Source organism: Antechinus flavipes, chromosome 3 (genome assembly GCF_016432865.1).
Source record: "Antechinus flavipes isolate AdamAnt ecotype Samford, QLD, Australia chromosome 3, AdamAnt_v2, whole genome shotgun sequence".
Classification (NCBI taxonomy): domain Eukaryota; kingdom Metazoa; phylum Chordata; class Mammalia; order Dasyuromorphia; family Dasyuridae; genus Antechinus; species Antechinus flavipes.
The window spans coordinates 474,242,182-474,310,528 of record NC_067400.1 but is presented as its reverse complement, the minus strand read 5'-3'; the positions used below and the strand labels follow the sequence as shown (position 1 = coordinate 474,310,528).

General features: G+C 37.1%; 1 protein-coding gene across 4 annotated transcripts; it reads right to left on the bottom strand.

Moving 5' to 3' along the window:
* Positions 1-27,478: 27,478 nt before the first annotated feature.
* Positions 27,479-68,118, bottom strand: NFRKB (nuclear factor related to kappaB binding protein). 4 transcript variants are annotated; one of them, XM_051986679.1, is made up of 27 exons: positions 68,050-68,118; positions 63,533-63,682; positions 60,852-61,007; positions 55,450-55,651; positions 54,476-54,603; positions 50,102-50,276; positions 49,406-49,507; positions 45,261-45,334; positions 44,524-44,608; positions 43,807-43,987; positions 43,411-43,519; positions 43,068-43,194; positions 42,754-42,819; positions 39,812-39,891; positions 39,653-39,699; positions 38,925-38,985; positions 36,524-36,698; positions 35,866-35,972; positions 35,422-35,545; positions 35,119-35,198; positions 34,741-34,961; positions 34,365-34,638; positions 33,635-33,853; positions 31,427-32,194; positions 29,291-29,397; positions 28,866-29,001; positions 27,479-28,750 (listed from the first exon to the last, which is right to left on the bottom strand). In XM_051986679.1, exons 3-27 carry the CDS (start codon positions 60,984-60,986, stop codon positions 28,625-28,627), a joined length of 3,909 nt encoding a protein of 1,302 aa, XP_051842639.1. In that variant the 5' UTR covers positions 60,987-61,007; positions 63,533-63,682; positions 68,050-68,118; the 3' UTR covers positions 27,479-28,624. The 4 variants fall into 4 exon arrangements, with proteins under 4 accessions (XP_051842639.1, XP_051842641.1, XP_051842640.1 ...); XM_051986681.1 differs by having other exon boundaries at positions 38,925-38,982; XM_051986680.1 differs by having other exon boundaries at positions 39,653-39,696.
* Between the last annotated feature and the right edge of the window lie 229 nt (positions 68,119-68,347).

Sequence of the window (68,347 nt, the reverse complement as noted above, 5' to 3'; positions counted from 1 at the left end):
CCTAACATGCATACACCATGACTTATTCAGCTATTCTCCAATTGATGGGCATCCACCCAGTTTCCAGTTTCTTGCCACTACAAAAAAAGACTGTTACATTTTTGCATATGTGGGTTCCTTTCCCTCCTTTATGATCTCTTTAGGGCACAAGCCCAATAGAAACACACTTAGATCAAAGGATATGCACACTTTGATAGCCTTTCAGGCATAGTTCCAAATTACTCTCCAAAATGATTGAATCAGTTCACAACTCCACCAACAATGTATTTGTGTTCTGGTTTTTCCACATCATCTCCAGAATGATGTATTCTGTCATATCTTTACTGTCATATTAATCAATCTGAAAGGTATGTAGCGGTACCTCAGAGTTGTCTTGATTTGCATTTCTCTGATCAATAGTGATTTGAAGCACCTTTTCATATGATTAGAAATGATTTTAATTTCTTCATCTGATAATTCTGAAATTTAGCTATGATGTTCTTTGGAGTTTTCATTTTGGAGTCTCTTTTAGCGGATGATTGGTGAATCCTTTCAATGGCTATTTTACCCTCTGGTTCTAGGATATCAGGGCAGTTTTCCTTGATGATTTCCTAAAAGATCATGTCTAGATTTTTTTTTTTCATCATGGTTTTCAGAAACTCCAATAATTCTTAGATTGTCTCTCCTAGATGTATTTTCCAGGTCAATTGTTTTTCCAGTGAGGTATTTTGCATTTTCTTCTATTTTTCCTTTTTTTTAGTTTTTTTTTTTTGACTGATTTTTGAAATCTCATTGAGTCATCACTTCCATTTGTTCAATTCTAATTTTTAGTGAATTATTTTCTTCAGTTAGCTTTTTTATTTTTTGGCCAATTGAACTTTTAAATGAGGTTGTTTTGTTCATTGGATTTTTTTTTCCATTTCATAAATTCTGTTTTTCAGTGAATTGGGTTATTTTTTTCATATTTATTTTGTAAGGAGTTAGATGCTTTTTCCATTTCATCAAATCCATTTTGAAGAGTTTTCTTTAGATTTCTGCTTTTCCTTTTCCAAACGCTCTTGCAAAGTTCTTATTTCCTTTCCTCATTTTTCTTCTAACTCTTTTTAAAGACCCTTTTGTGAATTATTCCAACAGAGTCTTGGAGATGAGGACCAACTCATATCACCCTTTGGGACTTCATCTGGAGATAATTTGTCTTTAGGATTCTCAGGGTTTGAGAAATGTTCTCTTTCCCGATAAAAGCTATCTGTAGTCAGAGTTTTTTTTTGTTTTTGTTTTTTTTTTTTTTGCTTTTTTTGCTCATTTTTTTTAAAAGATTGAGATCTGCTCTTAGGACAAAGAAGAGATTATCTCAAGCTTCTTCTACATGTGACAACTGCTTTAGGCTGCCCTGGGCCAGTGCTGCTGACTTCCATCCTGGCCACATCTTGCCTTATTCTGGGGTTCGGAGGCTCATTATTTGCCTTTTGTATTTGCACTGGATTTCTTACAGCTAATCTGCTGATCCCACTGGCTTATGATCAGGACAGAGTAGCCAACACTACTGTATTTTGGCTAAGAGCTTCCCAGTGGATTCCCTGGCATTATGGCTTTCTGTGTTGTGCCTGTGCTCTGTAGCATTTTCCCATTATACACATTGTAAACATTGTACACAGATCTCTGTTTTGTTCCTGGTATTTATCACTTGTCAAGCAGAAAACAGCATATCAATTGTTCCTTGGACATTTCTGAAGCCACACTGGCTCTTGGATACGTGCCTATCTTCCAGGTAAAACATCAGCCCAGTAAGGAGTACTCTAGCAAGAACTATGCCAGTAATGACTAAGAGAGATCCTTCTGTGATTATCACAGGACAGTCTGTTTTCTGTTTTCTTTATAGAAATGGAAAATGGAGGCATCCTTGAACTTCTCAGGGATAACCTCCTCTTGCTTTCATAAAACCTGGAAAATTTTAGTCAGCTTTTGTATGAACTATGGAACCCCCAAATTGTAAATCCCAGATGAACTACAATTAGCACCAGGTGATTACCACAGGAGAGAAATCTAATGGCATTCAAAACCTCCTTTTCAGGTGGAAATTTGCCTAGAGAAAGACTGACTTTGACCTGAGGTAAAAAGTCAGTGGCTTCAACATTGATTTATGATGGTCTGTGGAGAACACTATGCAAGTGGTCAACCTATCTTTCTAGGATCATGTCCTTGTCAGTAATCAATGAGATTTCATGAGCACTGAGTAGTTGTGATGGACTATGTCTTTGGCCCATAAATAGCCTTTAGGGCATCATAAAAGAACTATGGATTGTCGCCATTGGCATTAAACTGAATTTCACCTGTCGCCTTATTGAGCCAAGAATTCTTTTCTCTAACCTTCACTTGTACTCTTTTGATGGAGTTAAATGCTGCCTTCTAAAAGATGAACTATTCTGATGGTAAACGCTATGGAGTTCTCATTTTTCATTTAGCAGCTTCTAAATTTCCCCATTTTCATCAAGCCACTTTTGATGTTTGGAAGTGTTCTGATCCAAAAGAGCAAATGCCTTGCTGGATACCAAATCTTTGAAAATTGCCCACTCTTTTTCTGCTCTGCTGTTGCCAGTCATCTGTCAACTCAATTTTCCCTCCAAGTTAACATGGAACTGTTCCCACTTAGAGAAGTATTTTAATCTTTCGTCATTAAGTCTTCTGGTAATCATTTTACCTTGAAGCTGTTGCTTTTGTTGAATGCAAATATTTAGCTTAAAGAGTTTAAGTCTATGATCAGTCCAGCACCAGAGAACCATCTCACATTGCCTTTGGCATTCTCACATCCTGTCTCTTCTTCTTACAATTACATAGTCTCCTAAATGCAAATGTTTTCTGTATGGGTACATCCACAAAGTTTTATCTCATTTAGGTAAATGGATGTTTACCTAAATGCTGGGGATGAGGTCATGAGATGAACAAGTTTCTGGTACTAAAATGACCATTGCTATTGCTGTTTCCAACTCCAATCCTCCTAAGGACTACCTATTATGTCTGGTAGTCTGAGTCTACTGTAGCATTAAAGTCACCCTCATTTATAAGCTTGTCCCTTTTTGGCACATCAATGATAAGGATCTTCAAGTCTTCATAAAATTTTTCTTTGACCTCATTAGGGCTCACCATAGTGACAGCATAGGTACAGATAGCACAGATGATATTGATGTGGCATTTTCCTGCAAATGCCAATTGCATTGTCATGAAGCTGTCATTTGCTCCTTTTGGGAGGCATACATATTAGATAAGTTTTGATTGCAAAACTTATGCCAGCTTCATGGCATTCCTCTTTATTCTGGTCACTCTAAAAATTGACTTCTTTAAGCTGGTCTTCTTTTGCCAGCCTTGTTTGGATGTGATACCAGCTGAGTTCTCTCACAACCAGAGCTGTTCATCTTTCAGGTCTATTGGATTTTGTACTGTCTATATGTGTGCACACTTTCAATGTACTGATGATGGGTAGAATCATCTTCACAGTTTTTGTACATTTTTTCTATTTCAACCTCAAGATGGGGTCCTCACCTGCCTTGGTAAACAGGCCAACTTGGGTAAGCAGACACTTTTTAGGGCATCTTTTCTAGTCCCTTCCTCACATCAAGTTAGCGTTGCAGTCCTTGAAAGGCTGCTCACACACTTAGGAGGCTGCTGAATCCCACTGTTGCTTCCATTGAGAAAATGACATGACCTGGGCCACCTGAGTACAGGGTTGTGACTACAGCTCCCAGTGTATCCATACCTGCTGTTTCATTACTAGCCTGCTCCAATAGGACTTTAGGTGAAAATGATAAAATAGTATGGGTGATATCTTTTAATTCATGCATAGATCATATTTACGTCAGGTAGAGTTGCACAAAGTCATCAGCCTCTCTCCTTTATAAATATATATGTATATATGTGTGTGTGTATGTATGTATGTGTGTGTGTGTATGTGTGCATGTAATGTGTCTATTGCTTGTAGGTATCTGATGCTAACTAAGTTCTAAACACTTCACAGCACTGCTTCAGCTGCCTTCATGGTCATTGGAATAAATTGTTCTCATTTGCCAGTCCTACCAAGGGAAGTCTTCACTTGTTTGGAGTAGATACCCCACAACTCAATGATGGATTTGAGACCCCTCAGTTAATCTCAACCTGGTTTAGCCCATATCCCAAAACAGTTTACTGGGGTGTGGTCCCTATGCATGTTACAACTTTTTGGAGTCACTGGTGAGAGTTAAGTGGATCTTGTAGACACCAAAAATGGAAAGTAGCCCTGAAAAGGGCTCAGCAGCCCTCACACCAAAGGTCTTCCCTGATCATACCCTACATAGCAATTTGGGGTATCTATGAGATAATGAAGGGCGAATAGATGGCACAACAGATATAGCACCGAACTGGATTTCAAATTTGATCTCAGACCCTTACTTTGTGATCTGTTTCCTAATGAGCTGGAGAAGGAAATAGCAAACCATACTAGTATCTTTGTCAAACAGGATCACAAAGAGTTGGACGTGACTGAATAACAAAAATCAGACAGCATTCCACTTCTTGTGGATCACAAACTCTAATATAACATTGTTACTCTCTCCTTAGGTTCCTAGCCTTTGTATTTCAGCGACTACTTCCTCTTTGTTGGTCAAAATCAAAATCTTAGTAGCAGTTCCCCATTGCTTTCTCTATTTCCTGAAAGATTAATTTATGAGATGTATAAAAGGAAAAAAATTATTCAGATTTGATTTCTGTGACTACGTCATGACTTAAAGGTAGCAAAAAGCAGTAGGGGAGTTTTGTTAGCTTTTTATTGTTCAATATTATTTGAATTTAGGCAGATCAAAGAAAAGAATTTTTACTACAATCACCTGTTCTTGTTATTACATACTCCTGTCATTGCTACAAAATCTCCTTAGGTATCTATGGATATAAGAGCTCCCTCATATTTATTTTAACACCAGACTTGCTCTTGCTTCCATCTTCCAAAAGTGACATTCTCAGGAATTTGGGATTCCTGAGCAAGAAAAAGCACTTCTAGAAATCCATTATATCATTCAGAAGTCTAAGAAAACAAAAGCGCTAGTTTTGAACATAGAAAGGCCTTGAATCAAGTATCTCTGATAAGGGTCTGATATCAGCAGTTGAACTGCCCAGATTGTATTGCCTAATGTGATGCAGTAATGTCTACTATTATTGAAACAAAGTTTTCTATGTCTGCATCTTCTTGCTATTAGAAACATGTCAATGAAAAGTTTGCCTTTAAATAGCTACTTATTTTATCAAATATCATACTGAAGCAGTTTTTGAAAAAAATTTTCATGATGACTGACCAGTAGTTTATGTTGGAAGAGGACAAGTTGTATGTGTACATATATGCTGATTATTTTCTGGAAATGTCATTGCAAGTTTTAGCCTTTGTAAACTTGTCACTTCTCTACTCCCTGCTGTATATCCAAATTCCTCAAGGATTATTTTCCATCTTTCTTCAACATGGCTTACCAGAAGACACACTCTCTCTCTCTCTGTATATATATGTGTGTGTGTGTGTGTGTGTGTGTGTGTGTGTGTGTGTGCATGCGCTGCTTCCTTTGGGGATTTTTTTATAGTGAATCAAATGATTAGTGATTGCCCATAATAATCATATAAAAGAAGCAAATAAACATCAAAGACAACCTGCAAGTCTAACTTGAGTATGTTTCATCTTAAATCTTAAATCACATAACTCATCTTCATTCAACAGCTTCAATATTTCCACCAAACTCATGAGACTTCATTACAATATCACCATCCAGTGTCAAAGCAACAAAACAGTCAATCCATAACACCCCTCAACTTAGACTTCTTAGACTTGTTCTACAGCTTATGAACCATCAATCAGAATCTTTACTATCTCTAGACTGACATTGTCATGTCACTGACAAGACCAATGAAATTAAGTCACACCTTAGTATTTCTTATAACTAGAGTTATGAAATAATATTACCTTTTTTTATTGCGAAAGGTTTTTTTAATAAATTTTTATTGACAGAACCCATGCCAAGGTAATTTTTTACAGCATTATTCCTTGCACTCGCTTCTGTTCCAATTTTTCCCCTTCCTCCCTCCACCCCCTCCCCCAGATGGCAAGCAGTCCTTTACATGTTGAATAGGTTACAGTATATCCTAGATACAATATAGGTATGCAGAACCAAGCAGTTCTTTTGTTGCACAGAAAGAATTGGATTCAGAAGGTATAAATAACCCAGGAAGAAAAACAAAAATGCAAGCAGTTTATATTCATTTCCCAGTGTTCTTTCTTTGGGTGTAGCTGCTTCTGTCCATCCTTGATCAATTGAAACTGAATTAGCTCTCTTTATTGAAGAGATCCACTTCCATCAGAATACATCCTCAAACAGTATCGTTGTTGAGGTATATAATGATCTCCTGGTTCTGCTCATTTCACTTAGCATCAGTTCATGTAAGTCTCTCCAAGCCTCTCTGTATTCATCCTGCTGGTCATTTCTTACAGAACAATAATAATATTACTCTTTTATTCCTAAAAAAAGGAATAAAACTTTATGAAAGTATCAAAGTAAACAATGATCCACATAATTAGGGATATAGGAAGATGATAAAGCTCTATTCAGAAAGAAAACAAAAATACCAAGAAAACATTTCAAACTGACCCAAGTAAATGTGAAAACTGAAATTTTCAGTTAATTTCTTAACTGAAAAAAAAATTTCCCTTTCCATGTATCATGTGCATATGGGAAGACTGAACTAGTAATCATATTCATGGTAAGGCCTATTGCATATTGTTTCCACAAGGATCTTTGCATAGTAAAATTTTCCAAGTCTCAGGTTGTTAAGTGAGAGCCTCCACAGCTGTGGATCATAGCATCTGAAGGAGTTGCAGGGAAGGAAGCCTTTGCTGATACAGGTGTTGCTTGTGGACTGGAAATGAGATAAATTGGAGGCAGGGGAAGAGGAGAGAAGTCAGACAATGCAACAGCCTCTCAAGTCAGAGAACAGCAACTGCTTCTCAGTCTCTTTGTATCATCCTCTCACAAGAGGAGATCCATTCTGAGTTGGATTTCCAGCAGCCACTGTCAGGTGGCTCCTGTGTATTTCAACACCAGGTGATATAATTACTCCACGCATCATTCACTACAAAAAAATATCTGGACACTGTTGTAGTTGGGGGAAGGGAGCTTTTCAGATTTATGAAAGATTGTGCTGACATCTATCTCAGGAAAGCAATTTTCTTATGAACTTGCCAAATTGTTTTTGAATAAAGAATTTGCAATACTATTTTTGAAAAAATCTTTTTTCTGCATTCTGAAGATTATAAATAATACATCTGATTCATAATTTTTATAGATCTCAAATATTATGAAACTTTGCTCTAAATCACAAAGAATAAGTTATTTCCATGATGTAATGAATAAAGAGCCAGCCTTGAAGTCAAGACAACTTGGGCCCAAATTCTGCCACGGGCTTATGCTATCTGTGTGACTCTTGAGCAAATCACTCAACCTCAGAATGCTCTAGGACACATTCTGTTCTCTTAAGTTACAGAAAAGATGCTAACATACACTGTCTATATAGAGGGAATTTCTCCACCAAGGAATTCCCCATAATAGTGAAATCCCTATCATTGAACAAAATGGAAAAAAAATGATAGAAATGGTAAATGTTGCAGGCTTCACAACTTCAAGAATGGAAAGATGGTAGAAGAGAGAAAGGGAGGAAAGAAAGACAGAGACAGAGAAATCAGATGGAGAGCTAGCTGTCACTTGCTCCTTTGCCCATTGAGAGGAGAGGCATTAGAAAGACATGTTTATCCTCTTAAGGGCAGTTAGGTAGTGTAGTGGATGGAATGCCAGGCCAGGAATGAGGAAGACTCCTCTTCCTAAGTTCAAATCTGGTCTCAGACACTTGCTAGCAGTGTGATCCTGGCCAAGTCACTTAATTCTGTTAAGTTCCCTCACCTGTAAAATGAACTGGAGAAAGAAATAGCAAATCACTTCAGTATCTTTGCCAAGAAAACCCCAAATGGGGTAACAGTCAGACACAACTGAAAATAACATCCTCTTAAGATCTTACCATTTTGACATAGATCATAAATATCATTCTTACTTGTCTTCAAAGTCTGTTCTTCAGCACTATTTCCCTCCCCCCCACCACCTCTTCCACACTTCCACACAAGATAATATTGTATCTTTTGTAATCCAAACTCTTGTTTCAACAACCTTTATTAGGGACAAGTCTATTTTTAATCAGTGATCCAAGAGAATGTTAACAATGTTTGAATTCCAAGTAACTAGAAAATAATACAGTATCAGTTGAAAATTGTTGTTGGTCCTACTTGAAAAGGACCAATGATATAATGTTGGGGTCAGGACACAGTGGGATTCTATTGTAGCTGATCAATACAAATTCAGAAGACTTTACCACAGGTCGGATACAAAAAGTTCATTAGAACATGTCTCTAGATTTGCACAACTCACATTCCTACTGAAATTTTGCTTTGTGTGCTAGTGTCTTTCATATGTCTCACAAATTTTATTAAAGTTTTTCAAAGAGATCTTCAGAGTGTCTTTGTACTACTACTTGCCATTAGGCTCATCTCATGTGGAAAAGTACCTATGCTGATTCTATCTCAGAGAGATCTACAAAGTGCAATGTCCACTGCTCAAACAGAAGCTGACTGAAATTTTTCAGGTTATATGGTAAGAGGTGCTTATTCTCCAGGAGTTCAAGGATGCCTCCATTGTCCATTTCTATAAAGGAAGCTGTACTATGAAAATTACAGGAGGGGTCGCTTTCTTACTCACTGCCAGCAAGATTTTTGCCAGAGTCCTCCTTAATTGACTGATCCTTCACCTGGAAGACAGTCATCTACTCAAGAGCCAGTGTGGCTTCAGAAATGGCAGAGGAACAATTGATAAGGCATTTGCTGCCCAGCAAGTCCAGGAGAAATGCCAGGAGCAGAACAAAGGTGTGTATACAACATTCATGGACTTGACCAAGGCCTTTAATATTGAGGAAATAACTTCATTTCAATCAAAAAGGCTTGTGGAAGGTCATGGTGATATTTGATTGAAAATTATATTATTGCAAGGAAAGCTCTTAAAGAGGTATGAATCTTCCAGGGATTATTGCCTCTGTTTGGGACAAAAAGACCTACCCAAATTGACCACTACAGAGATCACTCATAGAGAGCAGAATTATTTATTAGAATCTCGAGAAGCAGACCCCATCCTGTCTGTGAGCCAAATTTCATAGCAGGATATGGCCAGAGCCTTGAAAATGCTTACAGCTTTTATACATTTCAGACAAAGAACTTCCAAAATCTCATCCTCTATATGTTGTGATTGGTCACATAAGTCTACTGTTCCCCTAGTTGGTCAGTGGAATGCAGTAGATAAGGTGATGTATCCCTTCTTTGGACAATGGACTGCAGTCCAGGCCTTATCTAAAATCACATGACTCCAGAGAAGCCAAAACTGAGGCCTATAGGCTTGATCTACTTTACCTAACAGTCTCTGATCAATCTGTGCTTCACCTCTAAGTTCTTCACCTTTCCACACAATCCCTCCTGTTATTCATAAATATATATGTATATATATGTGTATATATATATATATATATATATATATATTTCTTCATGAAGAACTTATATTGTGGTCAAATTTGATTAACATCTCTACACATTGTTTGTTAATCTCCTCATCTGGATCATTCCCTATTACTGCCTCCCATCCCTCTTTCCATAAAATCATCATTTTAATGCATCCTCTGTATGTGAAATTCTTGACAATGATCTTTGAACTATTCTTGTTACCAATGTAATTATACAGGGTAAACATAGTGGCAACAGAATAATACCACTGATTGCAATAAGTCCATATAAGAGCTGTTTCCACCAGCCACCATTAAACCAAGACCACCAGCTATTTGTGAAGGAAGATTTCCAAACTTGTACAGGCACATGGACTATCCTGCAAATGCCCTTAGTAATTTCTTTTACTACTTGTCTGTTGTCATCAATTTGCATACAACAGGTGGACAGGTTTTATTTCCTACAGACCCTTTCTTCCTCTGCTAACAGATAATCTAAAACTAATCTATGTTATAAAACCACTTCTCTTGTCTGGGTGGCTTGATCAAGTAATAGATTAAGGGCCTGAGCAGTTTGGTTAGTTGATATCTCTGACTGCTTGCAGTTGAATTAATCTGTTTAATATATATATATAATATTTGGGTGTCCAATACCCCCAACCACCATCTTGAGCCCTTATCACCAGTCCATATTCCTTGATAATCTGTGCTGGGGGCCAGGCATCTCCCCACCCATTAGCATCACCAGTTTGTCCTCATTACCCCATAATGAGTACTGGTGGACACAATTAAGCACTGACCCATCATTACAAACAATATTTGACTTGCTCCATCTGTTTCTATGCTCACCACAATCTATGATATCTACCCTCTCTGGGCGATGAGTAAAAGGTCCATTCACACTTACTGTCTCCCATCCATGGCCCTGCACCTGTTTGATTTAGGCAATGCCCCAATAAGGTACCCCAGATCAATACCACTATCAAGATTTCATATGCATAGTTCATCAGTTCCTTTTCTGTAATGACCGCGTATTTAAAATCAGCCGGAGTCAGGAATTCAGCTTAAGGGGAAAATCTTCAATCTTTATTGAAGTGAAGAGGTGAAAAAGGATTGCGATAGCAATATGGGCAAGAAGGATTGCGACAACAATATGGGCAGCTGCGACAGAAAGCTAGCAGAGGGAGATAGGAGCTGAAAGGCAGTCACAATAGCAATGCGAGCAGCTGTGTCAAGCCGCCAGCCAGCAGTCTCTCTTTCCACTTCCCTTTCCACTCCCCTGCCTCCACCCACCAAAAACATCATTTCCTATACAACACATCAGGATTTGCACAAAGAGTGGGTGGGGGCCATTCTTTCTCCAATATTAATATTAATATTATCTATATATTAATAGAGTATGGTCCAATTACTATTTAGCCTCACGTGCTTGGGACCTCAGTGCATCAACTTGAGCCTCAGCCCATTACATATCCCACTTTTGTTTTAGAACACAGGTGGTCATGCCATCCCTGACTCCTCAGAGAGGTCAGAGCCCCCAAGGGGAGGTGATCACACTCTCCCTGACTTCTCAGGAAGGGAGATGAAAGCACTAAAAAGGAGATAATCATACCCTCCCTGACATCTCAGGAAGGGAGATGAAAAGCACCAAAGGGAAGTGGGGGTTGCTAGCAGGTTTCTGGGCTGAAGGGTCTTACTGTGTTTCCCTGATAATAAGATCTATCCGGAAAATAAGCCCTCCCCTTACTGTGTAAGATTCCTCTAAAATAAGCCCTCCCCTGAAAATAAGCCCTATTGCTGCTGTAGTGAAGGTGATCCCCTGCGCTACACGCTACATTACGGTACCCTCGGTATGCACCATTCCCTCCCACCCCCACCCCAAGTGAAACGCACACCGCGCTCCGAGCTGCCTCCAATCAGAGCTGCAGCAGTGAGCGCGTCATCCTGTTCTTCCCCAGTGATTTGCTTGCTGGCGCCATTGAGAGCAGTGCCACGGAGGAGAGCTGAGGCAGGACAACATAAAAACCCGGTATGTAAGCAGGAGTGAGGGGGCATGATGGAGGATTAAAGGGGCATGATGGAGGATAAAAGAAGAACTCAGGGGGCATGGTGGAGGATAAAAGAAGAACTCAGGGGGCATCATGGAGGATAAAAGAAGAACTCAGGGGGCATCATGGAGGATAAAAGAAGAACTCAGGGGGCATCATGGAGGATAGAAGGAGCACTCAGGGAGCATGATGGGGTTAAAGCATTATTGAGGGGCATGATGGAGTGAAAAGGACTGATGGTCATAATTTTATTATTCTGTCTGCACAGGTCACCTGTGTTTTGGCAATTCGTTTGGATGGAAAGAAAGCCACACCTCTAATCATCAGTAAGGGCAAGAAAGATAAGATTGAACGTGTATCAGGCATTTACGTTCTTGAAACCAAAAAAGCCTGGGGTACCCAAGCCGTTATAAGAAAGTGGGTTGATTTATGCTGCCACTTGTTATGCGAGGTAACCAAAGAGATCTGATAATCTGGGATTCAGCCAGCACTCACCGTGCTAAAGAAATGAAGAACTTCCTTGCAGAGAGAAGAATAGATCAAGTAATGATTCCTGCAGGAATGACTGCCTAGCTCCAGACCCTTGATATTGCAATAAACAAGCCATTCAAGGGCCATTTGCGCATGGAAGTCAATGACTACTACATTGAAAATAGAATGGAAAGAAATCAGTGTGGAAACTTTGTGAAGCCCTGTCTGCAAGAAGTCGTGACTTGGGTGAAGAAGTCATGGGATAAAATTACTGACAGCTGTGTCGCCAAGGTACTACAAGCAGGTTACCTGGACAAGACATGTTCATTTAAAGAGAGCTCTATTGCTAGACATGACAGATTGGGTCCACTTCTTCTGAAGGAAATAGAGCGCAAGACATCCAGGATGGAATTTAGGGTATGGACACTTATGATGATGTTGTTGAAGAAGATGACATGATCATTATTGAATAAAGGTACTTTTTTTTGTTCACATTTACCTGTTTATTAAAATTGCTGTCAATGTTCATTAAAATAAGCCCTCCCCTGAAAATAAGCCTTCTGGTGTTTTTCTGTCCAAAAAAATAATAAGACAGTGTCTTATTATCGGGGAAACACGGTAGCAGAGGGGTATTGGAGCTGAAGGGCAGTCTCCATAGCAATGCAAGCAGCTGTGTCAAGATGCCAGCCAGCAGTCTCTTCTTCCCCTTCCTTTTCCACTCCCCTGCCTCCACCCACCAAAAACGTCATTTCCTATACAACACATCAGGACTTGCACAAGAAGTGGATGGGGGCCATTCTTTCTCCAAGCATATATATTAATAGAGTATGGTCCAATTACTATTTAGCCTCACGTGCTTGGGACCTCAGTGCATCAACTTGAGCCTCAGCCCATTACACTTTTCAATGTTTATCTCAGCTCGTTCTCTGGATTCAGCATGGAAGTCCACACCCCCAGAGTGTCCACCGGTCCTTTAATTCTGGTCCACCAGAATTATAGCATTGCTGTGTCTGATGTCAAGAGGATCTGGAATGGTCCTTTCCAACTCAGGGTCAGCTTGTCCTCCTTCCACATCCAAACCAGGACCCAGTCTCCAAGCTAGAACTTATGCACTATGAATGCTGAGGGAGGAGTCTGAGCAATAAGCCCTTTTAGTTGTAAAGTTTTCAGATGTTACAGTACAGACATCACATTTCCTTAAAAACAAATCCTTGATCTCAAATATTGGATCCAAGGAAGAATTTTGAATCCCTTTTGGATAAGGGTGACCATACAATAATTCATAAGGTGATACTTCCACATCCCTTCGGGGTTTTGGTCTATTCTTAATAAGGCAAGGGGAAGGCACTTGGTCTAGGAAAATTGTGTCTCAGCCAATTTAGTCAGTTGCTGTTTAATTTCCTTATCCATCCTTTCCACTTTACCTGATGAGGGCAGAAGTCATGGAGTATGTAATTCCCATGATATTTCTAGAGCTCAGGCCACAGATCAGAGGATCTTAGCTGTGAAACAGGTCTTGGTCCAAATCTACCTGCTCCACCAACTCATACCTCGGAATGATATATGCTCAAGGAGGACTTTTACAACTGCTGAGGCAGTTGCCCAGGCAAGGGGAAAGGCCTCCACCCATAAGGTCAGATGGTCCACTACAATCAACAGGTATTTGAGACCCCCCACTGATGGCAGCTCGGTAAAGTCACCTGAATGCTTTGGAAAGGCCTGATACCAGGGGGCCTTTCTCCTTTTTTGGACTTGTCATTGGGCCATCCTATTCAGCCTTTGACAAACAAGACAACCACTGGCAAGTTGCCTGCTATTGTGTATAAGCCAGTGCCACCAACTTAGTCAATACTACATCACACAGGCCTTGGACACCCCAATGACTGCCCTGATGTAAATGTTGGAGTACATGTCTCATGCCTGCTGTGGTCAGTACCTCTCTGCCATCAGGGAGGAGCTAGTGCCCCTCTTTATCCTCCTGAGCCCCACGGCTTTGGATTTCCTGCTTCTCTTCTGGGGTAAGGGAAAGTGGAGGCATTGGAGGTAGAAATGCCAGAATTAGCACCATCATCTCCTCTGGACTTACAGATTCCTCTTCTCCAGCCTGTTTCACCTCCTCATCCGCAAAGCAGTTTCCTCTTGCCTCAAATGAATCTCCTCTTTGGTGCCCCTGCACATGAATCACTGCAATGTTCTTAGGTAACATAAGATTGATTAAAATTTCAGTGACCAATGCCCTGTGTGCCAATCCCTTACTTTTACTGTTTCCATTCTTTCCCTCAAGTAATTCATAGGATCTAATTTCTTTTTCCCTTCACTTATACAATGACCTAAATATTTTAGCTCACATTTCACAAATTTCAATTTATCTTAAGAAATTCTCAATCCCTATGTTCCTAAATAATTTAACAAACTGATAGTGACTTGGACAAGGTCACTCTTTTTCCTCCCTGCCACAAGAAGATTATCTACATATTGTAAGACTTTTAACAGTAAGAAATTTATCCCAAAATGTTCACACAATTCTTACCTACCCAAGTAAATGTTCCATAAATTGAATATTATACCAATCATTTGCTTTTAAAATACCCAATATACAGAAAAATCCCAAACTACATATTGTCCATAACAAAAACATGTTCAAAAGGACAAAGGGAAAAACTATTATACTTGGAGTCCCTTTAAATAATTGGCATCAATACAGTTAATTAAAACTTCCTATTTTTACATAAAAGAATCTTAAAAGTTCTTAAAAAATCAATTAAACTTTTTGAAATAACCCTTTCAAACTATAGATCACATTTATGATCCTATCCTTAAACAAGAAAACCATTATGTTCAAAGAAACAAATATTCAGTCAATTAACACCCTATGAAAGCAGCCTGTCCCTTTAAAAAGATTAGACTGCTTTCTTCAGCAGTTCAGTTGCAGCACGAACAAAGGCCCCTTTCCACTGCTGCCCTTCCCCCACTCAATTTCCTACACAGGAATCCTTCTCAAGATTTAGGCAATCAATTTATTTACTTTCTCCCAATATCAAATTTTTTCCCAAGTCTACCACACTTCCCAACTTTCTCTTTCTTGCTACATGTCTTAAACAATCTCTAACAACTTTCCTAACATGATGCTCCATTGCTAAAATAGCAGAAAGCAGGGAGGGTGGGGAAGGGGGGAGTTGAATCTTTACCTCTGAAGACAAAGGATCCTCTTCCTGTTTCTCTATCCCCCACCTTCTTTTCCTACTCCCAAATATCTTCCCAATATCTTCTCTTATTCCCTAAAATCATCCAAACCTTTAATTGCTCCTACAAATCAGTCCTTCCTAAATCACCTGCATTCTTCTTTCCAGTTCCCTTCAAAACTTTTTAAGATTCACAATATAGTGAATAGCTAGATAACTCCATAAAACATAACTTACAATGTTAACAAATTACCCAATATGTTTTAGAAGGTAACATATTGAATCAAACTAAATATAGCTGTTTTTAAAAGTTGTTTTTTTCTTTCTTCTGACAGATTTCTTCTCACAGCAATTAGCATCTTATCTCCAGAGCTTTTTATTGCCCAGGCCAGGCTAAGCTTGAATTTTATTGCTTTTTCCCCCCTCTAACTAGAGCAGGCTGTTTTTTTCCCCATCATTCTTAAAATAGACAAAATTTCTTTCTTTTTCCTCTTTAGAAATAAAGATATCAATATTCAAACAAATTCCAAGATCTTATACTCAGAATAAACAAATCTAGCATGTAAAGGCAATAGCAAAATTATTTCCACTAATTTCTGAATCATCCCAAAGTTCCTAATCAAATGTTTTTCTCCTGCCTAAGTTTCAATCAGATAAGGTTTTATTGCACTTTATGCTAGCAGGTTCTGAAAACTCTTCAGCCCAGTTTTTCCTTACTTAACAAATTAGTACATCAGGTTAAAAAGTTTAAAACCACAAGCAAATTTTATACTAAGTAACATTAAAACAATTTCCAAATTTCTTAATCATTGTCCTTAAAACTTAACAGAGCTTTTAAATCAACAAAATAGACTAGGGGCTTTTCCCAGGGCTTCCTCCCCCCGGAGAAAATTTTGTTTCATGTTGAACATTTTTTCTTTCCAGAATCCAAACGGAGCTTCTCTAAACTTTCAAGCCCTTTTAGTGCATCTCTCTGCCTTCACAGAGAGACAGAGAGAGAGAGAAAGCCAAATTAGTTCCCAAATTACCTTTTCTTGATTTAAGACCAATACATTCTGAGCCACTCTGAAAGAATTACTACTCTAAATGAATTCCAACTCCCAACAATTCAGCCTGATATTTTTCTAAGCCTGCAACACAGAAGTGGAAATATTATGGGGTCCATATGTCCACCCCTCAACTACAATCCAGTCTTATCTGCCTCAATCTTACTGTTGCCTCCTTCCTCTTCTAAAATCATAGAAATAGAAAGACTACATTCAAAGGTTCTCAAAAAATCATTCTGACTCTAATTTCAGAGAGGCCTGGAGAGACTTACATGAACTGATGCTAAATGAAATGAACAGAACTAGGAGATCATTATACATGGCAACAAGATTAGCTTTTGATGATCAACTCTATTGGACTTGACTCTTCAACAATGAGATGATTCAAGTCAATTTCAACAGACATGTGATGGAGAGAGCCATCTGCATCCAGAAAGAAGAATATGGGGACTGAATGTGGATCACAACATAGTATTTTCAGCTTTTTTGTTTTGCTTTTTTTTCCTTTTTAATCTGATTTTTTTTTCATGATAAATATGGAAATATGCATAGGAGAATTGCACATGTTTAACATATATTTAATTACTTGCTATCTAGGAGAAGAGGTGGGAGTAAGGAGGAAAAAATATTTGGAACACAAGGTTCTGCAAGAATGAATGGTGAAAACTATCTTTGCATGTATTCTGAAAATAAAAAGTTATTATTTTTTTAAAAGTCATCCTGACTCTAGGTAAAAGGACATCTGATCTAGCCTAGAACTAAAGTGAAATATAGTTAAGAAAGGTTTCACAGCCCATCTATATTACGATTCATTGGACCCATCTTTATCAGGAAAAAATTTTCTCACCTCTATTTCTCTTCTTCTTTTACTCAACTTTTTTTCATTTTGGATTCTTATTATATTCCAGATAGTGGTCATATCCCTGTAAAAGTTTTTTTTTTCTTTTTTATTAATACCTTATTGTTATTCAGCCATTGTTATTCAGTCATGTCCAACTTTTTGTGACAACATTTGAGGTTTTCTTGGCAAAGATACTGGAGTGATTGTCATTACTTTTTCCAGTTCATTTTATATACGAGAAAACTGAGGCAAATAAGGTGAATTGACTTGTTCAGAGGTAAACAGCTAGTAAGATTCTGAGACTAGACTTGAACACAGTAAGATAAATCTTCCTAGCTTCCTATTAATACTTTGGCAGAGTGTAATTAAGCTTGTGAGTTTTTTCTAGGAAACTGTTAAAATGGGAACCCAGTAGGGCAATCCCAGCAAAAGTTACACCAGCGCAGCCCCAGGCCCAGTGCTAGCAATTGATTCAGCACACTAGATCTCATACTACAGTGAAGTAGGACTCCTATAGCTCCAGGGCTAAAAAGAATGCTTGTGGTCAGATTCCTAGAAGGATCTCTGAAAACAATTGTACAAAACCCCTGAAGCTTACTAGGACAGATACCCTCTACCCTGGGAAAAAACACATTTTTGAGAATAGGCAGGGTGAACGCAGAGAGAGAAAAGAACTAAAGTTCGAGACCTACTTTAGTAAAGAGCTAAAAGACAAATAACAGGCTAGAAAAATGAGTAGAAAACAGAGTTTAAATTTCTGACCACAGAAAGTTATTATGGTGTCAAGAAAGATTAAAAAAAAAAAACACTCAGAAGAAAACAAAGTCAAAGCTCCTAGAGCCAAAGCCTACAAGAAAAATAAGAACTGAGCTCAGGCCATGGAAGAGCTTCAAAAGGATTTTGAAAATCAAGTAAGGAAGACAGAAGATAAGGAAAAGAGTTGAGAGTGGTGCAAAAAGAAATACAAAAAGCTAATGAGGAAAATGCCTTAAAAACAAAATTGGCCAATTGTGAAAGGAGCTCACTGAGGAAAATAATTCCTGAAAAATTAGAATTGAATAAATGTAAACTAAGGACTTTATGAAAAATCAAGATTCAATAAGGCAAAAAAATAAAACAAAAGGAAAAGGGGAAAGAAAAGGAAAAGGAATAGGGGAAGGAAAAGGAAAAAGGGAAGGGAAAGGGAAAGGAAAAGGGGAAGAGAAAAGGAAAGGAAAAGGAGAAGGGAAAAGGAAAGGGAAAGGAAAAGGAAAAGGGAAGGGAAAGGGAAAGGAAAAGAAGAAGGGAAAAGGAAAGGAAAAGGGGAAGGGAAAAGGAAAGGGGAAGGGAAAAGGAAAGGGAAAGGAAAAGGAAAAGGAAAGGGAAAGGGAAAGGAAAAGAGAAAGGGAAAAGGAAGGAAAGGGAAAGGAAGAAGGGAAGGGAAGGGAAGGGAAGGAAAGGGAAGGGAAGGGAAGAGAAGGGAAGGGAAGGGAAAGGAAATAACTCACTTGAAAAACAATTGACTTGGAAAATAGATCCAGAAGAGAGAACTTAAAAGTTATTGGCCTACCTGGTCTACCTACATGGTTATTCCATGATCAAAAAAAAAAGAACTTGAACATCATCTTTCAAGAAATTATCAAGAAAAACTGTCCTGATGTTATAGAACCAGAGGGTAAAATAGAAATTGAAAGAATCCACCCATCACCTACTGAAAGAGATCCCCAAATGAAACCTCCCAGGAATATTACAGTCAAATTCTAGAACTCCCAGGACAAGTAGAAAATATTGCAAGCATTCAGAAAGAAACAATTCAAGTATAGAGTGGAGCCACCATCAGGATAATACAAGATTTAGCAGCTTCTATATTAAAGAATCAGAGGGTTTAAAAATTATATCATAAGGGACTTATTTAATAAGGTTTATCATTCCTACATAGGAGGATGACACTTGTAACTCATTAGAACTTTTTCACTAATATGGCAGTTTGAAGGAATATTTATAGACATAGAGGACATAGGTGTGAGTTGAACATAAAGGGATAATATCTTTTAAAATATCTTTTAAAATCTTTTTAAAAATTATGGAAGAAATGGAAAGTGAAAATGGAATGATGTAAATTATCTGCCATAAAAAAGAAACAATAAAAGCTTTTGCAGTGTTAGGGGAAGAGGGAGAGGAGGAGTAAATGAATCTTGCTCTCATCAGAACTGGCTCAGAGGAAATAACATACATATTCAATATGGGTATAGAAATCTATCTTACCCTGCAGAAAAATAATAGGAAAATGGGATATGGGAAGGGGTTTGGTGATTTTAAAAAAGGCATATTGGGGGGAAGGGAGTGGTCAGTAGCAAAACATTTTTGAGAATGGGCAGGGTGAAAGCAGAGAGAGAAAAGAATATATGGAGGAAAACACAGTTAGCAACAATAATTGTCAAAAGAATTCTGAAGGAAGTTTCTCTGATAAGGCCTTATTATTTACCAAACATAGAACTGAGACAAATTTATAAAATATAGGAGCTATGTTCTAATTGATAAATGATCAAAAGACAGATATGATCTGTATCCAAAGGGCTATAAATCATCTGCTCTGATTGTTGGGAGTAAGTTGGGAACAAGTTAAGTACAAAATTTTTGAAATCAGTTGTTATAGGAAATGAGATAAGGAGATACTAGAAATAAAAGGATGGAGGAGTGAATAGGCTCATGGGATCATAGATCTAGAATTGGAAGGGAACTTAGAAAGTATTCTGTCCATCCTCCTCATTTACAGATAAGGAAACTGAAGTCCAAAGGAGTTAATGATTAGGACATCCAGACAGTCAATAACCCAAGATTTGAACTCAAGTACTATGATACTTGCATGTTTGAGTCTCAAGTATTTCCTTCTATAATATGACTTTCTGTTTTGTTAAATAACCTGAAGAAAACAAAATTTTACAAGGATTAAAAAATGTTCAGGAGAAAAAGAATGTTTAAATTTCCTATAAGGTGCCATTTAAAATATTGATATTAGTAGATGTGAAAGATTGTTCTTCCTATTTGATAGGTAAAGATGGAGTAAGGAAATGCCATTTGTCATTATCAATCATAACAATTTACATGTAATATTTTTAAGTACTTATATGTAATATTTTAAGATTTGTGAAGAATATACACACACCCATACAGACACATACACATACACATTTCATCTCATTTCATCTTCATAGTAAGATAGGTGCTATTACCTTCATTTTACAGATGATGAAATTGAGGTTGCGAGAGATTAGGTTACTTGCCAATGTTCCCAAATCCATTAAGTAGATTCAAACCTAGATTATCCTACCTCCAAGGCCAGTGCTCTTATAGCTACATTACACTGCCTCATACACTTCTGTACTGTCTCCTTGGAATAAGTAGTTAAAAGAGATATACTTGCATTAATGCTGGAGGTTTGCCTTAGTGTTAACATATGTAATAAGAATTCACTGGCACTTAGCTTTTCTGGATGTGTCTCCCCTCCCCACCCCCTCCACGTCTTTAAACAGAAATACATCTGGTCAGCAAGGCAAGTTAAAGAGTCTAACTTCAAGGGGCCCAGATTCCATGGTTGGAATTTTTAAGTTCTTAGATAATCAGGAAATTGTGTTAGGCAAGCTGGGATCAGTTAAGTCCCAAGGCCAGAGCCTACCTCATGTTGGCAAGGAGGCACTAGTAAGCAGGATGGATCAATAAATTGTCAGAAAAGCAAGATACATTCATCTAGGCCAATCCGGTCTGGGGAGACCTGTCTTAGGTAAAATCATACCATCTTGTGGTTTGGGGAAAAGAAATTGCATCAGGAAAAAGGAAAATACCTGTCACATATCGCTTATCACATACCACCCCTTGGTGGCAAAATTAGAAGGATTTCTAGAGGATTTTTCATCATTTAAATTTTTATAGTGCTTTTATTGAAATCATCTTGGCATGTGAAGTAAAAGGGGAAGAGGAAAAAAATGTAAAGGAAAAGCAGTCAGATATCCTGAACCTTTCTTTAAACTTTTGCAGACTCACTTCTCACAGTCTCCTCCATATGGTGAATGCTGCCTAATCTCTGCAGAGGGTCCCCTAATGGAGTGTGATGACAAGGAAGCAGAGCAGCACCAGGAACACCGTTGGCATCTCCAGTACGGTGGCAGATTTCTTCTCCCAGTATGCGCCTATGAGCAACAGTTATTCCAGGAACATCAGGACCATAGCAGAGATACTTCTAGTACAACTACTCTTCATCACCAATCAAAGTTGATTCCAAGGCTCTCCCTCTACCACTGCTTACTCTTTTTCCTTGGACCACACACCAAAACCTGTTCCTCCCTGAGAACCATAAAAAGAGATCATAAAATCTTTGTCCCCTTAGAGAGGCAGGGAAGGGACTTGTCTCTTCTTCCACAATCTAGTAATTTATAAACCCCCAAACCCCAGCTTCTGGAATAAGAACTCACTATTTGACAAAAATTGCTGGGAAAACTGGAAAATAATATATAAGAAATTGGCATAGACCTATGTCTCACACCCTATACCAAAATAAGGTCAAAATGGGTACATGATTTGGGCATAAAGGATGATACAATAGACAGATTAGGAGAACAAGGGATAGTTTACCTATCAGCTCTTTGGAGAAGGGAGGAATTTATGACCAAAAGAAGAACTAGAGCACATTATGAAAGGCAAAATGGACAACTTTGATTACATTAAAAAGTTTTTGCACAAACAAAACCAACAGAAACAAGATTAAAAGAGAAATACAAAGCTGGGAAAAAATCTTTACAGCCAGTGTTTCTGATAAAGGTCTCATTTCTAAAATATATAAAAAACTGGGTCAAATTTGTAAGAATACAAGTCATTCCCCAATTGATAAATGATCAAAGGATATGAACAGTTTTCAAATTAAAACCATTTTTAATTATATGAACAAATGCTCTAAATCACTATTGATTAGAGAGATGCAAATTAAAACAACTTTGAAGTACCATCTCACAGCTCTCTGATTGGCTAAGATGACAGGGAAATATAAATGTTGGGAAGACTGGGATACTAATGCATTGTTGGTGGAGTTGTAAAATGATCCAATTATTCTGGAGAGCAATCTGGAACTATGCTTAAAAGACTATAAAACTGTGCATATTCTTTGATTACCCAAGGAAATCATAAAGGAGAGAAAAGGACCCCCCTGTACAAAAATGTTTATAGCAGCTTTTTGTGGTAGAGAATTGGAAAATGAGTGAATGCCCATTGCAGGGGTCCAGCCTCTGCAGGGAGTTCAAGGGGCTGAGCAGGAAAAATAGGATCAGCGTCAAAAGAAGACAGGAGTTGTGGGGCTTCTTTCAGGCTCCTTAGGGCTTTATTTTTATACTGTATCATGATCATATACTTTTCTTTAGGTCAACATAGTCTTCAAACATGTGTCTGACATTGACCTTTATATGCTACTCCATTTGACATTTAATATTTGAGTAAGTTTTTTATGGTTGTGTTAACTACTTGTTAATTAAAGTGTTAATTAATTACTCAAAGCCAATAATGAAAAGATAAATGTTATACAAAATTAAATGTCAATGAATTTTGTTAGTTTACTTGTGTCTTCTTTGTCAATTCTATGGATTGTTTGATTCCTCTATTTCCCTGACTTTAAACTGTGTACATAGGCATTTAGGACAATTCCTAGTTATACTTTAACCATCTTTTGGTTCCTAGGTATACTGAACTTTTCTGAGTCTAAGTTGATAAATACCAAGAAATCTTGGACCTTTGGATTCTCTCCGATAGAGACAATGCTTTCTATGGTGTTCTCTCCTTTATCATTTGTCTCAGTGAGAGATTAGTTTTATTAGGACAGAATATGCATATGGAATCATTTCTAGTTAACTTGCCCAAATTCCCCTTGTCACCAGATTTTTTTAGATAATGTTTAGTGCTGTAATCAAGCCAATTATAAATAATATAGGAAATAGTAGTCCACTAATGAGAATCAGAAGGAAATGTTGTTCCTAATGAATGCTGTGCACATTTGATTTCAGTGCTGGGCTTTGCCAATCAACTTAGAGATTGCGGCTCTCAACAGCCCATCAATTAGGGAATGGATGAACAAGTTGTGGTATATGAAGGGAATAGCATATTATTGTTTTATAAAAATGATGAACAAGCTGATTTTAGAAAGTCCTAGAAAGATTTATAGGAACTGATGTTGAGTGAAACAAGCAGAACCAGGAATACATTGTACACAATAACAGTAAGAATGTACAATGATCAACTATGAAAGGCTTGGTTCTTCTCAGCAGTTTAGTGATGCGAAGCAATTCCAATAGACTTTGAACAGAAAATGACATCTGCATCCAGAAAAAGATCTAAGGAGACTGAGTATGAAGCAACACATATGTTCACTTCTTTTTTCTCTTTTAATCTCTTCCTGATTTTTCTCTCCCAACATGATTCATAAAACAATATGTATTAAAAAATAAACTTACCACAATAAAAAAGAAAAAAATCTCTTTTGGGTTACATGCTTATTAGTGATTTGTTAGATCAAAGGGTTTGCATGCTTTTTATAGCCCTCTGGGCATAGATACAGAATAATTGGATCTGTTCACTATTTTCTATAATGCATCAATCTCTCATTTTTTCCTGCATTCTCTCCAATATTTATCATTTATCATTTTCTGGTCTCATTGGCCAAACTAAGATGTATAATCGTTTCAATTTGAATTTCTTCAATCAACAGAAATTAGGGTTTGTTTTTTTCCCATATGACTATATTTGAATATTTCATTGGAAAACTTCACATCTTTTGATCATTTTTGATCACTGGGGAATTTATTTCTTTTAAGTTTAACTCAGTTCTCTATATATTTGAGAAAAGAGGACTGTTATAACAGAGAAACTTGCTTGGGTTTGTTTTTTTCCCCACATTTACTATTGCTAACTATATTTCCCTTTTTTGTTTTCTCCACACCCATTTATTCTATTCTCTTTCATCCTGCCTCTCAAAAATGTTTTGCTTCTGACAACCACCCCTGCTCCAATATGCTATCTTTTCTATCACTCTCCCACCTTTTCATATCCCCTTCCCCTTCTACTTTTCTGAAGGGTAAAATAGATTTCTATACCCATATTGAGTGTTTGTTACTTCCTCTTTGAGCCAGTTCGGATGAGAATAAGATTCACTTACTTGCGCACCTCTCTCCCTCTTTTCCCTTCCACTGAAAAACTTTTCTTGCCTCTTTTATGACAGGGAACATGCCTTTCCACCTCTCCCTTTCCCCTTCTCCCAGTACATTCCTCTCACCCCTTAATTTTATTATTTTAGATGTGATTCCTTCATATTCAACTCACACCTGTGCCCTATGTAAACTCTAATTTGCCCTATTGATGAGAAAGTTCTTAAGAGTTACATTATCCTCCTTCCCTTCCCTAATTACCTCCTTATATTTCTCCTGTGATCTGTATTTGAAAGTCAAACTTTTTTTCAACTCTGGTCTTTTCATCACGAAAGATTGAGTCCTCTGTTTCATTGAATGTGTAACTTTACCCTTGAAGGGTTATATTCAGCTTAGCTGAATTGGTGATTCTTGGTTATAATCTTAGCTCCTTTACTCTTCAGAATTTGATATTCCAAGCCCTCCAATTTTTTAATGTAGAAGCTACTAAATCTTATATTATCTTGACTGTGGCTCCATTATACTTGAATTGTTTGTTTCTGGATGCTTTTTTTTCCTTTGACCTATAAGTTCCAGAATTTGACGATAATAGTCCTGAGAGTTTTTATTTTAGGATTTCTTTCAGGAGGTGATTAGTGGATTCTTTCAATTTCTAGAATATCAAAAGTTTTCCTTGATAATTTTTTGCAAGATGATATCTGTTCTTTTTTTGTTCATGGCTTTCAGATAGAGCAAAAAATTTTAAATTACCGCTCCTGGATCTATTTTCTAAGTCAATTATTTTTCAGGATATGTGTGTATAATGGTTCTGGGAGATTTGAAATTCTACTTCAAAAGATTCCTGGATTATTAGTTGCCTGAGTTTACATATGTATACATCTGAAGCTATATTAAACTTTAACAACAATTTTCCTATCTGTTCCCTCTGACAAAGATAAGTAACATATCTGATCTCCCCTTGTTCCCTGATCTGTATCTAGATTTTTCTGTTTCCACTTCACTAGAGAAATAGGCTACATTTGAATTGCTAGTGCTCTCTCTAGCATGTCATATCCTAGCCCTTCCTTCTTACACACACACACACACACACACACACACACACACACACACACACACACCCTGAATTATATACATACATACAATTATACATATATGGAATCATTTGTTAAATTCTAGCCAGGTTTGTTTTTAATTTATAAAAAATGCTCTCTTGCCAGACAGAAGTTATATAGCCATTTGATTTGTTTTACCTTCCTCATTTCCATTTAGAAAAACTTAACACTTGGATCATTTCTCAGAAATCTGATCCTAACAGTATTGCTGTCTTAAGTTTCTGATTACATAAAGCAAGGTGCTTTATGTACATTTCCCTTGTTTCACAGACATATCCTTTAATCTTCCAGGGCAATCCTTCACCAATAAGAATGACTAAATGCTCAATCTTGTGCTTATCATTTAATTCTTTTATCTAGCCTTGGATCTTTTATAAATTCAGTTCCATTTTTACGCACCTCTACACTACCTCAAGCTTAGACCTGCTAATAAGCCATTCTAACATTTCAGAAAATACCCTTAACTCTTAAGTCACTCTCCCCACAAGCTCTAGCTCAGTGCTAGTTCCTTATCTTATCATACCTCATCTCAACTGGGTTTGGTTCCCTGAAATTCTCACATACCCAATCATAATTCCACTAAATGACACCTCTCAATTTTCCAGTTTACAAATAACTTTTTTAAAAAATATGCTCTTTTCAGAAAAAGATGAAAAACGTGGGAACTAAATGATAAAAATGTTGAATATACCAAAATATATTTTAGCAACACTTGTAGTAGCCTAAAACTGGAACCAAATGTGGATACCTATCAATTGGGGAGCAGCTTAAACCACAGGACATGAATGTAATATAATATCATGGCATATGGCATAATAATATTACATCAATTATATTAATGTACAAATAAAGAATCCTGAGAAACCTAGAAAGATAAATTTATTTGAGCATTTGGAAGGGATTTATATTATATAGTATTAACATTCTAATAAGGAGAGGAAAAATACATTTCTTCAGAAACTCAATGTCATCAAAGAGTATTGAAGGAAGTATATAAAACAGAGTTCCCAAGGGTAGCCTGGTGAGGTAGGATTGGAATTTGATATTTCTCATAGCTGAGATATATGTAAGAAGAGTATAGAACAAATGGAAGTGGATGAGGGGAATAAGATCCAGATGAACCTCATTCTAACCTGAAACCAACAGATAGAATTTGTGGTGGAACTATAATAAATTCAAGGTAGCTGGTGGTACAGTAACAAGAATTGAGCCTAAAGTCAGGTAGATTTGAATTCAAATCCTACCTATTATAACATTTACTAGTACTGGGATATTAGGCAAATCACTTAACTTCTATTTGCCTCAGTTTCCTCAGCTGTAAAATACTTTCCTCTATGAATTGTTGTGAGAATTAAGTGAATTAATATTTGTAAAAACCACTAAGCATAGTACCTGACACAATGTCTACATATAAATGTTTACTCTCCTTCCCTTCCATTCAACAGGCCAATATGCAAGCATGAATGAGCAGGAGAAGAGTTAAGAAGGAGGATAATACTGGAAAGGGAATAGTCACAAGCAAAATAAACCTTCTCATCCTGAAGCAGCATTTAAAGTACAAGGGGAAGGAAGTGGAATAGGGAGAATGGAAGAAAAATAAAGAATAAGAATCTAAGGAGGTGACTCTGATTACCTGTTAAGACCTAGGAATGGCTGAACAAAGTATGGGGTGTGACTCTTTTAGCCTCCTTCAAAGCTGAGGACTAATTCTAGTACCATTTTCTAGACAGGCCTTTCTGACCCCCTAACCTCTTAGTATCTCCCCCCATTAGCTTACATGTAATGTAATGCCTGATATATAGAAGTTTTACATATGGCTTGATGACCAATTGAAATAGGTGTTAGTTTGCTTTACTTAACAGTTTTACTTTGTTATAAGTAAACTGGATGTGGGCAGACAGTAAATACCATTATTGGAAAATAACTAGTTAAAAAACATCAATTAAATAATTTTTTGAAAGACAGGGAATTCAAGATCAAAAACTACCACCAAATCAGTATTTACCATAAGAAAATGCATTCACACAAATTCCAAAGCAAACAACAAGGCATATGTTATTAACAACACATTTAATTATATATTACACTTTAAAAATTTTTTTAAAAGAGCATTGTCAGGCAGCAATAGAGACTCAGGAAGGAAGCATGAGACAGCCAGTATTAATAAAATATTTTGTAACTTCAGGTCAATAAGTATAAGATCAATCCTTGCTGGATAGGCTGCTCCTTGGCCCTGTGCCTCCCACTTTCTTCCATATTCCAAGACCAGAAGTGATAGCAGTACCACTAACATGGAATAAAGTTCAGGACCTGACACAATATAGCAAAAGCAGTATAAATGGTGGTGTTACCCTGGAGTCTGCTCACTTTTTCTGGGCCACTGTTTGAAAAGAGGAGCAAAAACTACAGATTAAGTCTAGAGACTTAGCAATAACTTGCACCGTGTTTAAAGTCCTACCCACTATTTTATAGTATAGGCAGTTTCCAACTTTTATCTCATTCAGGAAATCCACAGTAGTCCTTCCATTACCTATATTTTCTGCAGCCATATATTCTTTCCCTCTCCATTATAGTTATAAAAAAATCTGTACTAACTTGCTGGGATACCAGCTATTCCCTTAAAAGAGAATATGTGATCTATTTAAGGGCTAAAGCCCAAGTTTCTGTTTTGAGAAAAAGGTGCAATAATAGCATCTTTAAAAAAAAACACAACACAATAAGTTATATAAAATTATTTTCTGGACACAAAATGTCACCCTAAACCTGGTATCGAATCCACCCGTCACATAAGTGACTAAGGAATACCATGGGAGGCTAAAATCTATTACTGAAGAACTCCACATACAAGGTAAGGCTTGCTCACAGAGCCTGCATACTCTAAAGTCAGTAAGTCTCTCCTCCAACTTGACTTCAGTCAATACCAAGAAAGAAAATTCTGGTCTGTATGACACAGTAATGAACTGCCTTCCCCTAGATTAATCCACAAAGCAGGCTCAGGAGTGAGCCAGAGCCCTTTTTAGTATTTTTCACTGGATCCTGTGACTACAGAATCTAGTTTACTGACATCATCCCACTATCTGGTCTCTCTCTCCTTAAGAAGGAGAGTTTGCAGGTGTGATGTAGCCCCTATTTGCTTCAGCTGGGAGAACAGACCCCAAAACAGTCCTTGAGAAGCCATCTTCTTTCCCCTTCCATGTTCACTGCTGTTCAGGCACCTGTTTGGGGGATGGGGCTGTGGTCACGACAACAGTAGAGACAGCTTTAGAAGATCCAGAAGCTGTTCCCTGTTGGAGGTGGGAAGCCGGGACTGTCTGGATGCGCACCTGTTTACAAAAAGATAGTGTAAGGTGCTGAAAGAACACACAGGATTCAACAATCAAGTTAAATAAGAGGTGACAATAAGTTTGCTATGACCAGCAGGATTCCATGAGGTTTTACCTGAGTGGCCTGTCCTTGTTGCTGAAGCTGCTGCAGCTGCTGAGCAGTGAGGAAGCTAACAGGTTTGTTACCAGTGATAAGTTTGGTGCCAGCTGGCATGGTAGTGAGGATGATATTCCGACCCAATCCACTGATACTGTGGAGAGAAAACAGGGATGATTGCAGTGTACTGATGCACCATTCCTCTGCTACACAAAAAGAAGCCTACTAACTTAAAACAGCATAATAGCAACAATCTAAGAATAAAAAAACAGGATCATGTACAGTTTAACTGGTTGAAAAGACTATGTGTCTTATCACAAGAAGCCAGAATATCAAAAAGAGAATCCTAAGAAATCATCTACATCCTCCATGATTTTCTTTTTCTAACTAGAAAAGAGAGCTCAAGCTTCAACTCTGCTCTCAGCCTCCCTACCATCACTCACTTCGCTCCAATGTTGCCCTTGATGATAGGAGCTGTAACCACACTCTTGCCTTTCATAGGTTGGCTAATCACTGATAGTGGCACTGTAATCCGTGTAGGCAGCTTACCCTGTAGAAAAAAGAAAAAATCAAAAATTAATTAAGGGCCTATCACATGCCAAGCACTATGCTAAGTGTTTTACAAATATGATCTCATTGAAAAGAAGAGGATTTTTGTGGGATTAGGGACAGAGAGAAGTACTAGGAAAATGTTTTTTAAAAAAGCATAGAGCTGGGGCAGCTAGGTGGTGCACCTAGATAGAGCACCAGCCCTGAAATCAGAAGAACCTGAGTTCAAATCTGGTCTCAGACACTTAACACTTCCTAGCTATGTGACCCTGGGCAAGTCAACATCAACTGCTTTAGCAAAAAAAAAAAATTTTTAATTAAATTAAATTAAATTTTAAAAAAGCATAGAGCTCAAAGTACTTGGATTGCAAGACAGCACTTGGGATAACCACTTTCATTACCCCTTCCTCTCTAGGTTTCCAATGAGCCAAGAAACTTAGGTCAAAATCAAAGAAGCCTTCAAATGTAGTTATAACGTTGTACTACCCTGTTCCACGTTACCAAAAAAACAAAAACAGAAACATAAGAATGTAAATATGGGTTTCCCATTTAAAAACCTAAGGGGAAATAAAAAGGAGCTAAAGAGTTAATAATATTGAATGCAATTCTAGTGTTTCACTGGAATGTAGGTTCACTGAGGGGGAGCCAGCAAAAGGGTTGGGGATGGTGATGGTAATTTAATTAAGTACAAGGCAACAGATTATGCATTCCTCAGGTATTTTCAGTTTCTTCCAGGGATATACATATTAATAAGGTTTTACAATCTGCCAAGTGAAGGAAATATAGTTTCCAAAGTCCAAAACTAATATAATGAAACTGAAAATGTGTAGTAGGTTTAAGGTTTACCTTCATTTCCAGTCCTCATTACTAGAATAAGAAGCCTCTCTAACTTTCCCTCTGACAGAAACAAATTGGGTTGAATGATTTTAAAAGGGAATCCAATGAGACAGGCTACACTTAAATCACAATAATACTCAGCTCTTTGGCTTTTCTACATTATTTTTCCTTGTCAGTAACAAAATTGTTATAGGTATATAATTTAGACATGAATTTAGACAGACACTTCACTAGGTGTTCATGACTGGCAGCAACATCTCCCCTGGGCAGAAAAGCAGGGATGGGAACAAGCCATCAACACATCTGTATAACTTCTGCTGTACCTAGTTTTATTTTCATTTTGTGACTCACAAGTCAATAAAGAGAGTAATAATAGAGAGAGAGTAGAAAGGCTAGGGATGGTGCCCTGAAGAGATTCACATAGTGTTAATTTCCTCTCAAAGATGGGTTACCTGATTAAAACATATTTCAAAGGACCACTAATAGGAACCATTCCTTTCCCTAAACAAATAGTCTTTCTGCTAAAAGAAAGCAGCAAAGTCAAGGTCTTCAATCAATTAGCTGCCTCAGCTTGTCTATTCAGTTGTTTTTATGAAACACCCTATTAGGGACTAATTTTTTATGTTTAGTAAATCAACTGACAAATATTTATTAAACATCTATTGTGTGTCAAGCACAATGTTAAGCGCTGGGAATTCAAAAAAAGGCAAAAGTCCCAATTCTCAAGCAGTTCAATCTAAGGAAAGAGTTCACTGACTCAAAAAAACAAAGAGAAACAAATAGTATAAAATTTCCTTGTTACCAACATCCTGGAACTGCAAGTGAAAAAATGGTATAAAATCATCTTAAAAGACTTTTCACTCATTAGGAAAGGCCATTCTCAAATCACCCCACCTGCATTCTGACGCCCCCCCACCTCCCCTGCTGATCTTCAAACCAAGTGACCTAAGAGTTAGAAAGTAACACCAAGACCCTATTGCCACAGTATAATATAGATAAAGGGGAATATTTTTAAATACTATGAATGAATTAATAGAAAACAAAACTGCTAAGATCAGGTAGAGTGGTATGGAAATAAAGGATACTTTATTTCCAGTCTTTATCACTAGAATAAGAAGCCCACCTAACTTTCCCTCTGACATTAAGGTTGAATGGTTTTAAAAGGGTTACACTTAAATCACAATGTTACTCACAGCCTGGGAAGTAGATACAACTGTGGTGCTCACAGGGACCTGTCGCACAGTGGTGGCTCCCGTCCCGATGCTGATAGGGGTTCCTGTGGCCCCAGAAGCTACTGCCACAGCCTTTGATACAGCAGCACTCATACTGGGTAAGGACACAGTGGAAGTATGAACAGCTCCAGGGCCACCTGCTGAGGAGGAGCCTTGTTTGGCATGAGTGGCAACTGTTATAGTCTGACCTGGTTTAGGAGGCATCACTCCCAGTCCTTGCACGATGCGGATTGTGGCAGCTGGCTTTGCCTCTGTTGAAGCCACTGCAGCTTTGCCTTTTTGGTCTGCCACACTTACACCAAGCGCAGGCATCAAACGGAAAGCTGAACTGGAGGCTTCTGCAGGCTTCAGGTCAGGAGCCACTTTGACCACAGTGGTGCCTGCTGGAGTCGATGAAGGGGTACCAGCCGAGTTGGCCTTGACCGGGGTGTCAGACGCATGCACAGGGTTGGATGTGACATGCAAAGTAGCAGAGATGCCCTTTCCTGCAGCACCACTTCCTGCCCCAAAGAGGTCCTGGGTCAGTTTGACTGTGGTGACCTGGGACTTGGCCAGGGTAGCCATCATGTCAGGAGTTATACGTAGCACTGTCTGGCCCTTGGCATCGGTGGTGATGGACGAAGGAGGCAGGCGCAAAACATCCTTACCCTGGATGCGAAAGTTAGTGGCTGTTAGTGGGATGCTGTTGCCTGTTTGAGGCTTCATGCCCAGCTGTCCAGTAATTGCCACCTGGAGAAGGGAAGAAAGGCACTGATATAGATTGGAGAGATCTCTGCTAAACGGGGGCATGTGAAGACTACTTAAATAATACCATCATGCAAAATTTACAAAGTACATTTTTCAACAGAAAATGTTTCCTTTTTATTCAAATCTACTTAAGAAGTTAATACTATTTTTTACATTCATTAGCAGTAAATGAAAAATAGAAAGGCCTCATTTTTCAAACATATATTTAAACGGATAACTTATAAAAATAAGAGCCATTCCTCAAATGATAAATGATCAAAAGATAAGAATAATTTTCAAATGAAGTAATCATAGCTACCTATAACCATATGGAAAAATGTTCTAACTCACTACTGATTAGAGATATGAAAATTAAAATAATTCTGAAGACCCATTAGACTGACAAATAGGAAAGAAAAGGAAAATGACAAATGTTAGAGGGGATGTGGGGAAAAAAAGAGTAATGCACTGTCGGTAGAGTTGTGAACTGATTCAACCATTTTGTAGAGCAATTTGGAACTATGCCCAAAGGGCTATAAAACCACACATACCACTACTAAATCTATATACCAAAGAAGATTTTTTAAAAATATATATATTTATAGCAGCTCTTTTCTGAGGGCAAAGAACTGAAAAGTGAGGGGATGCTCATCAATTGGGGAATGGCTGAATAAGTTTGGTTTGCAATTATGACAGAATACTCTTGTGCTGTAAGAAATTATGAGCAGAATGCTCTCAGAAAATCTGGAATGGTTTCCATGAGGTGATGCAAAGAGAAATGTAACCTGTACAAAGTAACAGCAATATTGTAAGATGATAAGCTGTGAATAACATAACCATTCTCAGCAATACAATGATTCAAGACAACTCTGAAGGACTTGTGATGAAAAATGCTATCCAAATCAGAGAAAGAACTGATGGTGTCTGAAAGCTGATTAAAGTATATTTTTTAAAACATTTTCTCTATTTTTCTTGAGGTTTTTGGTTATTATTTTCTTTCACAATGTGACTATTATGGAAATGTTTGATTTTATATATATATAACCTATATTAATCGTTTGCATTCTCATTGTTAATTGCTACATTGCTGGGGAGGGAAGAATCTGGAACTCAAAGTTTTAAAAATGAATTTTAAAAATTGTTGTAACCTGTAACTAGAGGAAAATAAAATACTATTTTTTTTTAAAAAAGCAGAAAAGGAAATGATGTACATAAAGATATAAATAGAAACAATTTAAAAAGGCCTAAATCCCAACCAAGTAATCCAAATGGATCTCTACAAAAATAAACACTTGCAATGCTTGCAACTGCCTTCTACTAGACACTGGCTTGAAATCAATGATAAGTAAAAGATCAAATAAACTTTTCATATCCCTATTTTCTTCCCCAAATATGTCCTAGGTTTCTGGATTTATGAGCCAATTCTGCCCAAGAATTAGTAACCTGTTTGATGATATTCTGGCCAGGTACATTCTGGATAACAGTGGTTGTGGAGGAACTTGATGCAGAACTTCCAGGAGAGCTGGTGGCAGGTTTTGCTGCAGGGCTAGTGGTGGCAGTGAGACCTGTCACTGTGAGTCCTGCCTGGCCTTGCCCAGGCCTTTGCACAGGTGCTGGGGCTGGGGTAGGCTGCGTTTTCACTGGAACAGTTGTCATCACTGTCTGGCTCAAGATAAGAGGAAAACATTCATTTGGATATAAAATAAGCACTGGCACCAAGAAGGGTTCTTTTCTTAGAATATGCTATAGCATATTCTTCTGTACTAAAATTCATTTCTTCCAACAAATCTAGATGGAATATATAAGAATATTTCATTTCCTCACCACAAAAAATTGAAAACATTTCATCCTGAGGCTACAAATGTCTAAATTCAATACTCAAGGGACATTGAGAACTACACCAATGTGGTGCTAAGTCTCAAAATATTTTTAAAAGACCTCATTTTAATGTAATTTTTTGAAATAAAGAGTGATTGTATTTTTCCTATATTGCAGACAAGGAAACTTAAGATATACAGGATAAAACTTCAGACAAATCACAAATTAACTGATGAACTGGGATCAAAATATAGATTTCATATTTTCCAGGCTTGATAATCTTTCCAATGGAATCACTACCCGTGCCTGGTTCAGCTTCTCCTGCTATCTAATGCCCTTTAGCCTTCATACTCACTTGTGGTATGACTTTGGTCTGTGTAGCAGTGGCTGGAACCCGGATTTGTGGACCCACTGGCATCTGTGGCAGTGTCTGTGTTGAATTTGTAGGCTGTTGAGTGACAGCAGGAAGGCTCGTCTGCGCTACTACCCGTACCTGAGGAAGTCCAGCTGAGCCAGAATGGGTCACTACCCGGCCAGTGGACTGGGAATTTGGTGGAGTTTGGTTGGTTGGAGTTGGGGAGAGCAATGTTCCCAACTGAGGCATTGTTGGTGAAGACACCAAAAGAACGCTATAAAAAAAAAGGGGGGGAGGGGAGAGGAAGTGTTAAAGCAATGTCCAAATAAAGAAGCATGGAAGGAAGAAAGTTAGGGAAAAAAAGGGAAAAATATACCTTGGGCTAGATTTAGTTGGCTCTGGACCCGTACTAGGTGCATTCTTGCCAATTGCTGATACAGGTGGAGGTGATATAGGAGTAGCAGGTAGGGCTGGGGTAGTGGGGGTGACAGGGGTGACAGGAGTAGCTGGCATACTGGAGTCACTAAGATTTAGCTGACTTGGTTCTGATGTACCACTGTTAAGCATCTTCACAGAGCTCTCTTTATTACTGGACTTCTGCAACCAGAGAAAAAAGAAAATATATATATTTAACCATGAACTCAATGAAGGAAGGCATAGTTACCATAGCTTCAAAGGCATTTAAATGAGTAGTAAAACATATTTGGCTCTTGTTATTACCTCTCAAAATTCTCTTGAGGTCCATGTCACTTACCACTTTGGCAGGGGGCTTAGGTTTTTGTTGAAGGGCTTTTCTGGCTTTTGCTGCAGCTGCTTGTGCTTGGTGAATTCGCTCTGTGAACAAAAGTTAACTAGTAAACTATGCCAGAATTTCAAAATCCTAAGACTAATATTGTTAGAATTCAACCCCCCGGGATCTGTGGCAACCACACTATCCTGTCCTTCAACCATCTAACTCTTGTATAAAGTCAAATGAGAAGAATAAAGAGATCAAATTAGTCATTCAGATGATTCCCCACTTGTAGTCTAACTCAGCTGACCCAGAGGCCTCACACACCAAACTCTTCCTCGCTCCGATCACGATGAAGGTAGATCCACAACTTTCGTCCAATATCATATTTTACACATGGGTCTTTCTCATAGTGCAGTCGGTCCAGGGCACCACTTACTACTGTATTCACCTGAAAAAGGTAAACATAACTCAAGTAGGGATAAAAACCAGATCCCAGGAAGCAGTTAAGCCCTAAAGATAATTTCTTGGTTTTGGTCAATCTGAGGGCCTAAAGTGTTCTCAATAATTCCCTCTAAACTATTCAGTGCTTTTACTCCCAATATCTATATACATTTATTAAGCACAGTATTCAATAGCTGCCTAGTGTACTGAACTGAACAAGGTCTCAGAATAATACACAATTATTGAAATTCTAGCAAAAAGTGAATCTGAGCTTTCCCAGTAGATCTTAAAAATGTAACAATTGGGGTAATCTCTTCTCCATCTCACCTGAGTGCTGGTAACATCCGGCGCAAGGAATTGGGAATCCTTCAACAATTCACAGATTTCAGCCCGAGTCCCTTCACCATTGGGCAGTCGGGCTGCAGCATCCCTGACTAGAAAGTGATTATAAAACAGAAGAGGAGACAGGAATTCCATTGTAGTACAATACCTCATTCATTTCCACTTCACAGAAAAGGTCTCATCTTCTCTTGATACTTGGTTAGTATCAAGGACAGTCTGCCCCCTAGTGATCGTAGTGATCTCTGGCCTTTCCTAGGCTACACATTCTAAATAAGGTTCAAGAATTACTGGCAGAAACTCCTAACTGCTAGCCTCACCAGCACTTTCCTCTCAATTCTTACAAAATAATTTTTTAAGAAACAGAGTCAGAAGAAAAAATTAATTCAACTATATAAATCTGGGAATAAACCTAGTTCCTCTGCCCCACCTGCTCCTCTCACATATACTATAAAATTTCCAACATTCTCCCCCCTCACCTCACCATTCCCCATCCATACCTCTCTATCCCTGTGAAAGGTGTTATCATTGTCTCAGATTTCTGATGAACCAAATGGCAAATGTCTCTAAAGTCCCTTCCAGCTCTAAATCAAATTATCATATAAAAGAAAATATTCCCCAGAGGAAAAAAATCTAAGTGTCTTACCGAGAGACAGGATGGTGACATAAGCAGGGCGATCTGAGCGCAACAAGGAATGCTCACGGGCCTTATTAAGCGAGGTCTCTTTATCAAAAACACCTTTGACTGGCCCCACCACAGATTCAAAACCATGCATTCGGAAGGTGAAAGCTTTGTGGGGCTGGCTATAACGGAAACGTTCCTGGGGCAAGCAAATAGAAGAAGAATGAACTTCTGTCCCCCATCAACTGAAAGTATTCTCATCAAAGTAGCAATTATCCCTTAATTATCAAAGCTAATGCCTTTTTCTCAAATCGCATCTTTCTTGACTCTTCTATAACATTTGGCTCTGTTAGTCACACTCTTCACCCAGATATCCTCCTATCTTTAGATTTTATGACACTGCTCTTCCTAGTTCTATCTGACTGTTCCTCAGACTTATTTGCTGAATCTTTCTCCAAGTCACAACTACTAACCATGAATGAACTCAAAGATCTGTCCTCTGCTCTTCTCTCTCTATAATATATAGCATTGTAAACACATCCGCCTCCATAGGTTCAATTAATCTATACAGATGATTTTTAAACCTATTTCTCAAAACCTAACCTCTCTTCTGATCTCTACTCAAATATCACCAATGGCTTATTGGATTCTTAAACTTAATGTCCCATAGACATCTCAATGTCAACATATCTAAAGCAAAACTCATAATTTTTTTCCTGAAATCCTTCCTGCTTTTTAACTTTCCTATTACTGTCAAGAGAATCACTATTTTCAGTCCCCTAAGTGCTTGATCTTAATTTTATTTCTAGCTTCTTCACTCACATTCACTTTATATATCCAACCTGTTGCCAAGTCTTATTTTGTTTCTTCCTTCACATTTCTTATATTTAGCCCCTACTTGTTAGTCATGGAGCTGTCACTCTGTAAATCACTTCATACCTAGACTTCTGCAACATGCTGGTTGGTTTCTCTTCCTCAGCTACCCCCTGATTCCAGTCCATTCTCCACTCAGCTGCCAAAATGATCTTCCTAAAAGGAAGATCTAATCTTGTCACCACTCCCTACTCAATAAACTCCGGTGGTTCATCAAATATAAAATCCTGTTTGCCTTTTAAAACCCCACAACCAGGGCAGCTAGGTGGCACAGGTGATAGAGCACCAGCCCTGAAGTCAGGAGGATCTGAGTTCAAATGTGGCCTCAGACACTTAACACTTCCTAGCTGAGTGGATCCTGGGCAAGTCATTTATCCCCAATTGTCTCAGCAAAAAAAACCCCACAACCCAGGCTATTCCTACTTTTCAAGTTTCCTCCAGGTAATCTACAATTAAGAAACACTGGATTGATGTTTTTCAAATATAACATTCCATGTCTCAATTACTTGCCTTTTTCACTGGCTGTCCATCATGTCTGGAATACCCTCCTCATTTCCACCTGGGTTCCCTTCTAGTTTCTTTCAAGTTTCAGTTCAAATCCCATTTTCCACAAGAGGCATTCCCAACCTCCATATCTCTCCTCTACCCACCATTACCACTACCACCACTTCTGAAATTTATCTCCCATTTACATTGTAGAAGCCCTGAGGGAATAACCATGTTTTTGTCTTTCTTTGTATCCTCAGCACTTGATATAATGACTAACATAAAGAAATAATATATTTGTTAATAAAGGTTAGAACTGCCTTCAAAAGACTGACTAAAGTAACAATAAGACAAAGGAAAAGGAGTTGATATCATGAAACAGTAAAGAAGTACTGGATTTGGATGGAAAAGATCTCAGGAACTTGTATAACAAATTAATCTCTAAAGGCTCATTTTATTTATAAAGTGTTTATTTAGCCTAGTGTTTGGCACATAGTAGGGATTTAATTAGCATTTTGTTTCTTTTTTTTTTCTCCTGTTTTTTCATCTGTAAAATGTGACTAGATAAGCTCCAAAAGTTTCTTTCAGCTCTAAATCTATTGATACGATTCTAAGTAGCTTGCTCAATGAAACACAAAAATCAACTTCTTAATCAAAAATATTTCCTTCACTGACCTTTGCGCAGCTTTAATGCCCTATATTTTGGTAAGCTGTAACTCCTTCTTCCTGCCACCCACAAATGTTTTACTGCTATAGGCTCCTTAAGTGAACACTTTTTGTTTGTTTGTTTGTTTTTAGTCTTGGTATATCTCTTAGCATTCTAACACAATGTTCTTGGCATTTGATGTTTGTCAAAATAATTTAAGAGCTATACAAACACTTTTTGCTGCTACAGATGAAGAAAAAGTGATGAGAGCATTTTCATTTTTAATACAGTAATAGGAACTAGAAGAATCCATAAAGGACTAGATTTTTCAAAAAGAACTTAAGATACAACTGGATCTGAGGCTTTTTTCATAAATTTTCACTAATCCTAGGGTTCACATTATTTCAGGTTCTTCCTTACCTGTTCCTGAAAAACTCGTTTCTCTTCCCCTGTGCTGGGCCGGACCACATAGTCAGTTCTTCTGGAACACAGAGTTTTCAATCAACTCTAAGTGGCAGGTTCCTCTCCATCCACAGTACCTACCAACTATGGGCTCTACAATCTTCCCACATTTTCTACCTGAATTTTTCCCATCTCCACGACCCCTCTTTCACAACAAGGACAGAATCTCCCCTCTTCCAAGTCCTACCAAGAATTGTCTCAATGACTTATTCTACAATCTCTCTAACAGATGGGAAGACTGATTTTTGGCACTAATAATAGGTAAACCATGTTTTATTTTAATCATCTTTGGTTCCTTATGTGTACATACATGGTTAGTACTAAACATTTTGCGGGCTATATAGAAAGGTTTAAAGAATAATGGGGCTTTAGGCGATACATTTTTTTAAAAGTTTAGTTATTTAGTTCACAAGTATCCTCACTGTCTATTCCTCATTGGGGAAAACTCAATTGCAGAAGTATAAGATGCAAGAAAGATAGCTAAACCACAATTTATACCAAAAAACTCTGGGGGTTTTAGTGGACTTTAAAAGCACAGTGAATCAGCATTGTTGTTCTAGCATTGTGTGGACAGTATCTAAAGGACACGGAGAAGCTAGAAAGCATCCAGAGGCTGGCTTAGAATGGCCATAAGATTTAAAATAAATATCAGTAATGCCCAAAAGAGTCAATTATTCTATACTTACACTCGGGGACCTGGTGTTGTGGCATCTGAATTGTCTTCATTTTCCTGCTGGACAACAAGGCAAATTTAACTACTAAAGGGACAATTCTGAAAGCTTTGAATAACCTCAAGAGTCAAAAGAATCTTGTGAAAAGATTCTGAAACTTCTTGAAAGTCATACCTTACAGAAAGTTTGGTCTTTGGTTTCTAGCCACAGTTGGAATAAGGCAGCTAATTCCTTTTCATTGTCTTGAGATGAACCTGTAAGTAGAATCAGAAAACAATAAACACAATCCAATCTAAATACAACACTAAGAATCCCAACTATTACTATTTCACTGAACAATCTAATCTGTAAGAGACATTCGAGAGCAATATTTACCAATTAATCAATTTGCTGTTCATGTGTCTCCTTATGAGATTTAAGAAATGAGAAAGGGAAAAATTTCCTTCACAGAACAAATATCAATATCCCTTCATTTAGTAAAATCAATTATTGACTTTCCCTAAAATGGATTATTCAAATACAAACCTAGAGTTAAAACTAAAATTTTTTATGTATACATATATTAGATCTAATATGTATTTCAACATATTTACTATGTATTGGACTACCTGCCAGCTAGGGGGAGGAGGTTAGGGGGAAAGAGGGGAAAATTTGCAACAAAAGGTTATGCAAGAGTCAATGCTGGAAAAATTAGCCATGCATATACTTTATTAATAATAATGTAAAAAAAAACCTTAAAAAATTTTTTTCCACATAAGAGTAAAAATAATTAGGAGAAAATGATCATTTCACTTCAATCCACCAAAATTTTTCATTTCCCAGGCATGTGTTTTAAAAAGAATGGTTAGAATAAATCCTTGTAAGCCCAGCAAGGTGTTCAAAATACTGCCAAGATTGGTGAATCTACTGTGCATCCAAAAGCTTCCCTATCTTCCCTTCTTATCCCCAAATCCCAAGCAATCAACCTACCCATTTCTTTACCAGCCCTCTCTGTCAAATTAATAAAGACATTAAAGGGAGTAGAAAGATATAACTGAAGGCGATTGAGGGACAAGGAAAAGTTAATTTTTGATTTCTCCAAGCCTCACTTTAGCAATGGGACTTAAATAAAGGATTTTGTTCTTTCCTTCTAATTTGATTTCTATAGAGTTATATAGGTTTGTTTTTTTTTAAATATAACTAGTACATATTGCCCAATATGTAGAATTTTTTTGTATGCTGATGTCCCCAAAATTGGCATGACCTTCCAGCAAGGCAAAGCAGAGCAGAGGCTGAAACTATTCCTTAGAAAATGAGATAAATTCTTTGTTCTATAAATGTTTCTTTTCCCTCAAAAGAATAAAGAAAAAGAAGGGTTTTTTTGTTTGTTTAAAAGGGAGGGAATTCATCTGGGTTTCTCTCTGATTTATTTTCTCGGGGTTCATGTTTCCTTTAGGAACCTACTACTTGAGCAAGTTATTATTAATTTTGGGGAGTATATGAAGCAATTAGGGTTAAGTGCCTAGAATCACATAGCTACTTGGATAAGTAAAAGATTCAAAAGACACCCCTTATGAAGGGGTTTTTAAGACCCAAAGGAAGATGTGGAAAGGAAAACAAGGGAAAAACTCCCCTAATATTCTGAATGAATTCCTTGTAATAAGTGGTCAGACCTAATATTAAAAACTGGTAAGTATATATTTTGCACATACATACATACACAAAAAAGTTGAGGAGTATTGAGTTCATTCACTTATAGGAAATTGCCTTCACATGACCTTAATTTTTTTTTTTAATTATAGGTTTTTATTTACAAAACATATGCATGGGTAATTTTTCAACATTGACTCTTGCAAAACCTTCTGTTCCAACTTTTCCCCTCCTTCCCCCTACCCCCGCCCCCCATGGCAGTTAGTTCAATACATGTCAAATATGTTTAAAGTATATGCTAAATACAATATGTATATACATATTTATACAGTTATTTTGCTGCACAAGAAAAATCAGATCTAGAAAGAAAGTTAAAAAAACCTGAGAGGGAAAACAAAAATTGCATGACCTTTAGAAATATAGGAATGGGTGCTGATCCTGCTGAGAACCCTTGGCAAACTCAATGTTTACAAAATCACATGAGCCTCTCAGAGAGCAGTCACACCAGGAAAAGTTCAGCCTTCAAATACCTCACACCATTCCCCAATGCCAGTGAGGGCAAAGAAGAAAAATGGGCCCTGGAGATGGGTGACACAGGGACAGGACCTTGAGAAGGATGTGTATGTGGGGAGGGATGGGAGGAAGATGTGAAGCGAGGGAGGAATTCCTCCTTCAAAAGTGATCCTGAGATTGTGGTAATATCACAAAAGCACCCTGAAGACAGCAGCTACCATACACAGCAGTTCAAGTGAGGACCAGGAGAGGAGACAGCAGCAATCACCACGGGGATGAAAAGTACCCTCCTAGTGAGGTAACATGCTCTATACTCTCAAGCCTAGATTTCACTATTCTAGGACAAAGCTACCTACCCTATGCTAATTTCATAATAGTTTCACTAAAAGAAAAGAAATCCTACAATTAAGAAAAAAAACAATTCAAGGCAAATTCTCTGGGCTGAATAATCATTACAATCCAGTGTTCCAACAGATGGAACAATTAAAAGATGTTTATGAATTAAAAAAAAATATATTCAGTACAACAATAAAGCTATAATTAGTCTATAAATGAACAAATATTTATTAACACCTATTAGTGCAAGACACTGTAATTTGAACAGAACGAAAAAGGGACAAAAGAAAGGACCAAAAAAAAAAAAAAAAAAAAAAAAACAACACACAAAAACCTCCCAGTGAGAAAGACTGAACAGATCAGAAAGACTACACTAGTGGAAATTTCCACACCAGTAACTAAAGTCTAAACAATAAAACTCCAGCCTGAAATTATGAGCATACTCTACCAAACTTGAAGCACTAACACACACACACACACACACACACACAAAAGTTTTCTCTGGACAAAAAAGGGCTGAGACCAATTATTTTACTCAGGCTTCAGAACTTCATTGATTTAAATAGGGGAAAAAACAACAAAGAGAAAATGAAAGAGCAAAGGCCATGAGTATATAAAGAAGCTAATATACTACTTACCAATCAATTTCCATTGCTGGGTCTTCTCCTTGAACTCAACAAATGGAGAAAAGCTAGAAGGAACAGCTGTAAGGAGACAGTTCAAATCAGCAAATTGCACACGTCAGAAACAGTCTTCTACTTTCTACTGACCCAGAAAGAGGTGAGCCAGACCCTCAGAGTAGGCCAAAGTGGCAATGTCAAAAAGACTTCAAAGGATTGGTATGGTAACTCATAGGAATCAGCCAAAAAAAACAGCAGTGCACTAAGGCAATTCAAACCTAAAGCAAAAAATATAAATATATATGTTGGCTCTACAAGAACAAACACCTCACCTCGGCTATCTCCAGCAAGATACTGTAGGGATGGTAATACTAATTCTGCCCAGTTGGGAGCTGAGGAGAACCAACTATTAAGGGTACTGGCAGGAGATGACTGCCAATCGAGGACTCGCTCTTCCAGCTGCAAAAGGAACAAAAGAATCAAGTCACTCCAGGGATTCTGAGAGGGTAGACAATTCAAGAATAATAGAAAAGTTTGTCCAAAGTCACAAAGCCAGCCAGAAGCAAATCTATATAGAGACTGCAAGAGTTGAATCTCCCAAGCAATCATCTGGTTACTGCTTCTTCCCCCTTTAAAGTTTCTTCTTTACATCTCTGATTTCCCAGATATTCTTACCATAGGAAGACTAGCCTGTCCCTCCATGAGCAAGATCTCCAGTAGGAGAGAGAAGAAACTAGATGATATTTCATTGATTCCAAGGCAGGGCTTGAGGTCTTCAAGAGGCCTATGAGGAAGTAAAGATAAAAAGCAATTGCAGAGGGCACCATGAATTGATTCCTAGACTGGTTCTAATCCTCAGTACTTCCTACAGCTCTCCAGGTGCTCCTTCAAAGACCACAAATGGTGCATAAAGGATTGATCTTAGCTACAAATCCAAGAATCACCAGAATTTCGCATAACCGACAGCTCTGAGAATTAGAGGGTAATAAATTCAGGAGAACATATCCAAGTAAAATTCATTAACATGTCTGTTAAACATGCATCCTTGGGGAGTTACTGTCTCTTTCTTACTCTTCTTTGATGGCAGAGATTGGCAGTGGGGATGGGGCCTCAGATAGGGGTGGAATCCCCTCTGGATTGCTCAAAGGTTCAGCTAGATCATCTATCTCTGATTTTATCATTTTCAGCTTCTTCTTCTTCTTCTCCTCTTTCTCTTTCGCCTTTTTTTTGAGGATAGCCAAGTCAAACAGTGCTAATAAGAAAAAACAAGAGAGGAAGATAAAAACCAATGGTCTCTACATGAGAAAATGAGGTACATTATCTGAAGGTGATATGCTACTATAAGGAAAACAAACCAGAGGAAGGAGACCTTTAGATTCTAATACTGGAGGTTTGCAGTTTAGCTTTAACACTTATAAAAGTACATCAAAATATAGTTTGCTTTAAAACTATATGAGGTTTTTCTTGCTCCCTCCAAATTCTAATTACATTGTGTACATAACTATATAAATACATGCTATATCTCAGGATGCCAAGTGTGTCTTGAACCCAATGACCACTTCTTTTTTGTCTGTCTCCTTAGAGCCTAGCATTAGACAATAAATAATAGATTATATTATCCATCATATTAATTCTGCATTAACTTTTTATATGCATATTTATGCCTAAAGTTTACTTTTTTAGAGGCTTATTAGGCTGTATGCTATTTAACAACTTAGAAGAACATTTATTTTCACTTTGGCAGTTCAATCCCATCATGAAAACTCTGGAAGAAATACAGTCATTTACCTGCAAGGGATCCCTTCCTGCCAGCATTCACTCGTGTCATGATGTCATTGAGAGTCAGGTCTCCTGTCAAAAGATCTGGATGATCCTGGATGAGAATTGTAAAGACTTAAGTGATGGTGGGCAGGAAGGAGTAACTTGAATTGTAATTTTTACCAGCCCATTCAACAGATGACTTTAGACCTCATGTTAACTCTGTTCTTAAAGGAGGTGCACAGGATTAGGATGGATAGGATCTTATATTATAAGCTGATTAGACATAGCTAGATGACATAAAGGTTTAAAACTCTGGGCCAGAGTCAGGAAAATGTGAGTTCAAACCTAGCTTCAAACACTTATTGTGCAATCCTAAACAAGTAATTTTACTTCTGCCTGGCAGTTTCCACATCTATAAAATTGGGGATCATAACAACACATAACTCCCAGGGTTGTTGTGAGGATTAAATGAGATAATATCTGAAAAGCATATAATAAGCTTAATAAATGATTGATTCTTCCTTCCTTCTTGCTATTAAGACAATGAAAACATTTCTCTCTCATATTTCTTTACTTTCTCTGATTTGCTCCTCATATATGTTTTCTATCATTTGAACATATTTGTAGCTGTTCTTCTTACCCTTTCTCCTCTAACAATAAAAATATAAATATAAAAGAATGGAAACTTCTAGACCTGTGTTCTCCACAGGACTTCATGTCCCAAGAAATTAAACTGATAACCATAGATAATCCCCATGTCTTACAGGTTGGTGTTTCCGCTTCTCATGGTGTTTCTTTAACATCATCTTCAGATCGTTGTCCCCCAGCTCTAGTTTATCTGAGCAAAATGAACCAAACCATATTGGGTGCTTCACTAACAGAGTGCTCAAATTTTAAAATGTTAATGAAATATTAATTTGTCCTATTAGAAATAGCCAAAAAAGGGAAGTTAAAATAAAAAACATTAGGTAACTCATTAACCCAAACTGAGACAGATGGGATTAGATCTACAGATTTACCACATACCACAATATACTTCAAATGCATCAATAACCAATTTTTCTTATTTAATTAACCAATAAAATGAAATATCTATTGTAATTTATAGAAAAAAGAAAAGCACTTATTTAGGTAATAAAAAGAAATAATGGGTCACAAAATGGGTATAAAGGATCTCTTGTACAATACATAGCAATTTATCTGGAGTAAAAAGGATTTAAGAGATCAGGGGAAAAAATCTTTGCCATAAATATATATATATATATATATATATATATATACTTATTAATCTAACATCTAAAACTCTAACAAGAAATTTATACAAATAAGTAAAAGCCATTTCCCAAGAGAAAAATCTGAAGATGAATAGACAATCCTAGAAAAATAAATTATCAATAGCCATCTGAAAAAAATTTCAGACTCAAATGATCAGACAAATGCAAATCAAAACAACTCTTAAAATATGACCTTTCACTCATTAAACTAGTTTTTAAAAATTAGCAAATTTCAGTCTTGATGAAGTTATGTAAAATGCAAATATTACTACTACATCTGTGAATTAGTATACCTTTTCTGAAAAGCAGTATGTCATAAATATCACCTAGAAAACTGTTAATGTTCTTTATCAACGGATCTCATTACCAGAACTATATATCATGAATGTTATTGTCAAGAAAAATCTCTGAAGTCCAAAAATTTTCATAACACAAATCAAACAAAATGATGAGTTACCAACTTACTACAAATTATTATATACTAAAAAAAAAAAAAAACTAAGTAGAAAAGCCTATAGTACATGTGCAATATTCTGTCTTAACTGATGGCTACTAATTTGTGATTATTAAATATTTCTTCAATCAAAAATATTAATATTAGCATAATTTGTAAGAACAATGAATGCAAAAATAACCACATAATTTCCAACATTAAGGAATGGCTAAACAAAATGTAATAAATAAAACATAACAGAATATGATTCCATTCTAAGCAATGACAAATAGAATACAAAGAATCTGGGCAGTTCCACATAAACTGAAGGAAACAGAATATGTATTGATTCCAACTATAAAAATAACAGCAGCAACAAAATAAAGAATACACAGAAGAAAAATTCAGATGGGGACACAGAAACAAATATATTAAAACTTAAAAAAAAAACTGCAGAGAATTTATGATTTCTCAAAAGATCATCTTTTTTTCTTATTTACATATTACAAATGGCTACCAAGTTTAGACTAAACTTGTAATAATCATTTGTACTCTGTACTAGTCAGACAATATTTGGTGTATGTTCTGGACACTAAATTTTAACAAAAATAAGCTGAAGTATAATGCAAGAAATCTGACCAGTATAATACTGTGAAGAATCTGGAATTTTTAAAATTATGAATATTGTCATTATGAAAAACTGAAGAAACTCAAAAGGTCTAACCTGAGAAAAAGAAGGTTTAGGGTGGACGTTATCATGATCTTCAAATATATGAAGCACTATTACTCATAAGAGGGATTTTTTTTCCTATATATATAACTTCAGAAGACAATATAAAGACAAGATGGAAAAGCCACAATTCACTATCAAGAAAAAACTAATAATTACAGGTTTTCATTAATGCAAAGAACCATCTTATGAGAATGAGCACCCTCTTCATCAATTAAATGTTTAAGCAGAGATTAAATCACTCTCTATAAAGGGACAGTGAATTTGTATCTCCAGTGCATTCTACAATGCATGGCACTACTAAGCCATAGTAAATAATTGATGATATTGTGAAGAGAATTCCTATAGTAGATAGAAGGTTGACTTAATGAATTTGAAGTCCCTTTAAACTAAATTCTATAAAAATGAAAAAATAAAAAAACTAAATTATATAAAAAAGTTTCTGCATAATTTATCAAAAATCTTGTATTCAGAGGAACATTTCATCAACATGACTTAGTATCAGTAAATTTAGATTTATGGGCCCAAAAAGCAACTGGATAATTCTTTCTAAAATGTTGCTCTGAGTAAAAAAATAAGAGCTATTTCCCTAGTAATAAATAATCAAAAGATATGAACTATATGCAAAGGGCTGGAAAATCATTCATATCCTTTGACCTAACAATACCACTACTAAGCATAAATCCCAAAAGAGATTCCCCTCCAAAAATATATATCTATTTTCTATATATGCAAAAATATTTATAGCAGCTCTCTTCTCAAGGCAAAGAATTGCAAATTGAGGGGATTCTCCATCAATTGGAGAATGGGTGAATAAACTGTGGTAGGGGATTATGATGGAATATTATTGTTCTATGGGAAATGATGAGCAGTACGCTCTCAGAAAAACCTGGAAAATACTTCATGAACTCAAGCATAGTGAAATGTACTGTGTACAAAGCAATAACAATGTTGTGAGATGACTAGCTGTGAATGATTTTGCTATTTTCAGCACTACAATGATCCATAATTTCTCTGAAGGATTTATGATGAAAAAGCTACTCAAGGGCAGCTAGGTGATGCAGTGCATAGAGCACCAGCCCTGAATTCAGGAGGACGTGAGGTTCAAATCTGGTCTCAGAAACAACACTTCCTAGCTGTGTGACCCTGGGCAAGTCACTTAACCCCAATTGCCTTGGCAAAAAAAAAAAAAAGACTGACTTGGAAAAATGTTACTCATACCCAGATAAAAAAACTGATTGTTTCTTAATACAGACTGAAGCATCATCTTTTTTTTTTAATTTACTTTTCTTGAAGTTTTTTTGGGGGGAGGAAGGAGGCGGATATGTCACAACATGACCTATATGGAAATGTTTTGTATAACTTCACATGTGGCCTTCTTAAAGGGAGATGAGGATGGGGAGGAAGGCCTCAAGTTTCAAAAACAAATATAAAAAAATTTTATACATAACTGGGGAAATAAAAATACTAAATATAAAATGTTCCTTATTGCTTAAGAAATCAAATAAAATTCATTTTTATTTCATAGATACCTTTAGTAATGATCAAATATAACAATTATTTCTGCTATAGTTAACTTTCAAAAGAGAAAATACAAATTGTTAAACATTTGAAAAACATTGGACAAAATCTAATAATCAGAAAAATACATATAACAGAAGTAATATGAAAAAATAGTTTAAAATAATATAGAGTAGGCTGCAAAATTAATTATATTTTAAATCATGTCCCACTTTACTAGGAATAAGTACTAAAGGGGAAAGATTTTTTTGTACAAAAATATTTATATCTATAATGCTGAAAAAATGCTAATAGGCTATATGTACCCAATGGGTAGAGAAAGGTTGAATAAATTATTATATCTTAATGTCATGGAATAGTACTATAATTTTTTAAATCATACATATAAAAGAATATATAAAGAGAATGAAGTAATAGAAAGTAAAAAATGCAGAATTAAAGTACATGTTAACTATGACTACATAAAAAACATTATCAACCAAACTAACTATATTAACTAAAAAAGCATAAGCAAACAGCAAGAATGTTATTAATTTGTCTATTCCGTTAGCCAAATATAAAAAGCTAACATTTTATAACTTATTTGGGCTTTTGTTATTTATTTTATATTTGTCAAAATTATTGCTAAAAATATTATCTTGAAAAGACCACATCTCATTTATAGTTATACTACACTGGGCTTTTTTTTTGCTTGTTTGCTTTTTTTAAAAAAACAGCAAAGCCTATTATCATTCAGATTTCATTAATCAGAGCATGATACTAACACATCAGCTAATAAGGGTCAAAATAAAATGGCTGTCTTTTACTCCAAAATGACAAAATTGTTCTAAACCCTTTCTCAAAACTATTTCACAAGCACTATTTACTATTGTGAATCTTCAAAGAAATTCTTAAAGTAATACAGTTGTGAAGCTTGCTCCTCAGTGTGTCAAGATCATTCTCTGTTCTCACCTGCAGTTTTCATATCCAGGGTTGAAAGCGTGGGCACCACCCTCAGGGGCACCGCAGGACTTGGAGAACGGGCTGGAGAGCTCGGAAGCCATGAGCTGAGATCTTCAAAAGAAAATTGTTCTTGTAAACCCAACGTGGCTGTGGACTCCAATAAAGGAGATTGGGTAAATGGCCATTTGGATTCAACAGGGCTAAGGGTTCAACATGGAGACCAGGGTTCCACCATTTCTTTCTGACCCTTCCCCAGATGGACTGGAGCACACTTAGATCATTTAAACGGCTCTTCGAGGAAGAGAGACTTCAATTCAACAGAGTGATGGAATCGCATTGCAGCAGGCCAACAGCTACTACTACTCTCCTGTAAGGGGAAAAGCAGTTCTCTCAAGGGGCACAATAGGACCAGACAAGCAGGAAAGGACCCTGCCAAGCAGGGAGCTGTCCATTGGGAACCTAGACTAAACTCAAAGGCTAACTTAAATAAAAAGTAGAAAAGATGTAATAATTTTCCATCTAATAGGAATTTCCAATAGCATTCTAGAGCTGGAAGATGAGGTCCTCAAGTCCCATTATCCACCCACCAGAGAAGTAGTTTCTTAGCATGAGAGATCCATGACTATGTCTGGCTCCAAACTGCAAAACAGGCTGCCAGTTTAAAAAGTCCCACCTCCATTTCCCAAAGAATTAGAAAATACTCACCTTCTTCATCAGAAGACAAGGTGCTATCTCCACATTCTTCCTTAACTTCCCGAAGCACCTTCAAGTAACGCTGCTGAGTGCGTCTCTCTCTTTCCTCAGGGGTACAGGACAGTGAAGGTCGTTTCCTCCGAAGAGGAAGGGCAGGACCACTCGTCTTAGCCATCTCCAATAAATCCTGGAAAGAGACTTTCTTCTGGTGAGTCCATAACCTTAAAAATGTGCTTCATATTAGTTGAGTTGACCATTGTCAGGACCACCAATGAGTCCAAGATGCCAGATCCAAGTTTTGGTCTCTTTCTGGAGGTATGGAGATCATAGCTTATTTCTGACACTCATTTTTGAGACAGCTAGGCAATGCAGTGTACAGAGTGCTGACCTTGAAATGTGTTAGAATCTAGAGTTCAAAGCCTACTTCAGATGCTTCCCAATGGGGTGACCTGTTTCCCTATCTGTAAAATGGGGATAATAATAGAACTTACCTCATAGGCTTATTGTGAGCATCAGATGAGATGAAGTAAATATTTCACAAACTTTAAAACTCTATATAAATGCCACTTATTTTTATTAGCTATTATTCAAGCTATCCCAATTTCTGTTATACTACAATAAATGGGGCTATTACTTTTCTCCTTAAATACTGGCTTCTCTTAAGGAAAAAAACCTCAAATGTTAATTACCATTAAATATAAAAGGAATAGTTTCTTACAAGATTAAATTCCCAAACTAAACATTTTAATAATATCCCGAAGGAGCTAAATAAGAGATTATTTATATTCTATTATTTGTATTTGTGAGCTAAAATATTTTCCACACCAAGAACTGAGAGAGTCATTTAGAATTAAAACAACTTTGGCTCTAAGAAATGTCAAATGAAAACAAACTACAATAGTCCATTTATTTTGAAGTTCATGTCTCTAACAACAGTGCTATAGGACTTGTTGAGCCTAGTAAAGAACAAAAAGTCTTTCTTTATGGCAACCCCAAAGGTTAGAAACATACCACTAAAACATCCTGGTTTTCTTTAATAAGCTACAATGGATCTGATAAGCATTCATTTGAATCAAACACTCCTACTCATAGGTGTCTAGTAAATAAACATTTATTATGTACTGGTGTCAAAAAGAGTCAGACATGACTGAGAAATAACTTAACAATGTACCAGAAATTGTGCTAAGCGGTAGGGCTTCAAAGAAAAATAAAATGCAATCCTCAAGTAGTGAGCAATCTAATGGGAAAGATTACATAGAAACAACTATGTATAAACAAGATATAGACAGAACAAACTGGAAATAATCAACAGAGAAAAGGCACTAAGAATTAAGAGGAATTGGAAAAGCCTTCCTATAAAAAGTGGGCTTTTAGCTTGGAACTTGAAGAAAGCCAAGAGGCTTTCTTGAGGAGATGAGAAAGAAGAGCATTCCAGGCAGGGCAAAAAGGCCATGAAAATGCTTGGAGAGAGGCATCTTATTCAAGAAATAGCCAAGAGGCCTGTGTCCCTGTATTTAATATATGGAAGGATATAATGTTTAAGAAGACTGGGGGAAAGGAGGGAGGACTAGTTATAAAGGGTTTTATGTTTGATCCTGGAGATGACAGTGAGTTACAAGAGGGAACAGGAGGAATAGGGAGATGACATGATCAGAATGGCTTTAGGAAAATCAATCTGACCAGAGTGGAGTGGCAAGAAACTCAAAGCAGCACATTCAAGCTGTTAGTCTAAGAGGAGGACAAGCACCAAGTGGCAATGTCAGAAGAGAGAAGGGGGTTTACGTGAATAATATTATGAAGGGAAAATCAACAGGACCTGACAACAGACTGGAGACAGGGACTGAGGAATAACAAGAAGTCAAGGATGACAACGAGATTACAAATTTGAATGACTAAAAAATGGTGGTGCCTTGACAGAAATAGGGAAGATGGAAAGAGGGAGGAATGAAAGGAAAATATAAAAAATTCAGTTCTAGACATACTGAATTAAAATTGTCAAGAAGACGCAGTTCAAAATGTCTACTAGGCACCTGAAGATACAGGACTGATAGTCAGCACTGAGACAAAAGCTAGACAAATAAATCTGAGAATGATTGGCAAAGAGAGACAGCTGAATCCATGAACTGACGAGATCACTAAGAGAAATAGTAAAAAGGAAGAAAAGAGGACAAAGCTCTAAGATATACCTATGTTAGTGGGTTTGACCTGGATCAAGATCCAATAAAGTAGATGGAAAAGGAACAGTCAGATAGGTAGGAAGAAAACCAGGATAGAGTAGTATCCAAAAAACCTAGAGAGAAGAGGGTGATCAATAATGTCAAAGGCTATAGAGAAGTCAAGAAGGTTAAGGACTGATCAAAAGTCAAATTAGATTTGGCAATTGAAAGACCATTAGTAACTCAGAAAAGAGCAGTCTTGGGTGAATGAAACCAAAGCATGTGAAGGCAAATGGACTCTGCAAATGATCTTCTCAAGGAGTTTAGCCAAAAAGAATAGGAGGTATGGAATACCTGAGGGTTTTTTAAAGGAGGGGGTAGGGGAGAAGAACACAGTTATGTTTGAGGGCAGAAGGGAAAGAGACAGTAGATAGGGAGAGACTGAGGATAAGTGAGAAAGTGAAGATGGAAAAGACAGGGTGGGAAAAGATCATAAATGCACTTTTTGTTTTTCTTCCCATGTTATTTTTACGTTCTGAATCCAATTTTTCTTGTACAACAAGAGAACTGTACAGGTCTGCACACATGTATTCTATCTAAGATATATTTTAACATGTTTAATATGTATAAGACTGCCTGCCATCTAGGAGAGAAGGTGGAGGGAGGGAAGGGAAAAGTTGGAGCTTAAGTGAGTGCAAGGGACAATGTTGTAAAAATTACCCATGCATATGTTCTGTCAATAAAAGCTATAAGAAAAAAAAAAAAAAGATCATAAATCCACTTCAAGAGAAGGGTTACCTCTTTATAAGGAGGAGTAAGTGGCAGAAGGCATGTGAGTGACAGAAGAGAAAGCTCTCAGCCAACGCCTCAATGTTTTTCAGTAAAACACGTCAAGTTTTTCAGCTAAGAGGATAAGAAGGAAGAAACCCTGAAGGGTTGATGAAAAATGAAAAGTTCTGGAAGAGCTGCTGTGGTGAGTGGGATAGTTGAGTTAATGAGCCAAGGATAAAAAGATTACCAAACAGCAAGAAAGGGCTTAGTTGAGGTTATGTAGATAACAAAAACTTGCAGTGTGCCCAGTTAGCAGTTTCATGATTTTCTCAAACTTCATTCAAAAACACATGAAAAAAGCAGTGAAAGTAATAGGTGGCAGAAGTGAGGCTTAGCAGGGAAAAAAACTGGTCATGGGATAAAGAAGTGAGAGACTTAAGGGAAGAGGACAGCAGAGACCTGACTCAGTTCTCCAGGGAATCAGAATGAAGAAAGGAAAAGAGTACAGCTAGTACATGGGTGATGACCTAGAAAAGAACCTAGAGGTTGAGGGATATGGAGGTCACCGTGAGGAAGAATTGGGTTTGGGACTGAAGAGAAAAATGGAATGGAAATAGATAGTGATCAGACAAGGGAATTTTAGATTTTATTAACTTGGAAATGGTGCCATTTGTGGGTGATGTTGCAAGATGTCAGGGCCATCTTTATGTATGGCTGAGGTGAGGTGGATGAGGCTAAATAAACTAAATAAACAGTGATGAATTCTTTAAGTTTATTACCTCCTATGTTGTTGTTGTTCAGCCATTTCAGTCAAGTCCAACTCTTCATGATCCCATTTGGGATTTTCTTGACAAAGATACTCGAGTGGTTTGCCATTTCCTTTTCCAGGTCATTTTACAGATGAGGAAACTGAGGCAAACAGGGTTAAGTGACTTTGCCAGTCCCACAGCTAGTAAAGAAACTCAGGAAGATGAGCATTTTAACCTTTATACCACCTAGCTGCCCTTCCCTACTGTAATATACACAGTGAAACAGTATTAATCTGACTCAATTACTAAATCCTAGATTTTAGAACTTTAATACATTCATACTCACAAAAAAGTAAATTTGGGACTAACAAAAGGTACTATTTATTCCTACAACGTAGATATCCAACCCTATAATTCCTGTTATTAATCCCAAGTTTACTTCTTGTTATGAGTATAAGCATACCAAAGTTCTGAAATCTGGGATTTAATAAAAGGTTAACACAGTTCCACATTCCTTGCAAGTATTCAAACACTTCAACATATTAAAACTTCCTATACTAATGGATTTCTAAGATACATATATTTGCTATCATCAGTATTTAAGACACAGACATTATCATCAAGATAGCTACTACAGACATGCTGTGAGGGGAATATATGTTCCAGAGGCCTTTTTTTTTTTTCCCTTTCTGGCTTCCCATGACACTTACGGTGCGTGAGGCAAGAATCTGTTTCAGCAGCCGATGGAAATATTGCTGCTGGGAATTGAGGTAGCGTTTGTACTGAGACTTGAAGCATAGCTGCCGATACTTCACTACTTCTGGGTTAAAGTGCCCATCTAAGAAACAAGAGGAGAACATTAAAAAGCAGAATAGAAATGAACTACAAAACTAAGAATGATGGAGTACAGACTCATCCAGCCTCTTGGAGTACAGACTCATCCAGCTTCTATTTAAATATTTTCAATGATGTACCTATCTTATCTCAATTCTATTAGGGAAAATTCTAATTATTAGAAAAAACAATAGGCAATAGGTACTAAGAGCCCAATTCAAATCTCTTAATAGTGGTATACTGCTCTTTTTCTTTTTTGGGGGGAAGATGGGGGTAATGGGGTAGGGCAAGGTAATAGGGATTAAATGACTTGCCCAGGGTCACACAGCTAATGAGGGCCAGTATATATCCACTGCATCATCTAGCTACTGCAGTATGCCTCTCTTTAAAGCTTCACTCTCTAACAACAACCTGGAGGAGAATCACTCTCCTCTCAAATGTGATAAAGGTATAGAGGAAGGAAAAAAAGTGTCAAATTTGTGTCTTAGCCAAAGTTGATGAGGGGGTTAAATCTAATGAATATGCTTCCTTTATAAGTCAAGGCAGCCAAACAACAAAACTTACAAGGGTTGGACAAGATGTTTTGTTCATGTTGCCACTAAAGCAAACTAATTACCGATTAATATAAGTGGGAGAAAAAGTACCCTCCTCAATCTTCATTCCTAGAGCAGATGAACTTCTGAGTTTAGAGAAGTCAAAAGCTTGAGAAATTTAAGACATAAAGATAATCTCTTTTGCTATCTATTTCTACAAAAGTGTGTTAGAGAGATTCAGACAAATCAAAGATAATAAAAGATTCAAAAGGAATGAAACATGCAAAAAAAAAAAAAAAAAGAATTCAACTACAGACCTCGAAAGAGTTTCTGGGCAATATGCAATGGGTTCCCAAAACGAAAGTTTTCTCCACTGAATAGGGCTAGAATAAGTTGATTTTGCTGCTCGATGTTATCTTCAGGGAAGTGAGGCAGGAATTGCTGGAGGTGTTCACGCTGAGAGTCACTTAGCACATCTTGCCATGTTGAGAAGCTAACTACATCAAAGAATATCTCAGGCTGGAAGAGAAAAAAAAAAGGGGAGGAAAAAAAAGCTAGCAATAGGAACATCAATTTTATTTTTATAATCACAAGAGCTTTACTTAAATTGTACATTTTCTGGATTGAACAGTGTGACCAAATACAATGTTTTCTATTCAGTAAATGGCCAAGGTCTGTCAGAGAGAAATCTGGCTAACAGTAAGAGAAGGACTAAGGAGCTGAAATGGAGAATTTATTCAATACCATTCAAGCAAAACAAAAAAAATTATCAACTATTTCATCAGCATCTATTGTGCATAAGACACTGTACCATGTATAAAATGAATACAAAGATAAATAAGAAAAACTCCTTGCTTTCATAACACATAAAACCTAGTTGTAAGACACATAAACAAACAACTAATTCAAGATATATGACAGGAGTCATTAAAAAAGAGTTCAGAGAAGGAAAACTTACTAAGGAGATTAAGGAATGTGACATTAAAGGGATCATATTTAAGTTGGGCCTGGAAGAACGAGAATTTTGACAAATGGAGGGAAGGAAGAAAAGTGGTGAGAAAGTTAAAAAGGTATATTTACAAGCAGTGCAGTTTGAGTAAAGCACAAGGAAAGGCTGGAAAGAATGACTGGATCCACTATTAAGAAGGCCTTAAATAACACATTAAGAAGCCAAGACTTTATTTAAGCAAGAGATAGAGATCCACTGAAGACTTTCAAGCAAAGAAGTATCAGGATCAGAATGATGCTTTAAGAATGTGAATAAATGAAAACAATTTATTAAGCATTTACTAAGTATAAAACACAGTACTAAGCACTGGAGATACAAACACAAAGGCAATACAGTACCTGCTCTCAAAAAATGACATTCCAACAAGAGGAACAAAACATTAAGTGAAACTGTAAGTCAGATGGAAAGAACTGATAATCCTTGAATAAAATGGCAAAATGGATAGTAAAGGAGCATCTTTAATGTTATTTTCATTGATAAATCCCCACCTCTTTCTAATGGGGAACTACCCAAAAGTATTATGCACTTTGGATATTAATTTTCTATTCTGAAACTTCAATAATTGCTGAGAAGGAAGACACTTTAAATCCTTAAATTACTGAAACTCCAGAGATAGTTGACAGATCCTCGCATCTATAAAAAGGTTATTCCCCCAAATCATAGCTGTGGGTGTCATTCTAAAAACAAGCCTTGGGGAGAGGATAGTCTCACTGACAATAATTATGAGGGCTGGATCAAGGAATCTGAAGGTCACTACAGTTCTAGGAAGTCTGAGTCCTGGGCTGTCTCAGAGAAGTTGGCAGTAATGGTCTGACCATCCCTGTATCTCTCACAATGTCTTGCTATTTCATTGTCTGCCCAATCAGTGGTAAGTGAGTCATATTAATAGTAAGGATAGTAGATCCCTTATCCACAGGATTTGCTCCCATGGTTAAAAGCTGCCAGGCCAGATTGGAAGCAGCATGAAAGAGAGGAAATATAAGAGTTAAAGACAGAGAGATAAATTAAGAGGCTATTGCCTAAGTTGAAGCAAAAAATGATGAGCAGCACCTAAAACTTGATAGTGACAGAGAGAATGGAAAATAAGTGACAGATGAAAAACACATTTTAGACACAGAATAAAAAAGATTCAATGAATAAATGGACATGGGAATGAGGAAAAAGGGATCGAGATAGTAGCGATGGGCGGTGTGTACAAAGGGCAGGGATTTAATCAATGCAAGCTTATAATCTGCACTTACTGGGAATTCCTCATTCATGAGGAATAATTGCAATTTCCAATCCCCATCACAAAGGGGTTCAATGAGTTACCCATGCCTGCCAGTGTAGGGTAGACACAAGCTGAGCCAGTCAGTATAGCACGTGTGTAGCCCAAAGCACACTCTTGGCATTGCCATGAATTAGTCCCATCTTAGGAAAACAGTTTGGAACTATATCCCAAAAGTAGCTAAACTGTATATATATATACTCTTTGGCACAGCAATATCATTAGCAAGTATATAGCCCAAAGAGATGAAAGAAAAGGTAAAAGACCCACATGTACAAAAATATTCAGAGGAGTATTTTTTTTTTTGAGTAAAGTAGCCATAAACTGGAAAATGACTGAACAAATGATAGTATAAGTATGCAACAGAATATTATTGCACCGTAAAAAGAAATTGAATCAGAGACCTAGAAATATTTGTACAAACTAACTCTGAGTGAAAGGAACAAGACCAGGTGAGCAATTTGTACAATGACCAAAACACTGCAAAGAAAAACAATTTTCAAAGATCGAAAAACTCTGATCAAAGCAATAACCAGCTATGGTTCCAGAACAATCATGAGAAAATATGCTTCCCACTTCTGGGAAGAGATATAGTAAATGGGGCAGAATGAGATAAATATTTTTAGAAATGAACAATGTGGGGATGTGTTTTGTTGACTATACTAACTTGTTACAACAGAGAACGGGAGGAGGAAGGAAAGGAGAAGGTTAGAAAATTAGTGGGATAGGGATACCAAAAAAAAAGGTGAGGAAAAAAAGTATCAATGAAGTATATTTTTAAAAAGCAGAAAAGAGGTTCAAAGAAAGTTCAGAGGACAACACAAACAAGACAACTTTGAAACAATATGTGCAATCTAGTATAAACTTTTCAAAAGTTGTCCATATACTGTCCATCAGGTGGAGAATGGGTAAACAAGTTATAGTAAATGAATGTTATGGAATATTATTGTTCTATAAGAAACGATCAGCAAGATAATTTTAGAGAGGCCTGAAGAGACTTTCATGAACTGATGCTAAGTGAAGTGAGCAGAACTAAGAGAACATTGTACACAGCAACATGAAGATTGTGTGATGATAAACTGTGACGAACTTGGCTCTCTTCGACAATGAACGGATTCAAGGCAATTCCAAGACCTGGGATGGAAAGTGATATCCACATGCACAGAGAGGACTATGGAGACTGAATACAAATCAAAACATAATTTTTCACCTTTTTGTTGTTGATGTTTGTTTGCTGGATTTTTTTCCCTTTTGATGATTTTTCTTGCATAGCATGATGAATATGGAATTATTTTTAGTAGAACTACACCTATAGTTAAACCTATACTAGTCTCAGGGAGGGAGTAAAGGGAGAGAAAAAACTCGGAAGACAAGTTTTGCAAAGGTGATTGTTGACAACTATCTTTGCATGTATTTAGAAAAATAAAATACTATTTTTAAAAAAGTTGTCCATAATGAGATTCAGTTTCAAATGCAATTTTCTTTTGATTTTGTTTATGTAAATATTCATGTTTGTTGGTGAATTTTAAACAATGCTTATTACTAGGGCAGCTAGGTGGCTCAGTGGATAAAGCACCAGCCCTGAAGTCGGGAGGACCTGAGTTCAAATCCAGCCTCAGACACTTAACACTTCCTAGCTGTGTGACCCTGGGCAAGTCACTTAATCCCCACTGCCTTGCAAACATACACACAGAAACAAATAAATTAATTAAGACAATGCTTACTAAGCTTCTAGTCTAGGAGATGAGGCGTGACGCCAAAAAGAAGGAAGTCGGGAAGAGAAATGCTGGTTTTGGAGGTGAAGATGGTGACTTCTATTTTGGACATGTTCAGTCTAAGGTGTCAGCAGAACATAGAAGTATGTAATACTACAGCTCAAGAAAAAGGTCTAAGATGCAAATAAAGATTCAGGAGTCAACAAATCTCCTTGTTGTGAGACTTGAAGCCATTAGATATAATGACTAAGTGAGAAAATATAAAGAAAAAGGAAGATAAAAGACAAAAATCTGTCGAAATGCCTTTGTGTGGAACAGAGAGATAAGGTGAAGAACTTAGAAGAATATGTGAATTCTTTTTCTATATTTTATTTTCATTATTTTTGTGTTTCCCCTATGACCTGTATAATATGTACAAGACCATATGTACTTGAGCCTTGGCCAACTATATCTGAAGCCTGAAGGACTGATTTTCTGTTTCCTAGAAATCAGGAGATTTTGGGGAAACAGAAACCTTCCATTCCAATCTCTCTGGATAGCAACAACCAAGCAGATGCCTCCCCCTCCCCTTCTCAATGCTCTCTTAAAAGCTGTATATCTTTACTACTTCCTTAGCCCTCCTACCACGAGCTTTCTCTTTCCTTATCTTGTGATAGAATGGCTCATCCTCCAGAGATAGGATAAATGACCTTTCTGTTTTCTATTTTGAGTGATCTCTGAGTAGTCATTTTGGGTAAGGGTCTTCTACATCCCACAAACCTATAATTCAGGGGCAGAAGGAAGAAAAGTGAAGATAATGATAAAGAGGAGATCAGAGAGGCAGAATGTAGTGTAATAGAAACCAAAGAAGCAGAAATTCTCAAGAAGTAAAGTGTAATCAACTCTGAAGCAAGGTCAAGAAGGGCAAAGACTGAGATTTAGTAATTATAAGCTCACATCAAAAGAACAATTTTGGCAAAATAGTAGTTAAGTTTTTAACTGTTAAGGAATGAATATAATATAAAGAAGTTGAGCAAAGACTGCTTATGAAAAATAAAAGTATATGCAAGCAAGATAGAAAGAAGACAGTGAATAAAGAGATCTATTAGATTTTTTTTTAACATAGGGAAGACCTGAGCATGTTTGTAGATAGAAGAAAACAAACCAATGGAAAGGGAGAGACCGAAGATGCAAAAGGAAGAGGGAGTAACTGATGTATCAAAATCCAAGAGGTAACAAGAAGAGAGGATAGGAGATGATCTTGGAGAAGGAATACTTCTTCCTCTGTGACAAGAGTAAAGGAAGACAGGATTAGTAAAGATCCAGACATTTTGAAGTTAAGAAGGAAACTTGGGAGGTTTCTATTTGGAGATTTCTATTTTCTCAGTAAAATAGAAAACAAGTAATCTACAGAAAATGGATGAGTTAACATGTTCTTTTCCCCTTTGTTCAGATTCTTCTTATGTAGCATGCCAAATATGGAAATGTTTAGAAAAACTGCACAAGTTTAACCTATATTAGACTACTTACTGTCTTGGGGGAGGGGAGTAGAAAAATTAGGAACACAAAGTTTTGCAAAGGTGAATGATCTTAGCATGTATTTAGGAAAATAAAATACTATTTTAAAAAGATAAAGAGAATGGATGAATTAAGATTAGAGTTAGAAAAGTAGAAAAATTCTGGAACAACCACTGTGCACAAGTGAATAGAATAGGAATATTATAAACAATTCATAAAAGGGTTACTTACATCTTCTAATAGGTCCTCAGGCAAGCTAACCCTGGTCCCTCCTAGCATGCAGTCCTCCATAATTCTTGTGCCATGGCCATCTCCACATGGCCCCAGGTCCAAAGGATCCGTAAGCATATGATCCAGAGCATCCATTGTTTACTCTTCACAAGTACACTAGACAAAAGCATTTCAATAACAAGGGATAAGTGGTCTAACAGTAATCTTAGTTGGCTCAAAAGTTCCTCTACAATCATCAGACTTAAAAAAAAGTTAAGTTCAATAAGACCATCTATATTCTAAAATTCCTTAACTTCTCTGTGGCATTTTAACAGTTTATTTAATGTCTCCCAATGCTACTAATTCTCTAACCACAACTAGTTCTTCTATTGTCCAATAGACCTTTTGATTCTAACTATTCCTCCAACAACAGGGGGACAATGAGATGCAACATAAAGAGTATTGAATTTGGACTTAGAAATCTCAGTTTCATGTAAAGGACTGCTTGCCATCTGGGGGAGGGGGTGGAGGGAGGAAGGGGAAAAATCGGAACAGAAGTGAGTGCAAGGGATAATGCTGTAAAAAATTACCCTGGCATGGGTTCTGTCAATAAAAAGTTGTTTAAAAAAAAAAAAGAAAACACACACACACGTATACACACACACACACACACGTACACACACACACACATACACACAAAATCTTAGTTTCAAATCCTAACTCTCCCAATTACTTGTACAATTTTAGGCAAGTCAAAATGTTTGTAGCAGCCCTGTTTGTAGTGGCTAGAAACTGGAAAATGAATGGATGCCCATCAATTGGAGAATGGCTGGGTAAATTGTGGTATATGAATGTTATGGAATATTATTGCTCTGTAAGGAATGACCAGCAGGATGAATACAGAGAGGCTTGGAGAGACCTACATGGACTGATGCTAAGTGAGATGAGCAGAACCAGAAGATCATTATACACTTCGACAACGATATTGTATGAGGATGTATTCTGATGGAAGTGGATTTCTCTGACAAAGAGACTTAACTGAGTTTCATTGGATAAAGGATGGACAGAAACAGCTACACCCAAAGAAGGAATACTGGGAAATGAATGTGAACTATTTGATTTTTGATTTTCTTCCCGAGTTATTTTTACCTTCTGAATTCAACTCTCCCTGTGCAGTGGGAGAACTGTTCGGTTCTGCAAATATGTATTGTATCTAGGATATACTGCTACATATTTAACATATATAGGACTGCTTGCCATCTTGGGGGGGGGGAGGGGGGAGGAGGGAGGGAGGGGAAAAAACGAAACATAAGTGATTGCAAGGGATAATGCTGTGTAAAAATTATCCTGGCATGGATTCTGTCAATACAAAGTTATTATTAAATTAAAAAAAAAAAAAAAAAGAAAGAAAAAAAAAATTTTAGGCAAGTAAACCTCTGAGCCTCAGTTTCCTTATCTATAAAATTAAGGAGGAAAGTGAAATAAATGTTCTAAAGTCCAGTCTCTTAAACTGTGGGTCACAACCCCATATGAATGTGTGGTTACAAAATTATGATATGCTATGAGTAAATATTTGATTTGCATATATATTTTATATACCTACATATCTGTAGTCATATAAAACTTTCTTGGGTGCAAAGGAAACATAAGTATAAAAAGTTTAAGAAGCCCTGGTCTAAAAGATCTTTCTAACTTAATTCAATGATCTGACCTCATTTGGACATTAACCAATAGCTTCACTTCCAAAAAGATGGTAATTCCCTACAGGTTCTTTGAAGAAGCTTACACTTGGGAGAATGTAAATAATACTTCAGTTTCAAGACCATCTAAAGTTGATAAATTCTAATATTAATAAATTCTAAAATGAGGATGAACCAAATACTAAAGCATGTCCCTTTTAAGTTGATTTGACTGAAATTACTGAAAAAGAGAAGCAAAATTTTAATGAAGTCTGACAAAATGGTATAGCCATGGAACTCGTGATCTGGAATATATGTTTCATTGGAAGCCAATTTGAATGAGAAAAATATTATTATTCCTACTAGGGGCAAGTAAATAAAAGGTAAGTAAATAAAGCATGTCTTCAGCATTATGAACTTCCTCTAACCATTAGACTATGTTCTCCTGGATTTGTCAATATTGTTTTGAAGAGTATGGTAAAATGGATAAAGAGTATTGTAATTAACAGAAATAGGCAAGTTTATCAAACAAGTGTACAAGAATTTTAACTTAAACAACAAACATGACAAAGATCTTTTATGTTAACAGTGTTGTCAAAGGAAGCATTACAAATCCTGGACTTTCTGAGAATTATGATAATCATTTTAAAATTTCTCTAATAAAATTTATATTATACAGTTATTTTTTATAATAGAAAAAATAAGGTTTTTAAAGAAAGATAAATTCAGAATGATATCCATTCATTAATCAATAGCATTTAAATCCAATCAATTATGAGTACATTTCATCGTACTATTGTGCATTTTCCTAACTTGTCTAAAGAATATCCTGAGAGGTTATCAAAATGCCTTGCTGAAATATAAGTACAATATACCCCCAGCATTACCCTCATAACCATTAAAACATTATCTAATTATGAGCTACTGCTACTAGTTTTCCAATTTGTCAATTTAGAAGGGAAAAGAACAGGGATTGGATCTGTGATTTTATTGGTATAAGAATTCCCAAGTAAGGAAACTTACCCTCTACCAATGCAGGTCAGCACCTTCTCTCTGCAACTCAGGTTCTAAAAGATCTGTTTAGAGCCATAAAAGACTAAGTGACTTGCCAAAGTCACACAGACAGACTGTGTCATAGAAACGGGATTTGAATTCAAGTCTTCCCAGTTAAGCCTATCCAAAAAAAAAAAAGAAAGAGAAAAAAGAAAAAAAATGAAGTTAATATGTCACAACTGGCCCTAAGTGAAAGCAGTCTGGTTCCCAGTAATCAATATTTTTCCAAAACCTCAAAAAATGTTTTAAAAAATAATTCTACAATTTTGCAAGGGATGAACATTTAGTTCACCAATCTATACAGAATCCAGTATTTCCTCTACTGAATATCAGGATATTTTATTGATCTGCAGAGTTAGAATCACGGAATGCTAAAGCTGAAAGGTGTTTTTAATCTATCACCTCATTTACAAAAGAAGAAACTGAGGCCAACATCAGACACAGAAGTTTTAATCCAAATCTGCTGGTTCCAAATTCAGACCTCTTCACACTATACTAATATAGCCCCTCTTCACTCTCAATGACTTCTTCAAGAGTGCTGATATTTGTCCAGCAATGATGTATAGGCTAAATCACCTAAGTAGTTAATTTGAACCGTGAGACAAAATCAGGTAGAACAGGTAGGGGCCTTCTACCATCCTACTTATCTTGGATACCAATAAATTTTTCAATGCCTTTCCCTTCCCTAATTATAAACATATGGGTCGTACCAATTCTTCATATTTATCTTTGCCTCCTTCCATCTTCTATACAACTCCTTTTGAAATCTGAGGTCATGTCATTAATGAAAAAATGACTATCACTCATGGGATTTCAGGTAACGTTTTCTACTTCCAGCTACATTAAAGAAGGATAGTTATGATCCCATAAATTATAAAATCCTACTCCACAAGAACTCTTCTATACATGTTTTCAAATGTCCATAGCATTATTTCTTACACTCAGGAAACAAAAAAAAAGGCATAAAAGGAGCAGATTAGTAGATAGGTGGATAAAGAAAAAATTCCAATCAGGATTTCAGGTTCTATTCAGTCGTTAAAATCCTTTATCTTGAATGTGAATCTCTTTATGGCAATTAATATTATTTCTACTTATCATACTTCAAAATATGTTTTAAAAGTACAGAAATTTCTCAATGTCATCACATTACACCATGTGATCCATTGTTACACAAAGAATTTGACCAGATTTACAAACAAATTTTTGGCCAAACCACCATTCTGCCCTTGGTTAATAAGAACAGCCCATTTGATTATAATGATGATAAATGGATAGATAGAAAGACAGACAGCTGGGAGGGAGGAAGGGAGGGAGAGAAGAACGAAAGAAGAAAGAAAAAGTAACTACATCAGTGGACACAATTTAAAATTGTTTCTCAATGGTACACAGCTTATGCTTTCTTTTAAGAATGCATTTTAAAACACAAATAGAAAAACTATAACTGGAATTATACAGTGATTTAATTTATTACTTTTTCATTAATATATTGTGCTCTAAATTAGCTAGCAATATACTACAAAAGCAGTAGCTAAAATGGCCTAAATTATTAGAAACTAGTTTCCAATTCTTCAAATCCCAAGTTGTCTAGAGATTCAGATGTGACATTATAAAAATAAAATACTTTTTTTACTGAATTCAGATATCCTGAATGTTTTCCTCATTACTGTAAAATTATAAATTCATTTATACAATGTGTTATAAAACTAAAATCTCTACAAAAATGTGATTTGTTACAAACATTTACTGGATGCTAATATTTACAATATCTTATTCTTTAATAGAACTTAGGCTGGCCTAGGTCTGTTGGGCAGAAGTCACAAGTAAGTTTTATGAGAGGCAGTATTTAGAAATGATCCTGAATTCTGGAGTTAGGAAGATGGCATTTGTACTCTTGGTTCCATCACTTATTATGCCCTCAGATAAATAGGGATCTCTAGAAGCTTCAGTTTCTTCCAAGTAAGAGAAAGTTAATACTTACCCACCTACTTCAATGCCTGTTCCCCTCCCTATCCTCCAATTACAAGGTAATTGTCTTACTTTTTTATTTGTATCAACACTTCACACAGTGACTCATTCTCTCATTCACAGGAGTTATAGCAAAGTCCTCTGTAAAAAGCTAATATTTACATAGCAGTTTTACAATAGCCTACCAATTGGGACAGCTAGATGGTACAGTGAATAGAGTGCGGGGCTTGAAGTCAGGAGGGACTGAGTTCAAATCTAGCCTTGATAGTTAACATTTCCTGGCTGTGTGACCATGGGCAAGTCATTTGACCCCAGTGGCCTAAGGGGGAAAAAATAGCCTACCAATTGATCTCTCTGCTTCAAGTACCTTCACATTCCAGTTTAATCCACTCGTCTACCAAATAAATCTTACACAGATATGATGTCATTCCACACACACTTAAATTCCACTGGCTCCCTATTACTTCCAAGATCAAATGTACAATCTTCTATTTGGCTTTAATTTATTTCATAACCTGGTCCCTTCCTACCTTTCCATTCTTTTCACAATTTATTCTTCCTGCCCCTACTCTTTAATTTGCTATACCTCATACAAAACATTCCACTTCCCCCAGCGTTTTTTTCTAAAACTTTCTCCCTTCACCTTGACCCCTAGCTTCCAAGTGGAAGCTCATGCCCCCACCTTCTGCAAGAAACCTTTTCCCATTCTCTATAATCTAAGTGCCTTCCCTCTTATATGATCTTATTTTACCCTGTATGTGTTAATGTAATAACAATTAGCATCTAAATAGCTCTTTAAATTTTGCAAAAAGCTTTACAAAAATTATCATTTGATCCTCACAATAACTTGGAATCTTAGGTGCTATTTTTTTGTTTCCATTTTTATAGCTAAGGAAACTGAGCTGAGAGGTTACAAAGAGTCATGGCCAAAGTCACACAGCTAGTCAGTGTTTAAGGCAAGACTGAAAAACGTTTTCCTTTCTTGATAATAAAACATTAACATAAATGTATACATATATGTCTGTGCATATAAATGTGTGTATATACATATTTATAATATAATAAACATAAATGAAGAAAAATGAGCATAATTAAAGATGAGAAAACCTAAATGTTACAAAAAAATGTGAGTAAATTGCTGTCCATCCTTGAATACCAATATTGGTATTACACTTACATGTGTAAGTATGTGTAGACCTACACACATGTCAATTTTGAGCAACTTGCATATACATACATGTAAATGAGGAGAAATCAGAGTATAAGTACAGAAAACAAAAAAGTGATACCAAAAAAAGGGAGCACCTTACTGTCTTTGAATAGCAATAAACATGCTAACGTAAGTCCATGTATATATACATATATGTAGTGTGATTATGAATGTGTGCACATACACATATATAAATGAAGACATGAGAATACAATTACAGATGAGAAAACTTTAAAGTAATACAGAAACATGAATTACTGTCCATCATTGAATACCAATAAGCATTGGCATATATGTGTGTATGCATATATACCTGCATTAATTATAATGTATGTATGTTTTACACATATGTAAATATACATGGAGAAACATAAGAGTATAATGTTCAGAACATTTTAGTGCTGGAATAACATAAGGGATAAAGCAGGCAGATTGGGTGTTAACCAGGTAAGATTACAGAGAAGAAATGCAGTGATTGGTCAGCTGGCATACAACCCTCAGAACAAGAAAAGTGACCCAGAGCAAAGTACTAAGTACTCTTTCTCTCTCTGTGCTCAGCGCTCACACCAGCTCTTTCTCTGTTCCCTCACTCTCTGTCTGCCTCTCTAAGTATCTGTGTCTCTCACAATCTCTTTCCTCTCCTTTTGGTGTGGGGCTTCATTTCCTTATCCACACAATATGGTGAGATTCCTAATGGGATAAAGTTTCCTTCCTTTGGGGGATGTCTGATTAACCCTTAATCCAGACGTGTGGCGTTCTGCCTGGTCACTGGGCTGACAAGACACGAGATAAAATTGAAACGGAAAAGAAACCCGTGGGAGAGGGGCACACGTGGACTGGAGGGTCAGGACTTGTGAGGCTCTGGTCCACTTGGGTGGGCACTCCCTCCTGACAGACAGACACAGACACAGACACACAGACACACAGACACACACACACACAGACACACACGCGCGCGCGCGCGCACGCGCCTGCATACGCACGCGCACACACGCGAGCTCATATACACACGCCCCCCCAAGGGGCCTCTTCCCCGCACCCCACCCCACTCGCGGCCCTCTGGCGGCCCCAGGTCCGGCTCTCCCCTGGCCCCACGCTCGGAAGCACGGGGCGGACCTTAAGGGCCCAGACAGCTCCGTGCCTGACCCTGACCTCAACCAGCCCCGGTTCCCCCCTCCCCCCGAACACCCACACCGGCTCGCCGCACTCCCGGACTCAGTGCCTGGAGTGCCCCGGCTCTCCGGAAGCTCCCCTCCCTAACCCAAGTCCTCCCCGGCGGGCCCACCCGGCGTCCCCCACCCCCAAGCCTCACCTAAGCTACTGCCACAGCCCGGACCCCGGTTACACTTCCCAGGGCCGCAGCCGCCGGGTCTCGGACGTGCTCGCTCCCGCCAGCGTGACGTCCCCGTTCGTGCGCGCTCCCGGACTCGGAGCGTCGGGAGGGGCGGGAGGAGTAAAGCAGGGTGGAGCGAGGAGGGGAGGTTCCGCTGTTGAGCACGCCCAGAAGACTCAAATGTCGTCCGGGCCCAATTCCGGCTCTTCTCTCCGCCAATCCTCCAGAGTGGCGACTCTGCCCTAGGGTCAGCCCCGCCTCTGACATTGATCTTCCC

Excerpts from the sequence above, each read along its gene's own strand:
- NFRKB (XM_051986679.1), bottom strand. The coding sequence starts at position 60,986 with ATGGATGCTCTGGATCATATGCTTACGGATCCTTTGGACCTGGGGCCA. Across the intron at positions 43,988-44,523 it reads CAGGAAGGGATCCCTTGCAG|CACTGTTTGACTTGGCTATC; the intron begins GTAAATGACTGT and ends TTTTCTTATTAG. Across the intron at positions 43,520-43,806 it reads ATCTCTGCCATCAAAGAAGA|GCCTCTTGAAGACCTCAAGC; the intron begins GTAAGAAAGAGA and ends ACTTCCTCATAG.